The following is a 64,793-nucleotide window of genomic DNA, read 5'->3' as shown; positions in this document are numbered from 1 at the left end:
GGAGGAAAGGTAAAAAAAAAGAAAACAATGCAAACTCCGGGGCAATAAAGAGAAGGGAAGGTAATGGCAGGCAGGGAGGGGTGCAGTCCGCAGACCTGTTATTTCCTGTCCAGGAATATGCTGCGTCGAGATAACAGCTGGACACTTTTTACCAGCAGCGCTCCGTTTATTTTCCCTCCACACCGTTGTATTGGAGACCGGCCACAAAACTCCTTTTATGTCTCTGGCGGCTGATAAGGGCTCTGATTCCGAGAATACAGACCAGCCCACGCACACATACATGCAGACATACGCTTGCCAATTCCCACACAAGCACCAAACTGCACTCAGTCACCCAAAGCTACATCAGATTAGCTTCCGTGAGCACTGAAACTGGAGGTGAACATTATGCAATAAAGGACATGAAATGAAAAAAAAAAAAAAAAAAAAAAAACGGAGGAAATACCTGAGGAAATAAGTAGAGGCGTTTAAAGAGAGGACCCAACTTCCCCTCGCGTATCAGTAGAGTATTTCTGACTCTGACTCTGATCTTTGTCATTCACCTGAATCTTACCTGCCACTTTTACCTGTGCAGCAATCACCTGTGCTATACTGCCCCCTTCTGCTTGAAATCTGAGAAATTGATAAGTGGGAAGAGCTCTGCGTCATTTTAACTAAAAATTAAAAATAGATTAAACCTGCATGATTGCACACATGGAGCATGCTTTATTTCGTTTCGGAGTGGGTCCAGTCATAGGCTGCAGATCTGCCGAAGGTTAGAGTAAGTGCAGCCATTGTGTCGCCCAGCTGCATGAGTTTGCATGTAATCTGACACCCTTATGTAATACCCACTTGGAGGATTTTTGCATTGGAGGACTGTGGACGCAGGGATGTTAAGTCTAACTAGACTGGATGTTTTGAACTATGAGCAACATTTCCTATTTATGAGGAAGCTAGAGGTTTATTCTGCTTCATTCTGGACAGTGAGTCAACTGGTATGTCCTGTTCCCATGGAGATTGGCGTGGGCTACCCACACCCGTCGTTTCAGGGGAGACTGGTGCAGGCATCCATGACTAAGTAGTTCTATCCATTCATTCACACAGCTGCTCTAACTCAAGGGCTCGCTCCTTCTAACCTTTGTTACAGTAAACCGTCAGTCAACAGTGCTGGGGGAGCGAGTGTGTAATGTTGTGACTGCAGAGTGCCGACCAAGCAAATACACGTCCGTCATATGACTGACATCATTTCTTGAAACTGGCTTTCAGTTTGTTCATTATCGAACGGCTGGCTGATAGACTTGCTCACATGCAAACTATGTGAATGTATGAGGCTCATTTGAATAAAATATCATTTGAGAAGCACTTTACCTTTACATGATGTGCAGGTTCAAGCACAAAACACACACACACATCTTGACAATATTGCACCATGGAATTTCGCATTAAAGCCTGAGAAAGATATTTAGGTTTCACATAGCAATTTAAAAGTGTTTTATAGTCACGGTTCAGTTCACACCATGGTTTGGACAACACATTTTGCTATAGCAGGAAAAAAAAGCAACAAAAAAACCCAAATGCATAAGGCTAGGTTTCTTTTTTTTTTCTTTTTCTTTTTTTTTAATTTTGAACAGTTACAGTTTCTTTCACCGAGTCTCACTACTAAATTGTCCCAGTTTTCCACTACTCACGCCGGCAATTTGAACCGAACATGCACATATTGTATACCAAAAATATTCTTAATCTAAAGGTGCGGGAATCAAAGCAATCTGACCCCTACTTCTACCCTGACGTCATGTTAAGCACAAATTTTGCAAGCAGGTCCTTACAGAAACACCTTGCTCTACAAACACTTCATGGATGACTTTGTGCCCACATTTTTAAACAAACACTGAATCTCATGATGCCAGGGTCAAAACAGCTGCAAAAATAGCAGGCAGAAAATGTGTCAGTCAGCCGTTTAGCTGGCAGGTATCTGACGATCAATACATATATTTTGTTTTATTGTATTATATATTTTATTACACCAATGCAATCCTTGTGTTTTGTGTTTACTAGTGTTATTATACAGTTTTCAACAATATTTTGGGAGAAAAACAACTATTTTTTGTCTGCTGAGGTGCTGTCCATAATGTTGAAAGGTATGTTCGGTAGGTGAGCTAAATGCTGAAATAATTGTTCCCCATCCTGATGAAAACGGTCACCCTACATTACCCCACCTCCCCCCGACTATATGAGCATAAGTTTAGAAGCCCTCGCTTGCTTGGACCCTGTGCTTTGAGGAGGCCATTGAATCAATGATCAGGAATTCCCCAGCTCCACTGGTGAACTCCATGAGAAATCTTGTCTTACTTCCTTCGGCGTTCCCCTGACAGTATTGTGTTACTGGACAGAGGGCTGTCCTTGTGCAGTTTGTTCTTATCAACCCTCTTGTTATGTTTATGTACAAACAGCACATTCCTGTGGGGGAGCCAGGCCTGCAGAACAGGATCCCGATCCAACTTTAGGCCTGCAAGGTCAGGAGCAGATGAAGGGAGAAAAAGGGAGAGAAAGGGAGTTACGGAAGGAAAAAAAAAAAAGGAGCAGAAGAATCTTGCCAGAATAGGATTAGAAATCACATAGCACAGCTGAGAGGGAGGAGGGGAGGGAGGTAAGCTTTAGATAATCACAACTGAGAGGTTCAAAAGAGAAAAGAGGAGATACATGAAGGAAAAGGGGCAGATTGCTGGGAAGGAGATGGAACTGAAGCGAAGAAAGTAGATTGAGCCCTGGAGGGATCAGAGGCCTAGAGATGACAGAAGAGAGGCAGGGAGGGAGGGGAAACAGCCAGAGATAGGCCAAACAGTGATCCACACATGAAGAAAACAGAGAGACTCAAGTACGAGGGAAGTGAGGCAGTTGAGGGAGGGGAAGGAAAGGAGGGAGGCTTGTGTCTGGCAACTTCTGCATTCCTCCACTGAATCTCTGGTCAGTGGCTGCCACTCCCAGGTCAAAGGTCAAGGGAGAAGACAGATTGACGTAGACGCCACACCCTCAAATAAAACACCCTGTCAGGACGAGATACTCACACATGCACCCAGCTAGATGCACCCACACAAGCACAAGAGGCGAGCATGTGCGCGTATTCATGACGACACACAGTCATGCACTCCTGCTTGCACACTCGCACACACTCACGTATACATATGCATGGAGATACAGTTTGACCGGTAGTTCACAAAACAAGGGGAATTTGAGCATTGAGATTCTAGACCGGCCTACAAGTTAATATCACATTCATCAACAGGAACGCTGCATTTTCATATCCAGACCAGTAATGGCTTGTGAGTGGGCCCTTACAGGAATACGTCAAGCATTACCAGCACAGACACAGAGCTGCCGACCACAAAACCCAACAATGAACGAGATGTGTTTCCAGGCCTCAGTCTCAGTGTCCCGGCTGTGTTATTAGAAGTTCTCCAGTGATTACGTGTCAATCTGGATTTCCTTTAGCCGGTAATTTTACCCACAAAAACAGTCAAAGTCAACGTAACAACCTATTTTCTAATTTTACTCTCATACTGGCTGGACTTCTTCTTGTAGAACAGAAACAGAACTAGTCAGCCTCAGATTCATCTGCCTGCTAACAAAATTATTTTCCCATTAAAGAAAACAATTATCCCCAAATAAAAAAATTAAAAAAAAAAAATCAACAAAATAACACTGCATAACTTTCCACGTTCATTTCTGCCATGTTTGCCAGAGGTTAGCTTGAAGGGACGGGCAGACTGATACTGTGGAATCGATATCTCGATACTCACAAGTTACTCATTTGGCATTGATTCCTTTAAAATAATATTGATAATAGACACACACAGACAGAATCATGGAGAGAATGGAGACGAGAAAACGCAGCGTGGTGTGGTGCTACTTTTTACCCACTAATAAAAACACATCAAGTGCACAATTTGTGATAGAATAGCGCCACACAGCAGTAACACCAGTAATCTTTTTAACCATTTAAAATCACACCCCAACAGTTTCAAGGGAGCTGAACAAAAGCAGGAAGAGGCTGCCACCTCCACGTCTCCTGCAGTGCCCTCTGTCTGACAAGAGACTTTGCAGTAGGCGCTTTTATTACTTTATTTATTTACTTTTCATTCATTTTTTCATTCATTCATTGCACATCCATTAATGTGCATGATAAAAACCTGCCTCACTGCAACATATGGTGACTGTTTTGCTGACAGACAGACAGACCGACAGACAGACAGACAGAGAGACAGAGAGACATGGCAAAAACATAGCCTTCACCACTTCACAAAACTCTTTAGGAAAGTGCAAATATACACATTTTATGCTTCTGGTATTTAAATTTAATTCATATTTATGTTATAGTTAGTAATTTATTTTTTATCATATTTTTATATTTGTGTGTCTTATTGGCACAGTGTTTTATTATTATTATTATTATTATTATTATTATTATTATTATTATTATTATTTTATTTTATTATTTTTTTTAATTAATGGCCAGTATGTGCCATGTGATTTTCCTTTATGTGCAATCATCTTTTTTCCCTAAAAATGAGATACCCATTTTAGCAGAATTGGTATCGGTAAAATTTTAACAAAAAGTATTGGTATTGTATCAAATTTAAAAAGTCTGGTATTGTCCATCCCTACTAGCTCATCCATGCCTTATTAAAAAGTGGAAATCATCATTCCTGCACAAATTATAAAGCAATAACTTCCATATAAAATTACCTCTTTAATACAGAAGATGGTGCTTTGTATGTTATTATGAATCGCACTGCAACAATCATTACGGTGGTTGTGGGGGCTAACAAGGCTCAAAACTGTGACAAATGACAAAAACAAAACTGTAAAAGTGGATGAAAGCTCTCCTCTGATAAATATATATATAACTCACTGACTTGGGCCACCATGTTTTTATGGCACACTGAAAATACCCAGCACCAGTTTCTCCAAACGGAAAGTGTTATCAGTGTATGCAGGATGGCTGAGGCCTCTAGGAGGTTCAGTGAACTCCTCCCAATCTGCACTCATGACTCTGAAACATGTACATGACATGTGGGAGTAGCTGGATAAGGATGGAGCGTCACACCAATGAGAGAAAACAATGAAGGATGCGTTGGATGTTTTCATATGAAATATCAAGAATCCATTAATGCAACTGAATTTTATTCGTTAATTAATCGTTCCAAAGCTCCTGTGTGCCAACAGCCCTCAAGAGACTGTCCATCAAGGGAGGACTCTTGAACTCTAAAGGTCAGTGTCTGGCCCACTGGCTGACTTCACAAGATGCCGACATGTGGCTGCCAGACTGAGAAATTCCCCCCGAAGCAAACCTGCACCAGAGATCAGCACCGCTGCTGTTGCTGCATTGTGCAGTGGGATTTGCAAATTGTCTGTAAAGGCAAGATTGCAGCTTTACTCTGATTTTCATACTCATATGCTGCTCCTAGTGAACATATGCGACATTTATCATCTCTCCTCACTCAATTCCCTCCCTCGCTTGCTTTCTTTCTCTCTGCTGCATGTGTGTACGTGTGTTTTCCCGCATATGCTCATGCTTCTGAGAGTCTTTACACAAGCAAAAGCAAGGGGCATAGCTGTAGCGAATCAGAGGGTGCCATTTTTCCCGCCACTGGGAATTAATCAAAACCATACGCTGCCACAGTGGCAAAGTAATGACGGGGGGAAAAAAAGCATGGAAAAAAAGCAAAGAAAGCAGTGGTGAAGTGGAAAGAAGTGGAAGATGTGGAAAGCGGTAGGAAGATGTAATTATTTCCATAAGTCTGTGTCGAGGAGGAGGGGGAGGGGACAGAGAGGGGTTTTCTTTGTATGGGGATATGTTTAAGGGGGTTGCAGAGGAGGAGGGGATATACAATAGAGGGTTGGGTTGGTATGGGGATACCCTCTTTAGAGGGATTTCCCAGAAACGGCCTCCTTCTCTGCACGTTCCATTTACTGTGCAATCTGGTCGCCGGCTGCTGGTCAGTCGGGACGTAATTACATGGGAGGTATGAGTCACTCTGCACCTGAAATAGACACAGAGTTTGTAAAATGAGTTAACAGATGGGACAGATATAGCCACATGCCTTGAGAACCAATGGAAAGCAGGGAACTAGGGGAATACCGGTCAATGCCGTTGAATTTCTGTCTGTGACATGACTGCAGTTACTCAAAGCACATGATAGGCTATAATAATCCTATCCATGAATGAGCCATTTTGTTGGATTCTACTAGTTTCTGTGGTAAAATAAGTGCCCATTGGTCAGTAGCCAGCAATAATTTGAGATAGTTGCTGCCGCTTGTTACAGGGCCATACCAGTGATTCTGAATTTTTGGCACATTACTAATGATTTATCCATATTTTACAGGCAACAAACTGTTTTGTAAATCATGCAGAGGTTTCAATAGTCATCAAAACACAACAGTGCTGCTGCTTTTTGGAAAACTTATGTGGACAACTTTATTAGAGCAACTGGTGTGTACTGGTGTGAGGAAAGTTTGAGTTTCTGAAAGTTCATTTTCATGTCGTAGTGGAATGAATGGAAACCAGTGGCTGGATACGACTGCATGCTTTGGGAAAAGATCAGCAGATGCTAAACATGCAAAATCACTGCTGTGGTCCTTTAATCCTGAACATTTCAATTCAGTTTGAGCAGCTCTTTTTATTATGCGTAGGATGACAACAGTCTCCCCAGGATGAATGAAGCACAAGGCATGGACTGACATCAAAAGCTTATGGTGTGACCAGGACGACTTTGTCCCATTTCACCACTCAAACACGTCTCAATCAATGGCCGATTCTTCTCCGAGTTGAACTCAGCCAGTTTTGGCATTCTTTAGAACTAGACTCACCCCCTTCTTTTCATTCTTTTTATCCTTGACCGAGACTCAGAGTACTTTTTTCACACTGTGCCTTGTCCACTCAAATGAACCCATTGTGTCTGAAATCTCCAACCCAGCAGCTCATGCACAGAGGGAACCAGGGCCGCTCTGAAAATTGGACTCCGGCTACTGCAGTGTGTTCTTGCATGCTCTTGTGAAATGTAGTGTGTTGACTCGACGGGGCATTGCCAAGAAGCGGCTACGCGGGCCCATCCTGGGAGCCCAGCGGGATCGTAAAATAACAGGCCGAGCGGAACGCTCTCCCAAAATGAACGCTGAAAATGTTATTTCTCGTCGTCATGGGAACCGAAGGGCCTATTTTGGAACTTTCCTCCCATCGCTGCGCTCTGCGTCAGAGAGCGGGAGCTTAGGCGCAATTATCAAGCGGGAATGTGGGTGGCGATGGGGAAGAGGAGGAGACGCAGGGACCAGGAATGTCTGAGTGTGTGAATGACAGAAGAGTGAGAGGGAGTGAGAAAGAAAGAAAGAGGGACTTTATAAGATAATGACAAGAGTGACATACCAGAGGGAATTATAGAGAACATGTATTTGCCATTTTAGTGTGGGTGCATGATTGTCTGCATGTGTGGGAAAGAGGGAATCTGCTGGAGTACATGGATGCACACAATTGCATGTACTGTATCTCAGTGTGGAGGCTTGCTATCAGCCTCCACACTGAGATACAGTACGTGCAATTGAGCCTCCATGAGCCTATATGAGTTACAATTCTGTAGAATTTGTCATTCCTTTCCCTGCGGTCTGCTATGCATCAAATCCTAGCCCAGCCCTGACTTGTAATAACTCCCATCCATGGCCCTGAAAGACCTCGCCCCCTCCCTGAGTGCTCATCTAATGCTCATCTATACTAAACTCACCCAGAGGTGGCACACCCAAATCCCAGCCGATCACCTTATAGAGTTCAGTAACACTCTCATCCAAGCAAAACACATTCCACCATGCTGTTGCCATTAAGAACTCTTCTTCCTTTGTTCCTCTGCTGCTAATTAATCTTTGACCCCATGGCCAGTGCGCTACATTTCGCACAGCCCTGGTTCTAATTCATATCCTCTCCATCCATTCACCTCTCCTGTCACTTCACTCAATATCTACTCAAAGCTCTCGGCCTGTAACTCCCAGCATCCTCTGTCTGAAACTCATTTAACTTTTTGAAAAACACCTCACCCCCACATCTCCCCACCTACTGTTAACCCTGCAGATTTTAACCTGCAATTTTCTGTTTAATTTCTCACATTTCTTACATCAAATGTTGATAAGTCTTCATCATTACTGCACTGCAAATGACATGGAATGCACCTTAATCTTAATTTCTACCTCATTTCCTTGTCTTTATTTTTCTTTTAAGACATTTTCTTGTATTTCTTTTTAAATTTAAAAAAAATATTTCATCCCATTTTATCAGTGTACTTTTTGCTCCTATATCTGACATTTGTAAAGATACGGAGATTTGATTTTGTTCTATATAATTAGTAAAACTGTGTAGGAATAGAATCCATTCTATACTGTGGACCCTATAAGGGAACTGTAGGCACAGAGGGTGGTTGTGTTCTGTGTTACAGTCCATACAGCCACAGATGGTTGTTTCTGTACTTAATATGATCAGATTTACAGAGACCGTTGTTGTTGAGCTTTACTGTCTTTTTCTCCGAGTTTGTTTCATTGTACTGCACCTTACATTACATTTGACAGAGTGAAATGTGCTGTATAAATAAACTTTGGTTTGGTTTGGTCTGGTTTGGTTTGGTTAACCAACCCCTGTTTATTACATAACTCTTAAATGAGACCATTGTAATCCAGCTAACGCCTCCCTGCATCCACAGAGTGTGCTGTGAATCCAAGTAGGATTTTTTTTTTTTATTGATATATATCTATATATCTATCTATATCCAAATCTATATCTATATATGTAGATATCGATATATAAACCTTTTTTTTTACATTAATGTGAAAACAACATCTCTCAGTTGTTATTATTTTCTGTCTGCCCTTTTTTTATTTAATAAACTTTCAGAGTCACTTTGTCCTTGTTAATTCTCTATTGTGAACTTCTGTATTGTCGCTTCATCATCTGCTCCATCACTCCTCCCTTTAGAGCACATACCCCACTTTACTAACCTCGTTCCTCCTAAGCCAGTGACTTCTGACCTCATCTTTCATCTGCGCACCTTTAAAACTCTCTTTCCACACCTCCTCTCTAATAAAGGTTTAGCCTGACAACACCCCAGTTCAACCTGTAGCACCCATCTGCTGATGTGGGGAGCAGCTAGCTGCTGTGTCAGCCTAACAAATCGGGTTCTCTATCCCTCTACCTTGGATGTAGTGCGGTGCAAACACACCCAATTTGAGATGGCCTATATGCTTAACTTTTTATTTGAACCTGAATGACATGAACTCATGTTAAACATTAATCTGAGTCGTATCACACTTATGTGTTCTCATGTGGGAACCATATTTAATAAAATATAGCTGTTTACAGAGTGATGATCACTGATGAGTTCATAGTTCAGTCACTGTTCTAATCTCTAAAGTTCACAAACCTCTCCTCATGTCTAGCTTCCTGTCTATCATCTCCACCCGAAACATCACCACCTCACCACCACACCAGACCCGCCTTAATCTCCGCTGCACCCCTCGAGACTCGATTTAAATCTGCCTTCCTGGAATCAAGGAGCAGTCAGTCATTTAATCATGAGCACAATCAGCACACAATGACAACACACAGGGAGGAAAAAAAACCATCTGACAATTTGTCATCTGCACACATAAATGCAAACACCGGGTGCATATACGCCCACTTCCCGATATGAAATTGTGTGAGGCCAGATGATTGATGAGGCGATGTCTGATGTGGGGCGATACACCTGACAGGAATGTTCCACACACCTGTAAATTGTCTGCACAACCGTGTCTCCATCTGTGCGGCTCCAGTGAATCAGTGCAGTCCACACTCACACAGTGTGTCACTGCCTGCTGCCTGGCATCCAGAGTGAGGCGTTTGGTCAGAGGCGTCAGATGCGTACAAGGCAGCCAGCTGATATGACGACAGTCTGTGAGACTGCGAGGGAAGGCCCTTGTATGTGTGGGAGTTTTGATGGAGGGTCCACAGATAATCATCTATGGTGGTTTGTTCTCGCACTGAATGAGGTGTTGACTGGACAACACCCAAGGGCTCGGTCATAATCTGACCCGAGGTCAAATGGAGCACCCCGTGGCAGGCCTCTAAATACAAGTTCTCAGTGGTTGGTCTCTGGTTCTGTCTGGCTGTTCTGATTTAGAGCTGTCCGTGGGTGTTTTCTGACCCCGTAGGTCAGAACTGAGTGAGAATGAGTCTGTCTCAAACAAGAACTCTATAGTCTCATTTAATAGCCCAGGCCAGCCCAGTTGCTGGTAGCTCATTTTTATTCCCGAATGAAAGGCCTCCAGCTGATAATAAGAAGCCCGCAGGTCAAAATTCAACTGGGCTGCAACTGATGTTCCATCATAGGACAGCGAATAACCTCAGTGTTGGCAGTGCAACTCAAACATTACAAAACACACACAACCCTTACGGCCAAACAGCGCACTGTCCAAACAGAGAAATGACCGCATTCCAGGTTGCTTTCACTCTCAGGTCCTGAATGCCATATAAAGGCATGTTCAGCCCCTGATACCCGCCCACACTCCCTGCAAAGGAGAAAGTCTAACCTGGCAGCACCTTTACTGTAACACAGAACAGGCGTGACTCATCTTGTCAGTGTCAGAGACAAGCAATCCGTTCTGGTTGGTGGCACGCTATCACACAAGGCTGATAACGACTGACTCGGCAGAGTAAACAGAGCTTACCTTCCACGCCACTCCCACGCCAAACGCTGTGGACCATCAACAGAGGCTGGGATTATGAAATGTTTCCCACAAAAGCAGAAAATTTTAATTGTTCATATGGGTCCTGGTTTATATCCCACCTGGTGTATGAACACACATAAAAATATGAAAACTTCAGAAACTGTTAACCTCTTAATTAGCCAGTAGGGCCCACAAGTGATTAACAACTGTTTTTTTTTTGTTTGTTTGTTTTTTTTTTCTCATTTCGCTCTGCCAGAGAAAATCACTCATTTCATGTTGATACAGAATCAAACACAACTGCAAACCTGTCTTCTTTCCAGAGATTCAGAATTTAACATACGTGTAGGGGAACGTTAGCCTGACAGATTCTTTTGTTGCCATTTTCACATTTAACACATTTCTTTTAGAGTTGTTCCTGTCCAGTTTTGTACACCAAGGAAAGACAATTTTGGCTTGTATTCATTCAAACTAACATTAAAGCATTGTGGTTGTTCGTTAATGTCAGCCACCTGCAGAAATGCCAACGGTTAACTTATCACTTATGGTGCTGAAACAGACGATAAGTTTTTGTTCAGCATGACCAACAGCCTGCCTGGCAGTCCCAGGTTCACCAGGCGCATGCCCCCAGACACACCTGGCAGAGATTTCTACTGAATGCACTCTTTTAGCCCTCCTATTATGTTTGGGGTCAATTTGACCCCAGACAATGTTTAACGTCTCTAAATAAATGATTAACATCATTTTTTTTTTTTTTTTTGCTTCATATTTAATGAGTGTTCCTAATGTAATGCGCACTACTGGGTAAAGATAAAATTGACATGATGATATGTTTTCAATGTCCTGTACACACTTTGTAATGCATTGGTTATAAATAACAAAAATCTGTACTTAGAAATAATATGAAGCCATTAAAACACCAAAAATTAAAATTTCTTTCCAATTTTAGATCAATCAGTGAGATTTTATGGTGATTTGCATATTTTTCCATTGTCGCATAATAGGAATAATGGATGTATAAGTGGGGGTGGGAGGGAGTTATGTTTTATTCAAAGGGCTATTTAGATAATCAACAAAGAAACATAAAGTACTTGACACATAAACTTTAATAACAATTTTAGTTATAATAATTTCGTGGAAGTTTAAACTACAGGGGTCAAATTGAACACAAACATAAAAGATGTTCAAAAATGTCAACATAACAGGAGGGTTAATTAATGTCATTTATGGAAGCAAAAGCAGCAAACAGGCTCCTCCAGCTGGAATGGGAAATGTTGATGGTGGATGATGATTTATCAGGATGATGAGAGGGTCAAAGTGATTGAGGTGCTCATGAGGCAGCTGCTTGTCGAGGCTTGTGACAAAACAATGAATCATTTATTTCATTTGTACCGCAACACAGGGCGTTTGAAGTTTTGGGAAATTCAAAAAAGAGAGAAAGGAGTTGAAACAGCCTCCAGCTAATGGCAAGTTTCTTTTGTGTACCATTGTGTCACAGGGATTCATATGTTTTAAATGTCAGAAGTCAAAAAGTCAGTAACAGGGAAATATTACCCAACATGCAAAATATTTTCACTTGAAAGATAAACCTCATTTTGAACTTGAGTGGCTGCATGAAGCCGTGACCATTTGGCAGATGTTAGCTGGTGAATGAACATCAAAGATAAACAGATCCCTATCTCAAATCTGAGCTGGCTTACCTTTAAGGTTAATCGAGTCATGTCTAGTAATATTCAAACCAAGATAAAATACCTAGTTAACTGGGATGATTTGGAAATTATAGTCTGGGTTTCATTGCTTAAAGTTCTGTCACTGTTATTGAAATGAAAGGTCTTTGGCGTGAACAAATGGGATGCCATTGGTTTGTGTGGGAAAAATGGAGTGAGTCTCAATGAGTCTAAAATCTGTCCTTATCTGCTTGCTTTACTGTAAACCTCACGCCCCTATCCCTCTGCACCTCCATCTACTTTTTCTCTGCCAGGCGTGGCACCCATCAGGACTAGACAAGAAACGACTGTCTGCCCCCACCCCCACAGCCAGGTGGGGGAGCAACACAAACATCAGTTAAGTATGAAAATGATCCTGCTGGCAGTGACAGTGCCAGGTGGTGGCTGGAATTTGGGGGGGGGGGGACCGCACATTGAATACTGGCCACGCCAATAAGCACGTCACTGATTGTGAAACCGCTCCTGCACTGTCACAGCACCACTCCCAGACGCTTCAGCTGCACGCACATTGCATTGTAGTTGTGCCCATTCCCCTCCTGTTCCTCCCTGTGCAGCCTCACAGAGTCTTATGGCGCGCAGTAAACTCTTTGATGGAGAAAAAAGGCCACAGTTGAAAATCATATAAATGCAGCTAAGTTCATAAAGTCAGAAAGAGGAGTGTCTGGTGTATTTTAGTGTGCTGTGAAACACTGAGTTCATTAGCCGACATTTCATAGGCTGTGGTTGTGCACTGTGCGGGCAGTTTAAATACCTGAAATGCATCATTGTAGACAAGGTTTGACAAATTACAAATGTCATGAATTGTGTTATACCAGTTAAAAAGTGTAGTCATTTTAACTGTGTCAGAAATTCTTTTACCTACTGAGGGTAACTGAAGGTAAAAAATAAATAAAATAAAATACTTACAGCCCATTATGATTCCTAATGGTGCACTTGTAAGTTTGGCACCTGAGTGAGTGAATAAAAGGGATAGTGGCCTGGAATAATGACTATTTGGCACCCCCGGCTCCACCACTGCCTGCTGGGGTGGGGTGGGCCTGGTCTTTGCTTGGGAAAAACGTCAGCTCACTCACTTCTGGTAATGGTTTCAGGTATGACTAATGTCTGTTCTTCAGAAAAAACATGTCTCTCTCTCTCTCTCTATCTGTCTCAATCTATGTCTATGGAATTGCGTGTCTATCTATCTGTCTATCTCAAGAGACAAAAAAAAGCATTTACTTCCCCTATGAGGAGAACATTTGTAAACCAAACATCAATTACATGTGCAGATATATACAATGTTGAATGTTGATATTCATGTGACAAACACACAATTGTTTTCAGTTTTCCTCAAATCATTTAAATTTTACTCTGAGCCATTTTTATTGCAAAGCTTCACAGGAATCCCTTTTGCTTGCTCACAAACAGTTGGATAGGTGCGCACATTGTTTTTGTTTCATCAGGGGCTCTTTCATACTTTAATATCCTGCTCTATGCTCCTTCCTGAAAAATAAACAAAAACGTCCAACAAGGATGAGACTGAACATGACTCCAGACAATGGCAAAACTGTTACGACAGCTATTTTGAAGAGTTAACTGTAATTGCCTACGGGGCGGGAACACAAATTAAGACTACACAAACACCACTAAATTTTTATCGCTTTGTGATTTACAATAGGTGTCTGTGTAGGTAGAGCTTGAGTCATATGAGCCTTAAAAATACAGCAGAGACAGATAGCTGTGAGAAAAGATGCACATTCTCACACACAAATGCACCGTCCAGTTTCTGTTTCTTTCACCTGAGAGCAGCATCAACTTACCAACAAGAGAAAGAATGAAAGAGAAAATGGAAATACTACAAAGAAAAGAAAAGAAAAGAAAACAAAAGGAAGGAGAGGGAGTTCTCCCTTGTTGGAAACTAATAACCAGTGGCTTTAGAAGTAATGCGTGGGGAATGTTCCTGTGTTAAAAAACTGCAGGGGAGCTTCTTGAATATGTTTACTAGATTAGAGCAGCCTTTGTTCCGACATTTCTACTAAGGAGACAGGGTAATTGTTCTTTTGTTTGACCAGTCTGGGAGCCATATCCTCTAATGGGAGGGGGTCAATCCGACATACGTCCGGGCTACTATGATACATGGCATACATAACAGCTGGCCCTGACACACACCTCTGAAAATCAAATATTATTTCAAGTACTATTTTTGAACAAGGTGATGAAGGTGAAGTGCTCCCACATGTGCTCGACATGAGACAATTTAAAACCATTTTAAGACTGCAGATGCTTTGTCCATTCTGAACCTGGAATTTCACACAGAAGCACATAAGTGTTGGCGTTAGGAACTTGGTGTTAGGCACTGACTCATCACCTCAACAGTGGACCAGCGCTTCACTTTGTCACAAGTAGAACATATCGAGTTGCAGAGCTGTGGCTTTGGTGATGCAACAGGTACAATATGTTCAAACCTGAAACATCTAGTCATGTTAGAATGCTTGCCTCTGAAGGTGTGTCTTTCCAGACGCCCACCAACAGTGATGAAAGATGATGGCGAAATCATCTGAGAAATAATTTTGACAGATCCAAAGCCATTTCTCAATACAACATTCCAAAGGTGATTTTTGTACCAAACAGTTAATTGTTCTCAGGGTGAGGAGCATGAGGCCATTCCTTATGCATTTCAACCATTCTAACGTGGGTGGCACATTGAGAAAGATTTCCTGACTTTAGAAATTGTCAGTGCAAATTCATACCTGACCCAACAGCAAGAAGAGCATTTTTCCTAATGTAATGGCATTATAAGCATTGAATCTCAGCAAATGTGTGAATTGTTTGGATTGGTTTTATGTCCTTTATTGAGATTGTTGAATACCTTTTTGATTTAATACAAATACTGAAAAAGTGGAGGTCACAATACAGATTGTTACCCAAGATACACATCTTTAAAAAGGTTCTATCATTATAGTGAATGAAAATGAGACTCCAGTGAGTCTCAAATTCAGAATTTGCCAACTCAGAAAGAGGAAAAGGACAAAGGCATGCTGTGAGCAGTCCTGTGGCTGAGGCCTGTGGAAAAGAAGGAGGTGACTCAGGGTGAGGGGGAGTGGTCTGGGGCGGGCCTGAGGGCCCACTGGGTTTATATATTTGTAACGGCTTCCCCTCTCCTCCTGCCTTGTGTCTGTGAGCTCCCATTTCTGCCTGCCTGGCCTGTGCCTCTCTGTCTGTCTCACGTCCTCTCCTGAGTCTCACACTCTGTGGCGACAATGAGTTTCCAAAAAACCACAACTACATACTCCATGCGCTCCTCTGCTGGGAGCAGAGCTCCTTCTATGTCCATGGTCCGGGCCTCTGCAGCCCCAGTCTACAGGGCTGCCAGCATCCATGGTGGCGCCGGTGGACACGGGTCCCGCATCTCCTCCTCTGGAATCCGCGGGGGAGGCTTCTCCAGCAACATCCAGGTGAGTGGCAGCGGGGAGACCACCAACATCATGGGCAATGAGAAGTTTGCCATGCAGAACTTGAACGACCGCCTGGCCAACTACCTGGAGACGGTGAGGAACCTGGAGCAGGCCAACCACAAGCTGGAGCTTAAGATCAAGGAGGCCCTGGAGAAGAGCGGACCTGACTTCAGAGACTACAGCAAGTACCAGGCGATCCTGGACGACCTGAGGAGGAAGGTGAGAGGAGGGGGAAGAAAGAGGGAGGGGGAGAATGCGCACTGGTTGATTTGTTAGGTGTTGGGAGGGGAGGGTGGGGGGGTGGTGTGGATGGGTGAGTTGATGGATGAAACCCAGGGCGAGGGGTCAAGGAAGGCCAAACAATGTCCATAGATGATTCAGAAATGAGAGACAATGCATCTGGCAGGAATTGTATGAATTGTATTGTTTACTGCAAATGTTGTGTAGATTTCACTATTCACAAGATTTGCTCAGAGAACAGAGAGCTGCATAGTAAAAGAGAGAGGGACAGACAGAGGGAACACCTTAAGCCAGGTGCTCTGTGTGGCTCTAGATTCCTAATAGTTGGGGGGCGAGGTGTGGGGTTCAAGCTCAGTCCTCACTGGTCCCCCTCCCTGCTACTACTGTGTAGGCAGGGGGCCAAGGACCGGAGCAAAACTACTATGGAAAAGGAATGTTAGGGCTTTCCCAGTCAGACAGACAGGAGAAACAAACGGAAGGATTTCATAAGGGCCCTTAGAGACGGACAGAGGTCAAGTTGTAACACCATATGTTATGTGTTGGTTAATTAAATACCAAGCGTCGATTATTCAGTGTGACACAGTGGTTGTGTTTGTCGTATACCAGGATGGAACACACTGTGAAGATGTTTGTGTATATAACATACAAAAACCAGTAAGGTAAGAAGAAAAGAAAGAGTGAAACCTGACACGGCACAATTTCGTGGTTTCAAATGACAGAACCAAAAGGAACTCAAGCACACATTTTGGCTTTTGGTTTATTTGTCTCTTTTTTGTCATACTTCCTATGACACTTGAAAAGGTCACAACCTTTAGTAAACCATGATGTAATAAGCTTTAAGAGTTGATAAGGTAAGTATCAAAGCTGAGACCTGCAATGTAGTTCTCAATGAACTTTCAAGGTGGAGCTTGTTAGTGTTGCCTAATTTAAAAATGACATTTACATAATATGCTCCATTCAAATAATTCAAGCGCAGTTGATAAATGCAAGAAGATTTCATACTGGAGAGCGAGTGGGGGCATAATGCAACCTGACTAATTTGTCAATCATTCATTCAAGATTTTGCCCAAGCTGAATGTCGGAAAAGAAAATACTGCACTGAGAGAGAACTGCATTGTGTGCCCTCCACACAGCTTGGTTTAAAATGACATTCTCTTATTGGGAAAAATAAATCAACTGTGGTTTCCAAATGGAACATTCCAGTCACAGCATTTTGGTTTGGGTCTAGCAGGAGAGACTCCTAAATGTGAATTATTATATGTCTGCCATGGCAGATTTACTTTGGACGGGCAGTGTTACCATATGTCTCTCTGTGGGGGTGTATTCATACAAGAGAATGTCTCTCTCAAATCTTTTCCTTGAGGGAGTGAAAGATAGAGGCATCAAGGTCAGAAAACATTCCCTTGAAAATATTATTAAAAAAATAGTATAAAAGGAAGGAGAGGGAACCCTTTTTAGAATTACATAAGAATAAAAATGGAGCTTGTCTTTGTTTATTCTACAAATAGCCGTTGGCCTCGACTACAACAGCCAAGGGTCATAACAGCTTTATTTTTCTTTTGGTGTGACACAAAACTGATGTGCACTGGCTAAAAGAGTGCCCTCCAGCTCAGCTCCCCTCTGAGAAAACACAGAGTCTCATGCCAGCAACAACAGGAAGCCCAACCCAGCAAAGCAAGCTCGCTCATCTATGCTTGCAAACACACACACACACAAATACACAGGCACAGACACACACCGCCGCAACCATCACCACCCAACTCCAACTCATGCAAATCACCTGCTTCCATCTTCCTGACAGGAAAGATCCTGTTCCCTAGCAGCCAGTGGACAGTTGCTGCCTGGCAGTTAATGATTGGCTGACGGACTTTGCCACCTGTAAGCCTCTCATGAGTCCCATCAGCTCCATCCAAGCCCTTATCTACTGTACTGTTGCGGCTGAGCAAATACTGGCTCCATCTGGCTTTGAAAACCTGCCCTGGCACAGTCTTCATTTACATATACATAATATATACAATGGCGCTTTTGCTTAATACAAATATTGACTTAGTAGGTTTATCTCATTGTAATATACACCCATTACATGGGTATATATTACAAATGTTCAAAACTTTATTTTATAAAGTTTTGAACATTTAAATCGCATCTTTATTTGAGTAAAAACAAAAGTGGTTTCCAAATTCTGCCTTATTTCAAGTTAAATTCGCCATTTGTTTCAAGGCAATTCTTGGAACAGGTGAAATTGCATGAGCAACATAATATATCAGCTCCCTCCACTAACACCAATACTTGATGAAATCACTTAAAATGTTAAAATTAAGATGGATTTTTTTTTTTTTTTATTGTTATATATCAAATGATAGTGTAGAAACTACCTTGAGGTGGTATTAATTAATGAAACAGTCAAATTAAAAATTCCCCAAGGAAGCCCTTGTAGACAAAAAAAATTGCTATGATTTTCTTAGCCAGCAACAGTCAAAACAAATGTTCCACATTTGTTTATTTGCCTGAATGGGAAGGAACTGAAGACTAAACATGACAGAATCCAAGTTGTGGATATTGACTCTAAATGTTCTCTGGTTTTGTCACCCTTTTGTGTGTTTGTGTAAATACTGTATCTGTGTTTGGCACTGATTGTCTACATTGTCTCAATCTAAATATTCCCCATTGTGGTCTAATTGTCTTCTAGGTGTTTGATGCTACCGTTGACAACGCCCGTCTGGTGCTGAACATCGACAATGCCCGCCTTGCAGCCGATGACTTCAGAGTAAAGTAAGAACATCCCACTCTATTACTGAGACTGGTAAAGTCAAGCCAGACAGCTGCTGGAACACCCTGTTTTATGGATGAATAGTTGTAGAATGAATATCATGCAATGGGAATCATTTGTGTGGTGAGCATGAATCATCACATCCTATAGAGGTGTTGCAGTTGCCTCATAAATCACCTCAGCTATTGTTGCCCAACAACTGAGGGCCTCTAATATGGTTGCTAGAGGGTGTGTTACATCTCCTGAAACCCAATCCCAATCCCTGCATAATATAGTGGTATTCAACATAGCAAACCCCTGAATTAAATTTAATTAAATTGAAGAATAAAAAAAACAACAACATAGAAATCACTGAGAATGTGAGTAGCTGTACCGTGATCCTGATGGCTCTGCTGCACGCTGTGTGTAGGTATGAGTCTGAGCTGTCCATCCGCCAGTCTGTGGAGGCTGACATTGTTGGCCTGAGGAAGGTCATCGATGACACCAACATGGGCCGTATGAACCTGGAGAGCGAGATCGAAGCTCTGAAGGAGGAGCTCATCCACCTGAAGAAGAACCACGACAACGTGAGTGTGACCTAGAAACACATTTCAACATAAACACTTTCACAGATAATTAACAATTTGCTTAATTCCACTGTAGACATAGAAGTCACACATTAGCCAAAGCTTATTTAGGCAGGTGGCTGCGTCGGTGTTAGCTTTGAGTGTTTTTCTAAACCTACACTAATGCATCTGTTCAAACACTCACACCTTCAGGCTGAAGACCTGAGAAAATATTTGATTGCTGATTTAGTTCAATCATCCCCCGGGCACAAAGTGTTTGCTCTCGAGTGTATAACTCCACAACTGCAGCTGAACTGACCCGGCAAGCTGCAAGGCATTATGCAAGACTTTTGCGTCAGTGGGAACAGGGAGGTTTTGTAGTAAATGTGAAATATGTGCGTTCTGCGGCAAGCCTCATCATAAATGCTCTCTCCACATTTGGCAACAGAGAGACACCACAGCATTCTAATTACTATGATCCAAATACATAAGCCAACACCCAGCCTTACCTGACCATAGCATGAGATTATGGTCGGAAGCGGCCTGGAGTCGGAGCTGGGTCACAGCACAATTAAAGGAATTCCTAAGCGTTAGGACCCACAAGATTTTGGGAATGTCCAAATTGCCTCAAATGATTATTGGTTTACTTCACATGGACAATATTCCATATTCACTTTTATTGTAAGTGTATGCAACAAAGGCACCACCTATGGGAAAAGATTTTTTTTCTCCCTAGTCTCTTGTGACAATGCATCTATCCATGCTCTTTCTTTAGGAGGTGATGGAGCTTCGTAACCAGATCGCCCAGTCAGGCGTCCAGGTGGACGTTGATGCTCCTAAAGGACAGGACCTGTCTCAGATCATGGCAGAGATGAGGGCCAAGTATGAGAAGATGGCACAGAAGAACCAGGAGGAGCTCAAAGCATGGCATGAATCACAGGTAAATGTTCAGGATGATCTAGAAAAGACGTTCTTGAGCACATTCACCATCTTTAATCCTTTATTTTTGACATTCCCCATTTTAATCAACATGTGCAATCTCAACTTTCAGATAACAGAAGTACAGACTCAGGTCACCCAGAACACAGAGGCCCTGAAGGGTGCCCAGACAGAGGTCAATGACCTGCGCAGACAGCTGCAGACCTTGGAGATTGAACTGGAGTCACAGAAGAGCCTGGTGAGAACCGCTCAGCTAGCACACACTTCATTTACCTCAATTCAGGCTTATCTTTGCTCACTGCAAGGCTTTACTCAGCACTCTCACTTCAACACGCTCTCATTTAGTTTGTTGACATAGCCTTCACACTCAGGTGACCTGTTGCTATGGTGCTTGCATAAGCGAGAATGGTTTGTTGTAGCTGTTAACCCATTCCTTGCTATCCAATGTGTTCCTCCTTCTTTCCCTCCTTCTCTCTTTTGTGTCCTTTCTGTCTTTCTAAACCTCCAACAGAAAGCGTCTCTGGAGGGCACATTGAGGGACACAGAGCTGCGTTATAACATGGAGATCGAGTCTCTCAACGGCATCATCCTTGGTCTGGAGGCAGAGCTCACACAGCTGCGCAATAATATCCAGCAGCAGACACAGGAATACGAGGTCCTGCTCAACATGAAGATGAAGCTGGAGGCTGAAATCGCAACATACAGGCGGCTGCTGGACGGTGGAGACTTCAAGTGAGTGTGGATTACTGCTTGCATGATCATGACAGGAAACAGAAATCTGAAATCTGTCAACAGAAGCTACCTGTCAAGTAATTTGCTTTCGATTCTTGGTTCCCTTCAGGCTCCAGGACGCTTTGGAGGACCAGAAAACAGTGAAGACCAAAGTGATGACCGTCACACAGACCCTGGTGGACGGCAAGGTGGTTTCCTCAAGCACAGAGACCAAGAACCTCTGAAGACCTGGACATCAGCCGAAAGTCAGCGTCTCTCCATCACAACACTAACTACCACTGGCTAAAATCCATCTTGATCAAAACTTGTTTCAATTGGTTCTTCTCTCTTCATCTTGCAACACTAACCTTAAAAATAAAAGCTGTTACTGCCGTTGGTTGTAACCACTTCCTGGTTATACAGCACTAACACTCAATTGGCTGATACAAACTGGATTAGAGGAAAACTAATTCATCTTTTATTTATTTCATCATCATTGTCTTTTTCTTATGTGTTTGTGTGTTGACCTTATCCGTTAAGGAGTACGTTTACAAATGGTCAGAATTGGACAACTTTGAGCTTTTTTTTTTTTTAACCAAAATAATAGATGATGTTTGACGTTTCAAGCTAACAAAAGAGTCAAAATTAAACTGCTAGTTTTGTAGCGTGTAATTATTTTTTATATTTCATCAACTTTGGTTTTCTTTCGATCCAGTTAAATCTGCCCTGTTGTGCTGTAATGTTCAGACTCTTCAATAAAGTCTATTCCAAAAAAAATGTCCTGGGTGTGGTCATAGCTTTTTGTTTGTGAAAGAAAATCTGTTATATTGTGATTTATGAGGTTGTATTATTTCAACCAGGTCTGAAATATTCAAATCAATCAGAGGGGTGGTGAGGGGTGGCACATGTGGTGGCACTGAGAGGAAATGGAAGATAAAGGAATTTCAGTCTCCATGAAAGTGTGTCATCAAATTTGTGTCACGGATATTAGTCACGGATATAACCATCCATAGTAGATCCCATCAGAGCCACTGGTAAAAAAATTAATGATCATAAGTCTTAACCAATTAATTAATGAATAGTATTTGCATCAGTTCATACATGAAAAAGTTCAACATCATGCTGCCCTTATTGGAGTTTGCCCAAACTGTCTGTCATTGGCTGTTGCCAAAACTATGAACAAATAAGGATTCAGGCCTGTGTCTTGATTATACCTCAAAGTTCATAGTTATAAATGTAAAACATAAACCATGAACCATGAAGTGTGAATGATTAAGCTTCCCTTGGTGTCACTGTTATGGATACTAGATACGTCTTACGTACTACACACTATCAATCTGATAAAATTCCTTTTTCGCCTTTGACTGGTGATACCATGGATTTGAAGTGGGTGTGGGGGAGCAGAGTCTACCCAACAAGGTTAAAGGTAAAAAACCTGTGCTGATAGGATGGGAGTGGCAGGAAGGAATACAGCCTTTTCAGAGTGGTACTTAAGACACCTTGAGTTCGTTTGGCCCTTCACTCGCAGGTAGGACGTGCTGCTTCGCCCTCTCGTTGATCACCACACTTCCTAAGAATGGAGCCCTTGGTAAAACGCAATAGCGCCCAACTTTTGGGCCCGTTCGACCGTTCCACTGCAGTATATGCTTATGGTTTGGACAAGCCTGTGCAAAGGAACTATGCTTACAGTGTCAGCGGAGGAGCAGGGGGCTATGGCACCAAGATCTCCACCGCTTCCTATGGCTCACGGGTCGGCAGCGGCTTCGGTGGTGGATTCGACTACCAGTCTTCAGGGTCCAGTTCTGGGTCTTTCACCATCGGGAATGAGAAGGCAACCATGCAGCACCTGAACGACCGCCTGGCCAACTACCTGGAGATGGTGAAGAACATGGAGAAGGCCAACACCAAGCTGGAGATCAAGATCAGAGAGGCCATCGAGAAGAGGGGCCCCTCTGAGGAGAGGGACTACAGCAAGTACAATGCCATCATCATGGATCTGAGGGCCAAAGTGAGTGCTCATCCAAGTGAACAGCAACAGGCAGAATATTGATAAAGTGAATTAGTTACTCAAACAAAATGATTTTTCAGTTTATGACATAATGGCCCAAAACGTTTTGTAAATATAGTACCTGGTGATGTAGCTGTGACTAATGCATTAAAATGAGTCTGTGTTTTGGTATTTTTTCAAAGAGACATTTATTGATGCACTTTTTTATATTGACAAAGATCCTAATAACCATGAAAATTACCATGCAAATTTAATATAACTTATGCATTACCAGCAGGTTTACATCAGCATATTCTGTACTGCTGTACAGGCAAAAGTAACTGTATTCTAGACGGATGAATTTTAAGTCCTGTAAAACCATAATCTTAACACTTCAAACAGTTCATGCAATCCTCCCACCCACTGATTTCACAACATTTATTACCTCTCCTCTAAATCATATCTTTATCTCCATGACATACAGCGTTTTGTCCAAAGATAATGATGCTGCTTGACATTTACAGCATGTTATCACAGGGTGTTTTTGAACCCCACCATTCATAAAACTGAGCATTTTAACATCATAAAATGCATCCAGTCAATTTCACACACTGATGAGCAAAAAGTGCAAAACCTATTTTTCTTTTCCTTCAGATACTGGACATGATCAAGGGTAATGCACAGCTTGCAATCGCAGTTGACAACGCGCGCCTCGCCTCAGATGACTTCAAGCTCAAGTGAGTGTTTGTCTTTGTATATAAAATGAAACAGCTTCAGCTTCCTACTGAATGTCTATATTTCATAACCAAGCTCCATTAATGATGAACTGATGAACTCCATTAATGATGAACTGGAGTATTTTCATTGGTCAAACATGCAGGAAAGGCCTAAACCTAAATGTGAAAGTAAACCAACCAGTTTAAGTTAACCAGTTTAGTTTTCTCTATCTTTGAATAGGATGGAGTATGAGATGTCTATGCGTCAGGCAGTGGAGGCTGATGTGGCGAGGCTGAGGAAGCTTCTGGATGACACCAATGTAATTCGTCTGCATCTGGAGGGGGACATTGAGTCTCTGAAAGAAGAGCTGATCAACCTGAGGAAGAACCATAAGGAGGTGAGGAAGTGTTACTATGGATGCCACTGGAGTTAAGGGGCAAGGTACATCCAAAAGGACAATGAATGGTCATAAAATCCATTGGCCTGTTGCCCATTTGTTGCCCATAAACCCTCACATAACCATAACCATAACCATAACCATGTAGGTGTATCCAACTATCTTTATCAACCCAACCTTTCTCATCTGGCCAGAACTCTGGTGGGATTCCTAATAACATGGTGAGGAAGACCTGTCAGAGATTATTAATACGAAACAATCTCAACAGAATTTGGCTTAATTCAACAAGGAATTGGTAACACTTTACAATAAGAGTACAACAATTAATGTTGGTTAATGCCGTAATAAACATGAAGTAACAGGTAATGAACATTAAGTAACAGTTAACTAACCAGTATTAATTAAGGTATTAATTTATATGTTATTTAAGGGTTATTGTAGATATTATTAACATTAATAAATGCCATAATAATCATTAACTAACAGTTAATTAACCATTACAGCATTAACTAACGTTAACTAACGTTAATTGTTGTACTCTTATTGTAAAGTGTTAACAAGGAATCTAAAAAAAGCCCTTTCCCGTTTATATATGAGAAAGATTTCTGAGGAAATCCTTCACCAAGATTGTTCTGTAATCGCTGGCACAGCAACTTCAAGGTTCTTTGTGAGGAAGAAGGCTACTTTAGAGAAGGGTCACTATTTGTGACCCTGAACTCGGAAAACTAAATTAGGGCTTTGTTTAAACAATGAGCAGAGAGTAGATCTGAAAACTGAGCAATTTCTCTGAGCCCTAACCTTTTTGCACAGGATAACCTGAGCTAACCGACTTCAGGAAATCACTCTCTGACTATTTCCCGTTCAACAGGACATGGCTGAGCTGCGTGCCCAGATCAGCCAGGTGGGAGTCCATGTGGATGTTGATGCGCCTAAAGGACAGGATTTGGCCAGGATTATGGAGGAGATGAGGGACAAGTATGAGAAGATAGCCCGGAAAAACCAGGAGGAGCTCAAATTATGGCATGATTCTCAGGTACAGGGGATATAACTCATCCATTAATCGAAGTTCAGCACATGGCATTGCATAGTTTGGGTTAATTACTTATATGCATTCTTTTTACTCAGATCACAGAGGTGCAGGTCCAAGTGACTGAGAGCACAGCAGCTCTGAAGGAGGCCACAACTGTGCTGAGTGAGACCAGGAGGAGACATCAGGCGCTGGAAATTGAACTGCAGTCCCAGCTGAGTCTGGTAAGAGCTTCCTTCTTTAGTTTTCATGTTTTAACATATTTATGCTTCATTGAAGCAATGCAATCACCCTGACTTTTTTAGAAACAACTTAAGGGAAATTTTAAGGGGATAACTCTAGGTTATGGAATGATATTTTGTACATCGTCCTGCTTTACACACAGTTACACTGGGAGCTGCTACAACGCCAATCTTCATCCAGTCTTCTCTTGGCCACAGAGCATGTAATTAATTGTTGGCAGGCTTGTAACCCTCTCATTCCTTGACTGTATCCCTCTGTCCAACACTCAATCCTTTCTCCTCCACCTCGCAACAGAAAGGGTCCCTGGAAGCCACCCTCCGTGACATTGAGTTGCGTTACAACATGGAGATGGAGAGGTACAATGAGATCATCCTGAGGCTGCAGGGTGAGCTGACTCAGATCCGCACCGAAATCCAGCAGCACACACATGAGTACGAGCTGCTGCTCAACCTCAAGATGAAGCTGGAGGCCGAGATCGCTGAGTACAGGAGGCTGCTGGACGGAGGAGGAGACTTCAGGTGAGCAGACAGAGGAAGCAGAAAGCATGAAGATGAGTGTTACATGAGGCATTTTGAAAAACAGTTAAAACGGCTGCCAATACCTATGATGAAAGCATGCATATATATTTAAATGACCAACGTTAAAGCTTTGTTCAGCTCAAGGAAACTCATTGAATTCACAAATTAAATTCAAATTAGATCCATGCAAACATGAAGTCACATGGATATGTAAAGTAAAAGATGCACATCCTTTTCAGCACAATAATCCCAACCTTTACCACCACAATAAATCCAACTGGCCACTTCAATTAAGTTAAAACTAAAGACAGACTCAAAATACAAGTAAGACAATCACATTTCTTCTCACGTGAGGCTAAGATTAGAGATAGGAAGAATATTTCACTGTGGAATTAAATGTTGTTTTCTTCCATCTTTCTTTGTTCCAGACTTGAGGATGCAGTTGACTCAAAGAAGACGGTTCAGACAAAAGTGGTGACGGTCACTCAGACGCTGGTGGATGGCAAAGTGGTGTCAGAGAGCAAGGATGTTAAAGCCAGTGAAAAACAAGTTAATGCTTGAGCAATTGAAAAAAATAAATTACAAAGAGAGAGACCCTTGTAACAAAACATTAAACAGAAAAAGTGAAAGATTATGCTCGTGAATATTCTCCACTCCTTTCCTGAGAAAACAGACATCTGTTGTTGACTCACATTTCCAGATGATGTACTATTAGTTGTTGTGTTTTTTTACATTCCTGTCATGAGCCAATGCAGCCGACAGTGGCAGAATTTCTAAACAAAATCACTGAAATAGTCTTAGAAAGCAGTTTATCATTATTACACAAGTTCAACTTGCAGTGCAGATCCATATGTGAAGCAGCTGGTCTGTCACACACACACACACACACACACACACACACTGATGCCTGGCCCTCTGGCCCTCTGCCATGCACCATCCTCCCACATACCCCTAGGGTCAAGGTTCAAGGTTCAATTTATTTCATCCATAAAACATGGAAATTGCAGAGTTTACACTCCCATCATTACAGGCCTCTCTGGTGTGCGTCCAGAAGGAAATTTTGTTTCTCCTTCAGCTTCTAAGGAATCCACATTCTGACCTGCAGTTCCTCAGCTTCGCCCCCTTACTTTCCAAAAGGCCCCTATTCCCATGCTATTTCCAAACATGTCCCGTCTCTCTGCTCTGGGTTTGTTTTCATTCACATCAGTCAGTCTGATTCCTGTTGTTTGATGCAGAGTGACCTCTCCTTATCTTGGGTGACTCACTGCATAACTTTGTGTTAATGTTAATGTGATCATATTGATGAAAGGACAGAGCGAGGCAGTTTGCTAATTGGCTGGAAAATACCAAGACACAGATGGCAAGGACTATCTGTACTCAGCTTTCATAAATCCATGCATTCATTACAAGGGCACTCTTTATGAAATATAGCATTGCAAAATTCAAAAGGCAGCACCATGAATCATTTTTGCCCGGTTTTTGCCAGACTGCAATCAAAAATGGTTGCCCCACCGCAGCTGCCAACCAGCAAAGGTTGCCTAGTTCTTGCCAGTTTCCAGCACCCTGTGTCCATGCCCTGCAGCTGCTATTGTGTAAAATGTGTGTGACAGTGTATCTGGCGTGGGCGGCTCCGCATCCCACTGTCAGTATCTGATAGTCTGGTCATAAAGCTGTCTTTCCCCTTGACGCTCGTAGCTGCTGTTCCAGGCTCTGCCATCTCCAGCAGCCAGGCGCCTCTAATCAGAGAGCTGAAAACAGCCAGGCAAACAAACCAGGGAGAGAGGGCATTCCAGAGGATAGATAGATAGATAGATAGATAGATAGATAGATAGATAGATAGATAGATAGATAGATAGATAGATAGATAGATAGATAGACAGACAGACAGACAGATAGATACATACATACATACATACATACATAAATACATACATACAGTACATAGACACATAATTAAGGTGGGTGAAACCAAACAGAAGGGAGGGATAGAATAAAACAAGGAGAGATGCAGCGTGCCAGCAGCAGATCTCCCCTCTGCATGCCTGCCATTCCTCAGTAGCCAGGCCCCACTGAGAGCTGCTTGAACAATACCTTCCTCTCTGCATGGAGAGAAGAGGCCCTCAAAGGATCCACGGTGCTTAGTCATGCTCCTCACAGAACTGGCTCAAAAGGATGAAGTGGAGAGAAAAAAAAAAGTTTGAACGCCCTAATTTTTAACTCTAAAACTGTGGGTTTACGAGTAGGTAATAGTTAATTGTAATAAATAAAAAGTTGTATTTTTTAGCCAAAAGTTCCAGTAACTGAGCTTTGCCTCTTTAAGGCATTGTAGGTCTCTAATGAAATATCCCTACACTGTCAGAATCAGGGGTGCAGAAGGAGTCCATTTCTGTCCCTCAAGGCACAATCTACACAAATGTACCTGAATAGGACTAATTATTGGACCTCAAGGTAATATGTGAACCTTTTTTCCACACCAAAAAAAGTAGATATATGTTGCCCAAGTGATAAAAGTGAAATGTATGTACCATTTCCTCAATATATTAAGGTACAATATCAGGAGATGATGTTTGTTAGGCGAAATACAATAAATTAATGAATAAATTAATGAATGAATGCATAAAGAAATACCTAAATAAATAAATAAGATAAAATATTAATTTAGGTCTTGAAATAAAATATGTTGTGTAGATATGTCAATATGAAAAATAGGTAATACAATTCTCCAGTCAATCTAGCGGTTGTAGTATAGGAACATAACTGCTCTCAATATGGCACAAACTACAAAGGGACAAAAAAGTACCCAATGTCAAGGGTACAAATGTTGCACCTTAGATGATATTGCCCCAGTGACAAGCTGTTGTACCCCTAAAGGTTCAATTATGTGGTTTATTTTCAGAGAGTGCACAATTTGCCCCTACTAATAAAAAAAAAAAAAGCCTATAAAACCTATAAAAGGTTCCAATATTCAGGCCATGTGACATGAAAGCACCAATCAGCTCAGTAACATGTGTTGACATTCAACTTGACTTGCATCACATCCAAAACCCCATGTGATAGTTGGACGGTACAATGGCTAACTAGTGTATTGTTTTATTTCGCTCAATATGTGAAAAGTAAAAACTGAGACAAGGCAGGGGATGAGCAGTCAGCACAGGTGAGACAAGGAAACCCCACAGGAATGACATGAAAGTCTCTCCCAAAGAAAAAAAAAACAATGTCCCTGTATCAAATTAATCTCATTCACTGATTTAAAAGGACTGTAATCTTATAATCCACAAGGGTGGTGACATGTGATTCTCACTGTGCTGTCCATGTGTGTGTCGTAATGTGTCTGGCTTCCACTCCGAGTGACTGCAGCCAACTCATAGAAAAATGTCGCAATCACACAAAAATGGGAATAAGAAACATTTTATATCATAAAAAAAAAATAATGTTCCAGTTCCAGTATCAGCCATTGCAATGGTGTTGCATCAGCCAGTGTTTAATGAAGTGCCTCTCGATTCATATGATCTCACTTCCTATGTGTGTTTGGTTTAACAGAAGGGGCCTCTAAGAGGTTATCAGCACAAGCACAAGTGCAAGACAAACTTCTTCCGACGAAAATTAGGAATCCATTCAGAAATTTCTCTAAATTGTTCAGGAGTTATTCATACTAGGTCAGAGGCCTGAAGTGTAACAATGACTCTATCATCTGTCTTTCTTCCTTTTTTCTTCCAAAAAACCCTTCTCTCTCTCTCTTTGTCCCACACGTACACACAAACACTCCCTACATCCTCTTTCCCCTCTACCACACACATCTGTTGGGTGTGTCGGGTGTGAGTCGCTTAGTCATCCGATGCTCCAAATTCACTGGGCCCCCTCCCAGTGGGAGAAAGGAGAGGCAGGGTGTGTGTGTGTGTGTTTTTTGTGGCGTGGAGAGGTGCAAGGGCGAGGAGAATGAGGGAATGTGAGGAGGGAAAGACAGAGGAGTGGACTAAATTCTCAGAGGAGGAAAAAGAGCAAATATAAGAAATGCATAGGAAAAAGGAAGGATGGGGAAATGGGTTACTTGCACAGCAGCTGGCAAAGTTTCCATGTAAAATTGCATATCACAATGTGTGGCTGCAGCAGAGGAGATCAGCCCTTTTTTGTAGCCAAGACTCTCTACATTCATTTAATTGTGTCAGGCATGCTCACCTCTCCACCAGAAGTGACAAACCAAATTCCAAACTGTGAGTAAGTTGGACTCATCGAGGTTACATGCTATGTCTCTTGTTTCCAGGGGTTTCAAACTTTTCCATCTTCTGAGCCCCCTAATTGACTCCTATTAAGCTGTGGACGCCCCACTTGAAGTACTTTTGCCCTCAGGACCCTGATTTGAAAAGATTTTAGGTTGTGTTCATTATGAAATTGTTCACATTTGCATATCATGTTATAATAATCACTCATACATAATTTCGTGTCATTGCAAATCCTGGTGAATTAACCTTTAACACCTGAGCAAATTTACCTGATTTCTTTCAAAAATCAGGGGAAAAGTGTGATTAGAAATTAGAAAAATACAATATGAATTACAAATTATAAATAAATTATATGTAAATAAATAAACAAACAAACAAAAAAACAAACAAATAAATAAATAAATAACATAGGAAAACATTAATTTAAAAATACTAAATATTTCCAGAAAATCAGATCAGCATCAGTGATGCTGGATCAATGTTAACTTCACTAATATAATAAAATAATATGATTATTGTCAGATTTCCTATGTATAAATAATACTATAATGGTAATGTAATAAAATAATATAATTATTGTGTTGTGGCTGCATTAGGATGCCTTTCACAAGCATTTAAATTAATGTGAGATTAAACTATTCCTTGTTTCGCTGAGGACCCCCTGGAAGATCCTTAAGGACTCCACTTTGAAAGCCCCTGGTGAAAAGCATCACAGGCCAGTCGGGTTGGTGAAAATAAGCGTGCAGTTTACTGACATCACCTTGTAGGATTTCTCGCTACTGAAAATCAAATTTTTCAATTACCTCTGGTTTCCATCTGGAGCCGCCAATGTGCAAACTTGGCAGGAGTGTGAAGGCAGAAAGAGGAGGAGAGGTGAGAGAAAAGAGAGGGTGACATTAAGAATGGGTGAAATAAAGAAAGTGAAAGAGAGAGATATAACGAGAGACAAAACATGAGGGATGAGAAGGAGGCAGGGGGAAATTAAGTAAGATCAGAACTGGGCACCGGGCCACCGTCCAGCCATGGTTCTCTCTCCTGATTTTCATTTTCCATTCCTGTTGCGTGGGCACAGAGCTGGAAATCCAAGGCTGAGCTCCTGCTCTGAGGAGCTGACTTGGCTGAACCTGACATGTGTGAGTCACTCGTCTGGTCTCCATGGAAACTCCAACCACTCGGAGACCAGAGAGTCAGAAGCCATACACCCAAAAGACTGAGATGATTACCCCTTACGCTCTGCTAAAAATACGGAGCAGCTCTCTGGTGTGCATGAGCCGAACCTGACATTACTTGCAGCAAGAGTATCATGTTCAAAAGTTAAGTTCAGCGAGTTCCATGAATCCAACTTTAACTGCTTTAGAGCACAGGATAAAGATCATGCAAATTTTTCACCAAACAGCAGGGCAGCAGATTTTTCTCATTTTCTTTCAGACAAAGGATCTTTTATTCATTCACTTCCACTTGAAACTCATTATCCAAAACAGCTCCAGTAACCTTGACGCTCTTCAAATGAGTAACTAACTCAAATTCCAGCACAGAGGATAAATGATTAAAACTCTAACTGGCACAATGTTGCCTTGTTCCAAGGTAAATTTGGGAAGGTTTGGAGATATGGAACTAAATTCACTTCTATTCAAGTGTCATGCACAGCAAGGCCAAGCCCACATGGCTATGCAACACACATCCACACACTGCAGGTATGATACATAGAGGGTTTAAAGATAGCATGTACCAGATAGAATTCCCCGTCCTGAAACACAATAGAAGCCTCACTCTTATAATCTGCGAGGTCATTTTGTCATCAGGAAATAAAAAAGAAGGAAATAAAGACAGATTACAGCAAATGAGAAAATAGCCCAATCCAAAAACATTGAACTAGATATCCTGTGGCCTTGTGGCTCAGTCGGTTAAGGCAGAGCCACATTTCGTTTTCACTCTGCAGGCTGCTGGTTGGTTAGGAAGGCCTGAGGATCTCAGGCTGCACGCTAGCTCAAGAGGGCTGCAGCGTGGCTGGTAGCCAGACCTAACTGAACCTTGAAGAACGAGTTCAATCTTAAAAAATCTACACGAAATCTAACCAATGATTTGTTTGGCACCAGCAGCTACAGTCTGAACAAGCTGGAGACATGAAAGGACATTTAACTTTGAGGAAAAAGACTTAAACAGCCATCCGAATGAGATTACATTAACTCACGGATGACCTCTTTAGAAAACAAACAGCTCAGTTTTTGTTCAGCAGGATGCAGGATTGCACTGTCCTTTCTGTATTCTTTTCTTAAGCCTCAGAAAGTGTCAAAAGTATCAAAAATCACTTCTCTCTTTCTGGCTGCTGGCTTTCTGCTGTGGGATGAGGCTAAGAATAGACCTTTTGGAGATGTGAGGATCAAATAAGACGATTCTGGAGATTTTTATATTGATTACCTTCTCTCAGGTACTGCATATACTGTATTTCAGACCATGTCCCTGGGACTCGAAAAAATCAAGCATGTTTGATTTTCTCTTAAAGGAATACTTCAGCGTTTTAGACAAAATACTCCTTTTCCAACTTACCCAGACTGAGACAAGATGTTCAACACCATTTTCACCTCCGTTCGTCCACTGGTTCGGTTCCTACGGGTAGCACTGCATGTTATTTAGCATAAAGACTTGAAGTCTTCATGCTTTAGTCTAGCTTTGTCAAAGTCAAAAAATAAATCTTACAGCACTAAAGATATGCATTTCAAATACACGATACACAGTGTAAATAACACAGCTTTAGAGTTGCTGTAAGGCTTATTTTTTGATTTTGACAGAGCTAGGCTAATGACTCCCATAGACTTCAAGTCTTTATGCTAAGCTAACATGAAATGCTACCCATAGGAACCAAACCACTGGGCATCAGGGAAACTGGTATTGAATATTTTGTCTCAGTCTGGGTAAGTTGGAAAAAGGCTGTTTTGCCCAAAACGTTGGAATCCTAGTGAGTCCTGTGCAACTGTGCAAGCGAAAGCAAAGACTGTAAATCCAATGTTGTAATATGTCTCTGGCTTCACTCAGTAAATAAAGGACTCTATAAACTTTCAGTTCATGAAAGAAAAAAATGAAAACCTCCACAAAGTGAGGTTTTTTTCTCCATGATGGCCATGACATTCTGTACAAGGACTTTTCCGTTTTTCTTTATTAGCTCTCATTATTTAAGGCCTGATAATCCACTCAGCACAGGATGCTGTTTGAGAGGCAGTGCTAATTATACAGACCATGCAGGGGAAATCTTTTGACGAGAGGAATTCCAACACAGGAAGGGTGAGCCCACAGGTTGGAATGGCCCTCAATCACAACAGCATGCCCAGGAAGGGGAAAAAAACACGCACACACGCACACACACGCATACCTGCAGAGTTCATTTCACTGCCCTTTGCTCAGACACAAAAGGCCCATGCAACATAATCTTGACAAAGCTTGGTTCCTGTTTGTCCGTGTGGAACATGAAGCAGAGTAAATGAGGCAGAGAGTGAGAATGACGTGGGACTCTGGGAAGCAGGCTCGAAGTTAATGGTAAAACCCATTTATAAGGGGGGGTTTAACAGAGGAATTTTACAGACCAGTGTCACTGAAATTTGTTGGGACTCAGGATGAGTCATGGCTCTGTATGTCACATAACAACAATACGCCACTGTTTTTGTTTATTTACATCAGTCTGGCTCCCAGGGTGAGACTGCGTTCTTCTAATTTCTCTGCAAGACTTTGCACGCTTGTTTAATAAATCTGCTGCTGTCTGTCAAAAATAAGTCCGTTCTCATGTGAGCACGCTAAGCCGTCACTGGTATGATATAGAATAGCGCGCAAATTATGGGGTTTTGGTTTGCTGTTGGTGGTGAAGAGAGATTAGAAAGTGGGTTTGGCCACCGTGTCCCACCCTGAAAAAATAAGAGTGGCTCCTGCTGTTTTTTGTTCCTTGTGAAAGGAGCTTTCTCTTTAGGACACTGTGAAAAATCTTCTGTAAGCGTCCTTTTCAATGGAGACGCATTTAAGATATTTGCTCTGGACTTTTTATTTGACTATATGTTCTTTAAGAAGACGGGCGCTATAGGGCGCTCGCCCATCATCAGTGTTTACCAGACATGTTTTGGGTGTGTACTGAGAGAATCCACTCAGACACTGTGAGGAAAAGAGCGTCAATTCATCTTACTGGCTGGTAGTTGCGCAATTGTGGTTCAAAGGTCAGGTCATTCAGAGATCCTGTTACAGTGTGTTTACTCTGTTGCCATGGCACCATGCACAGGAAGAAACTGACAAGGGGTATGGTAAACATGTGATAAATAATGACTATTGGGATTGTTTTGTGATGAGAGAAATCATATGCCTGAGTGATGCTTTTTGAATTGTGCAAGAGTTGCTTACTCCTTATTCTGACCTGATGATGTGTTTTACATGCTGTTGTTTATTGAGAAATGTCACAAAAACCAATCCATCATCGCTGTTTATTTGTCCAGATCTGACTGTTAGTTCCTGACAAATTCTGATTACTAATATGTTTGCTTGTTTTTTTCTTTAGCTGTTTTTACACTAATCTCTTGTTCATTAACTATAGGTTTTTCAGACTGTCACGTTAAGTGCTCGGCATGATGTTTTAACTTTTATAAACCTCCAGTGCAAATTCCGTTTAATAATTGTATTGCATTGTGTGATAATGTAATGGAACATATTGTGTATCATATTGTTTCATACTGAGTAATATTGCATCATATTCTTTCATATCACATTATATTGTGTTGTACTGTGTAGTATTGTATCGTGTCATGTTGTATTGCATTGAGTGGTATCGCACTGTATTGTATTGTGTCCTGTCATGTTGTATAGTATCGTATCATATTGTATCATGTTGTGTCGTATTGTGTTGTGTTGTATTTTGCCATATTGTGGCGTGTCGTCTCATATTATGTGATAATTTATCATATCACACCACATCTTATCGTATTATGTCATATTGCTTTGTACTATATTACATCATATAATATTGTATTGTAATGCAATACAAACATTTGTGTGAACTGAACTGAACTGTGTGTGGGTGTGTGAGAGCCCTAATGCCTGTAGGTGTCTATGTTTATATCCAATTATACACGTCGGTCCATCTACAGTATTAACAGAGGTAAGCCGGTGTCAGTCATCACACCAACACCTCTCAACCCTCCCAAAGCGCAGGGTGTGGCAACACTGTCACAGTCCCCTGCACACCAGTCATGCAGAACAGATGCTTAACTCCTGAAGTAAAGGGGACATACACACACTGAAGGATTTCTGCTCTGTAACGACCGCTACCAATAATTAAAGTTTCTATCCCTCACAAATTCTAAGATATAGATTAAAATCTCACCAAAGTACAACGTGGTGGTGTATTTCAGATCGGTGGAATTTCTCCTGGATTACCTAGGTGTGATTAAATCTTACTAAAATCTTATGGTGCACGTCCACCCTCACCCGCATTCTCTAACACATCCTCTCCGGGGGGGAACTCCTGTTCCATAGGGAGCTGCTTTTACCAGTGACTAAGAGACAGGAAGCACCATAGTCCAGTCTTTCCTTCTACAAGGGCTACACAGATTGTGCTGAGGGTTTTCAATAAGTGCTACAAAGCAGCACGCTGTGCTGCATTTGTTTTCTGGCAGTAATTAACATAGGCAAAGATGCTCTAAAAACAAATGCCAGAAACCCTGACAGCTATTTTCCACAGGCAAATATTAGCACTCCCCCTTGTGTCTGTCAAGCTCCAGAAACCCCCAGTAGTGTGGTCCTATCTATTTCACTGTGTTTGCTCATTATTACATGTTATACAAGACAAAAGAAAACAAATGAAATTCTTAAAGTGTCCTGCCCCTGGGAAAAAATTCAACGTCTTTATAAATCTTAATCTAGTCATTTGGAGCTGAACTATTTCCTTGATCAGAATCTCCAAAACAGCCACTCTCAGGACAGCCAGTGCGTGCCAATGAATATTGCCAGTCGTAGGTCAAGCAGCAGTAATGCAGCTTACTGCTGAGTCTACAGTGTTCTTCCCAGCAGCTGGCTTATTTGGCCTCCCATTCCTCTGATATGACCAAAAAAGGCCTTTCTCTGCTCGCTGCTACTGGGAATCAAGCCTCTATCTCTCACCCACACGGGTTGGGACTGTTGCAAAATGCTGCTGAAGGTCAACACAGAAGCCTTGTAAAGAGTTATGACAAATGAGGGAGGTTCGTGCCTGTGTGCATGGGATCCAGCGACCTTTGAAAGTAGGTGAAAATGATGAGCGGTCATGTAATTATTAACAGTTCCACCTGATACAGTGCCGGGATGTGAGAAAAGAACTGTAAAAATGAATCTATTTATCTGTTCTGGCAAACATCTGCGGCCTTGATGTGGCAGCTAGACATTGCAGTAACAGGCCCCAGGTTGGCCAAGGTAACGTCCAACATCAGGCGCCGGTCTCCCCCCTGATCAGTATCTCGTCTTAATCATGCTGTATAAACAACCAGTCGATCTGGTGACGAACAACATCAAAAGAAAGCAAAAGAGAGAGGTCGGATGATAGGAGACAGTTTGTACAAAGCAGGTTGAAGAGCATCAGCTTCGAAACGTTCCTCTTGGTTCAGATGACTAGTTCTTACATAAACAGGCTCGCGCATGTTCTGATCTTTTCGTCTCGTGGTCTTTGACGAAGGGCCAAGTGTGCGGGTCTGAGTGGGACACGGAGAGAGTTCAGGCTATGTAAGGGAGACTCCCAGAGTGATCTCATTTGAGAAGCATGTGGGTTTGAGAACCTTCTAAGTTGACCCCTAAAGCTTTCTGGTTTGACTTCACCTAATCTGGTTTGTCTCTGCGGAGCTCGCTCACCTCATTCCTCGTGCATACCCACAGTTCCTCATCGTCCCCCCGTTGTAAATTAGACCTTCCTTATAAGAGCGAGGAGAAGAGGCGTTCCTGCTATGACAGCATGCGAAAGGAATAACATCTCATCTGGTTCGCTGTTGACCCAAAACATGACCCTTCTGCTGACATGACGACACTGACACTTCAGCATCCCGGTTCAATGCACACAGACAAAGTCCCTGACCCATTTCAGCCTTTTCAACCTGGCTGTCATTGCATTTTACCCTTAAAAGACCACAGCAGTGTTTTGTTTTTTTTTTAATGTTTGGCCTGTGCACTACAATTTACCCACATTTTACACTGTAACACATCATTTTGCAAATCATGTGGGGGTACTAAAGATTTCACAATATATAATAAATATCAATTGATTTTTAAATGTGAATATTTGGTTGAAACATTTTACAATGTTTGGCTTCTGTGGCCAACAAAGTCAGCAACATTCATAAACCATGGAAATGATAATTGGTTGTGTGAAAGGAAAGTTTCCCTGGGGACTACTTTCCACACAGAGGCCTGCTGCTGCTTTTAGGAAAACTAATGTGATCAACTTTATTATGGTGATTGAATACTGCTGTGAGGAAAGTTTGAAGTCTCTGAAAGTTCATTTTCATATCACAGTGGGGTGAATGGGAACCAATGGCTGGATAAAAGGGAAAAGATTAAGTGAAATGTGAAGTATGTGTGTTTTGTAGATATTACACTAAACATGCAAAATCACTGCTGTGATCCTTTAATAAAATAATAATAATAAAAAAAAAAAAAAACTGAGGAAAAAAATGCTGTGTCTTCAGCTGCATATTTATGTCTGACAACTGACTAGTTGAGGTCTTGTTGACTAGTTGACTTGTATTTTGCAGAGTGTAAGATCATTTATCTAACCTGTATGACTTCCAAAAAGATATATCAACATAACCACAAGACATAGCCAAGTGTGCGCTGACAAGGCCTCTCTTTTGCAAAGATGAAAAACACAGTCAGAGATTTTATTCATCTGAATTACAGCATAGGATTCTCTTAAAAATATTTCACTCAAACCAACTACTCCTAACTGGAAACCACTGAAATCCCTGAACTGGTAAAAACAGCTTTGTCTAATCTCATGAACTGTGGAGACAAATGGATGTTTGTCTAAACCTAAGCTGTGCACAATCTCAGGTGACCTCATCCTGTCTCAATCCACTTAATCTCAGAGTAATCTGGAGACTGAGAACAGGATTATGCTGGAAAATAGTGATAAGGTGATCTCTATCTTCTGTCTGCAGGCATAACAGCAGAGAGCCAAAGCTGCGGTATGTAAACCAAATGAGGGATGCAGCGAGCAAAGGCAGATGGATCTCACTGTCTCGTGGCGAGATGAAGAATTTGTGAATGTTATATATCACCTGAAAGAAGGCACACAGGTTTTCGAGATTGTCTGAAATCATACCTATGGAATTTTAAAGAAACAACGCATTACTTTGAAATTTAATGAAATAATAATCATAATATTTAGGGAGTGTTTCCAGAAAGATGATGTCAGTTGAAGTACAACAAAACCTCACCCCAATTAAAATAATTACCCCACCAGGATGCCATGATCCCATGATCCCCTTAACCGAGAGTTCACATCGTCTCTGTGTGGCCCCAGGTGACGTAATCATAATCCACGAATTTGGCAACTGCCTCATCTCCTATAAAGGTGTGTTGCATGAGAGGCCCTAAAATTACCACTTTGAAGTAAAACCCCGCGGATAAGAGTGAGAATGTTTTGTCTGGTTTATGATTCCGTCATGGAGTTTTCCTAGGCTTGTCAGGAACGACCGGCATTAGACTTAAATTGAGGATAAATAAATGCAAGGCTATAAATAGGGTGTCAGATTCTTCCTCTCTCTCGGATTCTTGTCTTTTCTCACTACTCAGGCAGAGAACGACATTTCCGTGAGGCAGACCTCTGGAAAATCTCATGAGGCCTGTTTGCTTGCCAAGCGCCATGAAAAAAAAAAAACGCAGAGAAACTGGTGGGGAGTGAAAGATAGACAAGAGAAAAAAAGGGGGGGAAGCAAGGGTAAGAGTTTGAGAGAGTTCAGATAAGGCAGGATGCAATTCTGCAAGTTGTTAATTATGATGATTTACTGCCATGGTAAGTCTTTCCCTTGAGTTGTTTCAGATGGAGTGGAATGACAAGTAATCAGGCCCTATCTCTGCAGGGAGCCGTGCCAAAGCTACAGTCAGCATTATGGTGGATGCTATGGGAGACACAGTAAACAACAACAACAATAAATCATATTTGCGTATTTACCTGGCTGTTGTATGAGACCACATGGTGGTGAAACATCCTCATTAGTTGTTCTGTGCTGCCCTAGCTTGCTAATCCACAAAAATGAATTAGTGTGGCAAAACAGCTCCCGAAATGACAATTATAAAATGTATAAAAACACAATCAAAGCCAATTATGCCAATATAAAGAATAACAAGTCCCGGTACCCTTTTTTTTTCATGTCTTTAAAACTATTTGTGAGAATATTATTAGTTTGTTTTTTCTTGGTGCAAGGATAATATGCTGAAGTTACTTGCAGATGCTACCTGCCGGATCTACTTTCCAATTCAAATAGGAAATTAACAAAAGAAGAGACATTTAATTTCCTCAAAAATGGATACCGGGACTTGTTGTTTTTTTTATATAATACTATAATGTTGGTTTGATTTATATGTGCCAGAAGTGTTATTTTTGGAGCTGTTTTGCTATAGCAGTGAATGGAGAGACAGAGATACTGTATTGTGGATTATCAGCCCCATGGAGCACAGAGCAGCTAATGAGGAGATTTCACCCCCATGTGGACTTACATATCCCACCACTTTGCCAAAGTTCAGTTTTGCTTTAAACCTTTTGCCAGTGATCCTATCAGGACTTGCATTAACTCACTTTCATGCATTTTAATAGGCTGACTTTTCATCACTGCCAGACTGCTTAGGGCCTCTTTATCTGTCATTCTTACATGGTGATAACTCATCGTGGGTTTGTTTGCCATTTCAGTGTGAGAGGACAGAGTTTCGCTTAATCACGCTCTGTGTCTGCTTGTCTTATGTAATGCTGACAGGACTACCTTTTGTGGGGATTCACATGGTGATGCTACTGCAAATAATCCTGTCTGTAAAGAATGGCGTTCAGCTGCAGGTATGACCTCACTGAGCACACATGCGTTTTAAACAACACAATGATGCATCTGCGCACCCCTGTTTTTGAGATTTTGCCAAGTTACTGCTCCTTCAAAGTAAGTAGTTACTTTACTCTTTATTAAAAGTAACTTTTTAGAGTAGTTTTAAATTGCCAGTCAGTCTGAAATTAGATTATGTGCGTGGAATCCATGTATTCTTAGAAAACGCACAAAACTCTCATAGCTTACAAAGTGCAAGTTGCCGCATGGAACCCATTTCCGGTTCCAGCAGGCATCAGGCACAACAACAACACAGCAGCAGCATGGCCGACACTGACACAACATTTCCAGCTAACATCTTCTTCCATTTTGCGGGCTGTCAGTAGCTAAACCAACAAGTCAGCAGGCCACCAAGTCAGTGCCAATGTGTCATGTAGCCATGCCACACCAGCTTTTCTTCTTGACTTCACAGATTTAAATATAAAGGTAAGGACAGAAATGTTTCCAAAAGTAGCGAATGATTTGTTTCTAAATTCATCGAACTAACACATTAATCATTGCTGCAAAAAAGTAAATTGATTAGTGTTACTCATTACTTTGCAACTTGGTACACACACACACACACACACACACACACACACATAAGGGCACTTACATGCATGCACGTGTGCAAATTCTGCAATCAGTCCATGAAGTTTTCTCAGCTGATAACAAGCATGGCATTAACAGCCTTGCAGGGATGAGATTAATTGTGTTTATTTCAGCTTGACTCCTCTAAATCAAATGACACAATGATCAAGCTGTGTGCTTCCGAAACTCAAACAGCACTTCATTCAATAAAACTTTGGGGACAAAATTCTGGTCGATTCATTTGTCCTGCATGTAAAATGCTACGGACAATGCGCTTCTTTCACGCCGGCGCTGCCCAGAGGGAGGTGGTGTGGTCTGGTGAGTCTGAAAGCCCTTCATTTCACACTGAGCCAGGAGCCTTTCTGAAGCTCTCCACGATGAGGAATCTAATAACTGATTCTGCCAGCAACCGCACAGCCAGTCCGACTCAAATCGAGCCATGTTTTGCCCCACAGGCAGATAATTGCGCTGGCATCTGCTGCCAGCACTAGATGTGTTGCCTGGCGAGGCCTTCAGTGCACTCCAATCGTTCTGGCTGTTACAGAGCAATTACTGACTTCGAGTTTGTAAATGTAAAAATTTATGGTAGTAAATACCTCAACAAAAGAATAACAGACGTACCTTCTCTGAATAGACTGTTCTGTAATCATATTTTAACATCTGCACTGCTGCCAATGTAGAATTACACAAGCAGGCTGTGCTAGCAGAGATTTGAAAGTCTGTTTATAGTGTCATATCAGCAGATGTCGAAATTAGATTTTCATAACGTTTATTGGAAGCAGAAGATGGAGTTCTCCCATTTTCTTTTTCTTTCTTTTTCTTTTTCTTTTTCTTTTTCTTTGTCATGCACACACTTCACAGTATCATGTGCAGCCTCTGAATTAAAACAGAAACTGAATTAAAACTGAATTAAAAAAAAAAAAAAAAAAAAAAACAACAACAACATAGCAGTCATGTTTTTAAATTTGCACAAGGGAAGCATGAACATATCATTCCCATCTCAGGTTGGTTACCTGTTTGTTTTTTCAGAGTCAGATTCAAGGTTCAGTTGTTATCCTTTTTATCCTCGCACGACCCCGTCAGCAGCCAGCCAAGGCCTCTCTGGCAGTTCCCGATGCTTTTACTTTTCCTTTGGAACAGCAAACTGGCCTCCTTCAAATAAATTCTTAAAACTCACTTATTTTTGACCCAATTCCTGGCTTTTATGTTCTTTTTTGTTTCATGTTCTTTTTCTGTTTTTACTTTGGTCTGCCTCTTGTTCCATTTATCTTTGCAGTTGTGATTACAGATCACTTTAATATATCAAAAAAAGAAAACAAAAATACAGTATTTTCACATTTGATTAGTGTGTTTGAGAAACTTATGGATTTTTTTCCCATTGAAATAGGGATGAAATTGAATCTATAGGAGAAGAGACAGATGTTTTTTTTCTTTTTTTCTTTCTTTCTTTTTTTTTTTTCTGTTATTGTTGTTTTGAGAATTACTGCTGGTATCCATGCAAGAAAAGTTTGAGATTGGACCAGAAAAAACAATTGCATTTATTTAGTTAGTTAGTCAGTTAAGTATTTATTTATTTTATGTTTTGTTTTTTGTTTTTTTTTTTTTAATTTTAGGGTTATAAGAAGCACTCAACATAGAGCTACAGAGTGAGTGATCAAATTATTGCAATAATATAAGAAAATCCTTTTTTTTTTAGTTTTAAGGTTATTTTCTATTACTGCTGATATTGTTGTGATAGTGATGATGATGATGATGATGATGATTACTGCTACTATTAATAGTAGTATACATGTTTAGAGTACCTAGATTAAAATGCACTGACAGGAGCTGAAAATGTGGAAAGACAGCTCCTGCTCCATAAAAGACCATCATCACCTTGACATTTACACAACCCTTAAATGTCCTCAGTATTTTATTACTGTTTTGTGGGCATTACCATTGGCTCAGGCACATTGTTGGTCATTGTGCAGGTGTTATATGTGAATGTAAACACAAGACAAGGTGTGGATTTGCACTCAGTGGGCCTGTTATAAACCGAACCATGAGCTGCAGCTGAAAGATGTCAGGGAGGAAGTCCTCTGGCAGGTGGCGACTGAGGCTTTTCACCTCCAGAACGCGGCAGCTCTGTAATTGGATCATCTTCTGCAAGGCCGGTTTGCTCTAGAAAACAGCTTGGCCTCGACAAGATTTCTAGAATCTTAATATATCACATCAGGCTGCTGCCTGATTTTATAAATGAAAAACAGAAGATCGCTGGGGAGCAAATGACAAAGTCAGAACCAGTTTGGGAAATTTTCCACAGAAGAAGCACACACACACACACACACACACACACATACACACACACACACACACACACACACACACTCTATTCATACACAATAATTTATGTGTATGCCATCTTCTCTCCAAGAACAGGCTCCATGTGTCTCGGGTTGGACAGCCTAGCAGCAGATGAGAGATAACCACAGAAGACGGAGCATCTCTGTAATCAATTATCCACTTTAGACAGATATAAACACTGCACCACACACGGCTGCCCAGCTATGGATGTGTATGTAAGCCTCCGCATGGGCTGTGGCTTTCACTTACACATGGACCCAGTATGTACACATATAGATATGTACAAAGAAGAAAAAAAACACAGTGTTCAGACAGCATTTTGCCAATTATCTTAAGTGCCTCCCTTCTTTTTGATGTGACAGAAAAAGAGCCAGCGTTTGGTTTTAACTTCTTAATGACGGCTGTGCAAGCGAAATCATCATTTCGACATGAGAGGCTCTAAACATGGCAACAAACACACACGCATATATGGCCCAAAGACAGTCATGGAAGCGGGACCAGACCAAATGTTTAGAGAGCAGTCGAGCCGAACGGAGCCGTCTGGTACAAATCACACTGAAACACACTCTCGGCTGAAACATATGTATTAGGAATTAAACACCCCCATCCTCTTGTCTGTGAGTGTCAGAGCTCTCTCTCTCTCTTTCACACACACACACATACGCACATACACAGAGTGAAAAATCCAAGAATAAAAAGCATATTTCCTGTCTGGCACCAGCTAGGAAGTCTTACAAAGTCTGTGGTCTGATTGTGCTTTGCCATGGCAACGGCCAGAAACGAATGGGAACTACTGTACTGTACATGTGACTGTCCTGATTTGAGTCGGGCAAATGATGTATTTCCATGGCAGTGACAACGGCAACCTTATCCGGCAGCTGTCAAGTTTGCTTCCCGTTTTTCATTTTGGCCCCTGATGAAAGAAAAGCTCCACACTGTTTGCTTCTGCCAGACAGAAAATTCAATGCGAGGCTACCGGCCATGATAAAACTCCATATCAACACTAAACAATATGCCACGTCAAGCAAAAATGCCCGGGTGTTAAATGTGTGGAAGCCCTATCAAACTGACATTTTATTGCACAGTCTACAGCAGTGAAAGTCCAGTGGCTACCGCTGGAATGTGAGGGGGAGTTCCTGTTGTCAAAACAATGATTGAACTGTTTGGGAGTTACTAAGAGTTTTGGTTGCGGTGACCGGCAGGGAAAATCTGTTAAGAAGTGAAAGACTCTTCTGCTGCTATTTTATTCACCCTCTTGGCCTCCTCCTCCACATTTACTCTTAATGACACACAGACACACACATTTTTTGAGTTTTGGCACATACACACACACACCTTACCATTCAAAAGGACTCAGAAAAACAGAAGCGAGGTGGTTGCTGCGGAGACGCCGGTTAAAGTTTGGGCAAAACAGGCACAATGAAAGAGGAAGCAAAGAGAAGCCAGTCACTTGGATGTGGGTGATGATGGCACGTGTCATAACTGTGTGATGAGATGCTATTCATACACTTGTATGGTCAAAACACACTCAGAGGGAACAGAACCAGTGACAGGAAATTAAATTCAGCTGATAACCCTGTGACATGACGGCCAGGCACAGATTATGTGTGGAAATCAAAAGCAGCATTACTGCAATCACTGATATGGTAAATCCACTAAAACGTTTGTACATTTGATGATTTTAACATAATTTGTGTTTCTTTATTCACTGAGTGTCCGTCAGTGTGTTTGGCGTCCATGACGATGAAAGACTGAGGAGATTAAGACGCAGGACACGAATCATGGGTCTGGATGGAGCAGCATTCCTGTGGCTGAACAGTGACGCAGCCTCCAAAACCTGGAGTGTGTGGGACTCGTGTGAGACATTTTCCAAGCACAAGGCTGTGCAAAAGTGCTGGAGTTATAGTGACAGCACTAAATTTTAGTCCAGACACAATAGAAAACACAGAACATTACCTGCATCATAAAAGTTAGCCTATTAAATTTTGATCCCCCCCCCCCCCCCCCCCCCTCCCCCCCACAGTTATATTGAGTGAAATATTCAAACCAAAGATGCAGTTTTATATTTTATTTAAAAAAAATAATATCTCAAAGTCTTGTGCATCATTTTACACACATTTAGCAAGACATGTTTGGTATCTTTGGAAACTTCGGGATCTCCACTAGAGTTTAGAATAAAGGTCTTGTGGGTTTGAACAAAGCTCAGCTGCACAGGAATGACAAACGCTGGAGTTGGAGAAGTTGTCCAGTGCCGCTGATTTATTTTCAACGGTTCGCACTGGCCTCCCAGTGACATTACAGTGGAAAATGTTCAATTACATAAGGTGCTCTGGAGCATCTCCACAAGAACCAGGCTTTGTGCGTTTGCTGGTTCGTGTGCAATGCTTTTTGCCATGCAGAGTGCTTAGGGGAATTATGGTATGAGTGGTTCAGGTAGCACAGAGCCTCAGTGTGCGTCCGTGCACCAGGCAGTACAGCAGAACCGTGGAGAACATCACGATGCTGCGTGATACATTTACAACACCGTAAGACACACAACAGGCTAACAGGAAGCAAGTGCATTCATGTCATTGGGGCTATCAAGATGATCATGTTTTATTTTAATTAGCACAAGCATGCACCTCCCACTTTTACACACCCTGAATAGAGAATAAAACACCATAGTGGGGTAATCCTGCATGAGCCTATGGTCTTTGGGGAAAAAACATAACAAGGAACAAGGAAAATTCTGCAACTTCAGGTTTCTCACTTATAAAACCCTCTCCAAATCAAACATTTATGGCTGTGTCAGTGAAGCTTGTTTAGAGTGGACATTGACATAGATGCAACTTTTCTACACTCGCTTTATGATATTAATGGTCAAGGCACAGCTGAGGTCTGCAGCACGCCCAGTCCAGTGGCATTAGGGTGTACACATCTCCTCTCTGTTTACACAGACATGTGGCCCCATTAGACAATGACCTCCCATGTGCACTGATGCAATTTGCAGCTGGGTGTGATGCTGTCAGCTTCACGATCCTCATCCTCACATCTGAGGCCATGGCTGTCACCAAGAAGACTGTTGTTCTTGGGTCATTGTTGCTTCCTATTGTTTTTAAATATATTGACTGGCCTGTCCCATCCAAGTGAGGGGCAAGCAGCTGCCCCAGCTAGAGGGAGATTGATTTGATGAGGCTTTGCTGCCACCTCCTGGTGTGAGGAAGACACAACAATTCTGAATTACTGGGAGAAAATGATGTCCTTAAAGAGTAACAGAACACCATGCCCAAATTTCTGTTTCTAAAGGTGAAACGTAGCGTACCTGGCCTTTGGTGGCAGGTGATGTCAACACCTTTTGTACTCTATGGGCGGTGACATGATTAGGCTTACAGTTCACCATTTGATCCTCCTCTTATTTTGAAGTACCAGTTTAAAACAAGTAGTGATGGAAACAGATCAACAAATGTAACTGTGATATTACAGGCCACTAGTTATTTTATTGTTGAAATAGGATATAGTTCATAATTTAAAAACGCCAGTCATAATATGAGAAGTGATACTTCAAGTAAAGGCTTACAGTATCACAATTGTAGGAGAACACAGACACAGAAGCTCTCTCAGGTTTTATTTTGTTTTTATTTACAAAATAATGTGAACAAAATTGGAAAAAAAAAAAATCAGCTGTAAAATGCTTCAGGTTCTAGTACATTTATTGATTCTACAAAATGACATCCACACAGCAGCATGTGGTCATCATTAGTTTGTGTTTAGAGTCCAGTGAATACAAGTGTGCTCAAGCAGGATGAGATCAGTGCGTCTTGTCCTCAGTGTCCTGTGTGCTGCTGCCGTCTGTGTGTGAACACACACTCTGCTGTGTTTTCTCCTCCTGGATCCTCTTGATAGGCAGCTCTCTCTCAGCCTCCTCAGCACACGAAGCTTCTGCAGCCTGGATGTGCAGCGTCCCGTCTGCAGCCAGGTAGCAGCTGACGCCTTCAGGATTCACCCGTCGGGGCAGATCAAACTCCCGCCTGAACTGGTGGAGTGTGTAAGAGCAGGAGCCTTTCCCGTCCTCCTGCTTCCTCTCTGACTTCCCGCTGACTGTCAGCCTCCTGCCCAGCTGCTGGACACACAGCTCCTCTGGGGAAAAGCCTTCAGTGTCCAGGCTCAGGACAAAGGGCCCTGCCTGCTCCTCCGGCCGGACGGCCACAGAGGCGGGGACGGGCTGCGTCTCCTGTAGGATCTTGTGTTGAACTTTGTCCTCCAGCTCCTGTGTGTTTGTGCGCAGCAGATGTCGCTGGTAGAGCAGAGGCTGCACCTCTGGCCACAGACTGAGCACAGGCCAGTGGAGGTGCATGAAGGGGCTGAGGGAAGCCTGCAGTCCATGTGAGCACAGCATCTTCAGTGTGTCTTCAGTGTGGAGTCTCTTGTCCCAGTGTGTATTGTGTTGCTTTCTGCCTCAGCAGTGGGACAGTCCCAGCTTTTCTATCCTCTCTGGAGGAGCTCTGGTGTTTTCAGGAACTTTCCTGTCACTTCCACAGATCTCCACTGGGTGGAACTGTTACCCCAGGCTGCTGACATCACTGCACTAAAGGAGCAGTCCTGAGTTTTCAGGAACTTTCCAGTCTGTGCCTCATCTCTCCACTAGGTGGAGCTGTTACCCAGAGCTGCTGACGTCACCACACTAAAGGAACAGTCCTGAGTTTTCAGGAACTTTCCTTTGACTCAGTTTAATTCCAAATGTGGTATTTCTGTTTCAACTTCCTTCGGTCTGCCACGTATTGAAATGCTTGTATATTTTCAAACACATAATAGACTTTGACCTTTTGAGAATTAAAAGGTTATTTCACTTTTTTATTCTGATCCAAACAGAGAAGCAGGAACTGATTACTTCCAAGCATACATACAATCTACAGAGAAACAATTCAGTTCCCAAGCTGTTTTATTGCAACATGTAGTAGTCTTTTTTCTGAACTTTTTTTTTCATCTTTTACTTTTAATACAATGATATAAAATAACATCATTGTGGGCAACTAATAGACAAAAGGAGCTCACTGTTATGAATGCTACCTAGGTTATGAAATGAGATGATACACATGCCTTTCCACAACATAAAAGGTGAGTACAAAACTAAAGAGATTCCATTATACTGATACCAATAATACAGAGCAAAAATGTAAAGTTAAAAAAAAAAAAAACACAAAAAAAGAAAATTACCATTACTGTGATATCTAAGAAAACCTATAACAAAACAAAAACTAAACAATACAATACATTAATATCTTTCACATACCAGCCTATATGTTATTTACTGAACCCCAGACCAAGACAAGTTACAAAATGTAAAAGACTAATTAAAGGCATTTCAGTGCATTTCATTAAAATACTGCCCACCCACTAGGAACCCTTAATTTAACATCTCATAATACTGATTGGACCCTGAAAAAAATAGTTTTTGGGCATGGCTTAAGAAATTTTGAACTTAAAATGCTATAAAATGCAGCTGAAAGGTTCCACTGGTGTCTTTTTGATGGACCCCTTATTCCTGCACCAGCAAGCCAAGAGTTATTCACTCCTCCTTGGTTTTATCTTAATTTAATAGTTTTTATGTTATTATTCCTAACTCAGTCTCTGAGACAGAAGGGGTGGAGACACATTGACTGACAGGACAATATCAAACAGCATCGGAAGGATGGGTGATACTCAGGTACACAAGCTAAAGTCATTATGATGGGATCCTTCTCTTTATCTGGAGTATAGGATGAGCCTAGATGAAAAAGTCATTATTAGAGGCTAAGATTAGCCCTCGTGGACCCTTGCATAGTCCACCAGGGGTAACACCTGCAGTTTTTGCATAGACCCCCCCAGCAGTTTTGGCAGTGGTGTCATCATTGGCAGTCCTCAAGGCAGGACATCTCAGCTCTCCTGGCAAAGAGCATCATCGGGGCGAATTACAAGCTAGGGTCTGTAGCTGCCGTCCTCTCATCCCAAAGTAGGATGGAAACCTCAGGACGAGTCACATCACAGTGGACTGAACTGATATTGCAGACCCCTGAGGTTCAAGATGCTGACTATCCTGATGGTGAGACATTGTGTCAACAAGAGCAATTGGTTTGTGACCATCCATCAACAAGATCCCTGTTTACAGTTCCCCTGACTGAGAGGAGCATTGACAGTTCTGATTAGGTTTGACATCAGGGGAAGAACCTTTGAGTTTTGTGTTCTCACTTTCATGATTTCCCCACCTCCTTGCACCGGATGAACAGATATAGAACTGGCACTCATGGTTATTGGGGGGTATTTATACTAAATCATCCTTTTGACTGGCCAGTTTGTGCCAGGATGGTGGAACGTTGCCATGAGCAGATGTCATTAGTTTTGGAGCACATTCATCATCTTGGTTTGTGGCTGAAGATAAAAGTGTCATTTGGAGCTCACCCAGGCAACCCAGTTCCCAGGCTCCAAAGCCTGGCACCAGACAAGCTGCCTCTCTGGCCTTCTGCTGGAGAAGCAGGTCAAGTGGAGGCAGTGTCCTCACCACCTAGGTCTGACTGTAGCTTCGGTGCAGGTGCTTCTGCTGGTGCTCTTGCATATGCACCCGGTGCAGAGATGCCCTCTGAGATTTATCTTTGAACTAACCAAGTTTTCCTTACAGACTGCAAGGAAAGCATAACTTCAGTCAAATGGTTCCACCCTGATACAACAGCCTAAGCTGACCAGCAAAGAGCTTTTCTGTGAACTTGCAATTTTACAAAGTATGGCTATCCTTGTCTGAACTGTCTCAAACAAGAAAATGATCCAGTTGGCAACACCAGTCTGCACTCTCACACAATCATATAGTTAAATTATGGCTCAGCTTAAAACTCCACATGCCAAAAGCCAATTTCCATAATGCCTAGGCCTTCTCGACTTAATAAAAAGTACTTAATACTATCTACATGAACAAGACAAGCAATGGAGGTAATTTCTCTGTATATTCTTTTATTTATTAATTATGCTATCATTACAACTCAGCTTTCAGGACAAAACATATTGGCACTTTTATTTGACAAAGTAATTATACATCCCTCTTAAACTATTTAGATACACGTCTTTTGCCCTTTGTCCACAGTAAAAAAAAGAAAAAGAAAAAGAAAAAAAAAGAGACCTTTCTGTAACAAATCAAATTCAGAAAAAGAAGATAATGCCTTCATTTGGTACGTAACTAGTCTCTAAATGGTACATGCACAGACCTTTACATGAGCGGTCTCTGCAAAACTGGCCTGTAAACACTACTGGTAAACTTCTGTAGAAATGTTAGTGTTTTTCAGTATTTCCTTTCATGATTGTTACACATACCAAGTTATTTACAACTTATGTTCAGTAAGAAAAGAGAAGCAACTATGAAGAGAACAGTGAAGCTAAGGTGTGGATACATGTCTTCAAATAATGGGTGAGATGTACTTGAATTAGTGCAGGCATTTTAGTGTGCGTAATCATTAAATTTCATCCTTAAATCAAAGAGGAATGTATAGCAATAAACACATCCCACAATAATGTGCTTTAGTACCAGAAGAGTTACATTAATATTTAGAGATAAACACAGTGCAGGACACATATATCATAGTAAATACATACTAAATCACGCATGGAATAGAATGGATTATTATCATCCTATATTATCAACAATCACCAAAATCAATTGACCAAATTTTCTCATAAAATTTGTCATTAAAGTGATTAAATTATAGAGAGCCCATTCAATGTTGTAATCGTAAATGTGATGCTGGAATTTCAAATAACACAAAACCTAATGACGACCTAAAATTGACATAAAATGTTAAAGATTAGATCAGTCTTTCCTTGTCATTAAGTGCACTCCCTTATGAAATTAATGAACTGTGCAAATGACAGTATAAGAGATCATATTGGTAGATGGTTGATTTTTGTGGATATTCATCATTTTTGATTAGATGAATGTAAGAGAGCCAGTTCTGGTAATAAGACATTTCATAAAGCAACAGATACATTATTATAAAACATACTTAATGCATTTTAGAGTTGACAGTGAAAATTCAGAATAAACACATAATGAAAATAGCATCAATTGAGGTAATTTTTTTTAGACTCGTATTAATTGATTACAGCTGATTGACATATTTGAGGCACATCTTGGATGTCATGTCTGCACAGTTTAACTTGATTGTCGTATTATTTGCTTTTTAAATAGTGTGTGATCTTGCTCATTCATGTCAGTTTGAGGGAAGTGAATGGCCATGAGCTGAGACAGCATCCAGTGTAGTGAATCACCACTAAATTAATAGCAGGAACTTTGTACAACTCTAAAATTTTTAAGTATTATAGTAAAGACTGATATTGTCTCTAAAAGCTGCTGATGAAAGTGAACACATTACACTAATTTGTCTTGTGCAATCTGCTCTATTCAGCTAATGGTTAGGAGATTTCAGAGAGAGTAATGGTGAGATGTTCATGTCCGCTCGAGCTTTTCCTTCTCTTGCCTCTCACTCACTTGGTAAACAAAACTGGGCCAGATGCAGTCAATATACAAACTAATTTCTTCTTCTTTTTGTTCATATCCACAATTTGTTCTTATTTTCTTAGTACAAACTGATTTCTGTGATTCACTAATGTTTTTTAATTTTGATTTTCGAGCGGTCAACAGTTGAACTATAATGCTTTTACCAGATGCATTACATGAATATCAATATATAATCACATATAGATTATTTTATGTTTTATGTTTTATTACAAGGATTACATTATTCAAATAAGAATATCTGCATGCACATAATTGAATGTTCATTGAAATTACAGCAAAAAGTCTATAGTTTATGATAGGTATTATAAATGAATACATAAATTAATTTTATATAAATAAATTAATTTCACACTGTTTATATGAGTGTCGGTGTCTAGGTTTTAGAAACTGTCCTGTCCGGCAGTTGTCACCATGGAAACATCATCTTCGGTGACTGTACATTCCTCTGCTGAGACGAGTTTCACTGCATCACAGGATTTTTTGTTGTTGTTGTTGTTGTTTTGGCTTTTTGATGATCTTGTCACACTGATAGGTTTCCTGACACTCTGGAAAATCACTTTTGTTTTGGGTAAGTTCATTCAACAGAATTTCAGTTCAGTTCAGACTTGACTTTACTTGCAGGAAGTCTCAGCACAAATCGCACAATCACACTCAACTCTGATTTCAGTGGCTGAGGCTTTTTTTCCTCCTACAGCCTTATTTTGTGGCATCGCAAATTCTTGGGTATCTGAGTATTTTGCATATGGCACAACAGCTGCCCTTGTATAGTGTTTATGGAGTTGCTACCTTATGCTAAAAAAAAAAAAAAAAAGCTCAGACACAGACCTCCATTTTACGAACAGGTGGGAGTCATCCTTCAGCACATCTGTTTAAGAACAGACTGGATGGTTACGAACATTTGGTGCATCAGCAGTTGAGTTATCTTATATTTTCTCCTGGCAGGAAATTTAAGAGAATATTGCTGCATCTGACCCATTATGAGATGTAATTTTTACAAGCATGATACTTTGAAATGGGATGAAACTCAGCCCATAGGAACCAAAAGTCATGGCATGTACCTATTTTTACACTCTGTGAAACAGATTTAAATCTGTGTGTGCGTATGAAAGAGCTACAGCCTCTAACACTCTTTTTTTCCTGGGCTGTTTTGCTTGTGGTCTAAAAGTGCAGCACCATGTCCCTGCAAGCAGGCTTGGGTAGCTCGGGCATTTGGAGCCTGAGCCTGGTCGAAAAGGTCATTATGAAGACCTAAGAGGTCAAAACTGTGCGTTTTTTTTTTTCTTCACATATGAGCCAGCTATGTTTGAATAAAGGTTTCTTACACATTTAAATATTCCTGTGCGATGCCTGAAGTTCATTGCCTTCCTTGTTGATGATCTCAACCTGCATCTTTTTCCTTGACTTTGATATATTAAAAAAAATCTTCAAGCACACCACTATCTGTTCTCATGGGTTTGGGTAGCTTACTCTAAAAATATACTTATTACAATGTTAGTTACCTCGTCAAAATGTTAAGTAGCTGCAGTAGCATAATTCAATTCATTCATATCTTCTTGCTATTTTCATTTCATATATGAGATGTGACGACATTTCAAACACCAAAAGATCTTGGTATTCTGTTCTAAAAGCTTAGATATCATTATATCAATTGGCTCCTCTCTGACAGAAGGCTCAGCCACATCTATTGATGAATTCACAAATGAAAAGAAGCTTAAAATAGTCATGGTCATAATCCTGACTAAACCTGTGGCTTTGCAGGTTTGAGTTAAAGAGCTGTGCTGTGGTAACAAGATGGACTAAATTTTAAGCTTGCTTCAAAGAACAGACAATCCTGGGCTCAGGTCAAAGTGTCATCAAACTAATCCAACTAACTTAGTTATCCACATACGAGGAACGGGGCCCTAGACGAGAAAAGGAACTTAGTTTAGTTTGCACAGCGTCTCTCAAGCAGCTCCTGTTGTGCTTGAAGTCAGACAGCTAGACTAGACTGTTTAGTTTATGCTCATCTTTAAAGGATTCCCAGTGTATTCCTCTGTTTTGTTTTTTTTTTTACAAGCAGCCACCGGTAGTCGTGATAAATTATGTTTCTTGGTAACATAACAGAATACATTTACTTGAATAGAAAACACAACATTACTACCCAATCCTGCTTGTGAGCACAGATGCATTACTGTAGACAGGTGTGTGTGCACATGTGTGACTCTTAAAGCGGAGGGTCAGCCCCCCCGAGGGTGTTTAGCTCCTCAGGGGCGGAGTACTTCTCAGAGGACTGGCCGGCCGACTGGCGGAAGCCTGCTGCAATCTCATCGAAGGTGCGGCCCTTGGTCTCTGGCACCTTGAAGTAGGTGAAGGCGAAGAAGCCCAGCAGCAGGACAGTGAATATGATGAAGACATAGGGGCCACACAGTTTCTATAGGGAAGATCACAGGACAATCACAGTTTGCAGTGTAGTAGTAGACCATTCTGCAGTACAGAGATAGGTGGCTTGATATAGATTTGACTACTGATATGACTTTAAAGTGTTGTTTTCAAGGAACTCCGTTTGCAGAGCGCTGAATGAAAGTAAATGCAGCCAAGCCGGTGATGATAAAATGAGACTTAACGCTAAACGTCCTTACCTCGACATACTGGAAGCCCATGCCCACCATGAAGTTAGCAGACCAATTACAGAAGCCAGCAACAGCGATGGCTGCCGGCCGGGGCCCCTGGCTGAAGAGTTCGGCCACTATGAACCACGGGATGGGGCCGGGGCCGATTTCAAAGAAGGCCACAAAACAGAAGATGGCTATGATACTGACATAGGACATCCATTTGACCTGGTCCTGAGGAAGGAAGCACAGCAGGGAGGCTTTCAGTCACTTTTTTTTCTACCTTCTACTAACATTGTAAAACTATTCTTAATCCTTTAAACTGTGTGCTTTACTTATTTTTTGAAATATTTGTATTGTTTTATTTATTTCTGTGCTTTCATAATAAATTGCCCCTTCATAGTTGAAAATATCTATATAAGTTTTAATTCAAAACTATAAAGAAAATTTAAACTTACTAATAATGCCAGGGCGATGGTCATGAGCACTGCTGATCCAGCCATTCCTAGTAAACCGATGAGGTGGAGCGATCTCCTGCCTGCGCGCTCCACCACAAACAACTGGACAGAAGAGAGAGAAACGGCATGTTCAACTAGTTACATGGGTCAAAAGCACTTTGGTCAAACCCATGTAATCGGTGACTTACAGAGACCACAGTGAAGGCAGTGTTGACCACTCCTGCCCCGATGGTGGCATACACAGGCTGAGCCACTCCTGCTCGCTCAAAGATCCCAGTGGAGTAGTAGAAGACCTGCAGCCAATCACAGATGAGACCTCAGGTTTGCTGGAGGTGATGTGCATGTGTGTGGGTGCAGACATGTTCATGTGTTTAGATGTTTATGCATGTTTATATGAGCTGGATAACAATTAGCAACTGCAAATAATTCCTAACCTTTTTATAAAATTTATTGAGCGTTCCAAAACAAAAACGTGCCAGGTCAGTTTGGTACTGAAGTGGGATGTAAATGACTCACAGCGTTGATTCCAGACAGCTGCTGCGAGAGCTGCAGCATGATGGCGATGAAGATGGGCTGGCGGTAGACGGGGGAGCGGAACAGCTCGAGGATGGTCACCGTCTTCTCCCTCATCATCTGCTGGCTCTCCTCCTTCATCTCCTGAAGGTCTGCACTCACATCCTCTGTGCCCCGCAGCTTTGTTAAGACTACGAGAGCAACAACCATGGACAAAATGGTGACAACGCAGTTTGAATTGTTTACCTGGTTATTTCAGTTTGGTCAGGAACTCATGAAAGCGCAACATAACAGCCAGTGTGGCTAACTGTAGAAAGCTCATTTCAGCCCATCTCTTGCAGGTGCAAAAAAAAAAAAAAAATGTAATGTATATTTATATAACAAAAGAGGTGGCCAATTGAGATGTGGCAATTAAGTGATGACTTCTGACTACACCTTAAACCATTAAACCTCAAGCCACTAATCTTTAATTTGCAGTTGCATGATCTCTCAGTCAGCCTTACATGTGCTGGAGACTGAAAAAGCATCTCATTAGAGGAAATGATGTCACATCAAGATCATTTAAATGGTTTTCCAAAAGCTACATGTACACGACTAAGTTGTTACACAATGTCCTGTCCGTTATTTTTTGCTTTCAAATGCCAATTACTGTATTATTTCTTCTTTAAAAATATATATAGCTATGTGTATACTATATATTTTAGCATACTTGAATGTATTTGCAATACAGGGAGAGAACATGGTTGCTTTGCATGACCAAAAGAGATTTTGTGAAAAACACAATAAAACTTAACACATGATTAAAATGCTCATTTGATTTTCTCACTTCTTAGTGTTGTACAATAGATTGATCACAGAATAATAACCATAAAATTTAAAACAAAAACACAATTGTTCTCATTCGGTTACCCACAGACGACAGCATTTTTGGAACAGGAGTTAGCATTTGATTATTGTTCATGTATCTCACCGCTCTGGGCTTTGTTCTCCTCGTTGCAGGTGATGAGGAGGTACCGGGGGCTCTCAGGGCAGAAGGGCAGCAGGACACACTGCAGCACAGCTGGGATGGCAGTGAAACCCAGCAGGAGAGGCCACAGGGAGGCATTTCCCATGATGGACTCAATCCCAAAAATCTGCACCAAAGACAAATAAACTACATTCACATACACTAACGCAGTCCATACAGAGGACACAGGACGCACATTTGTTTCACATGGAACTGGAAGACAGTAGCACTAACGCCACCAGACACAGTGAAGCAGAAACTTTGCCACAATGATATCATGTGAGCTTACCTGTGCCACGAGAATGCCAATCACAACGCCGAGCTGATGTAAAGTGCCTAAAGCTCCACGGAGAGAGGTGGGGGAGATCTCCCCGACATACATGGGCACAAAGCCTGTGGAGAGGCCGGAGTACAGGCCCACTATGAAACGCCCAATGATGAGCGTCTCCCAGGACGCAGCTAGCTTGGAGAGGCCCATGAACGCAGCAGCAACAAAGGCTAGCACATTGGCCATGAGCATGGAGTTCCTCCTTTAAAAAACACAGCATTCATTGCACATTTTTAGCACCAATCCATTTGCCGTTTCCATGAGAAAAAGGCAGGGTGAATAATGTTGTTGGCCAAAGGGGCGTCCTACCTGCCGAAGCGGTTGACAAAGAGGCCGACAGAGAAGGAGCCCAGCATGCCTCCCACAGAGAAGATGGCCACGGAGATGGACCACAGGGTGGTTAGCGAGTTCTGAGGGATGGACTCTGAATACCTGTTGGTCCACGTCTCATTGTAGAAGCCCTCAATGATCTGAGGCACAAAACAACACAACACAGAGACTTGCTGTGAGTCACAATCAAAAATGACAGATCGCATTAAACCAGTTTATAACTATGACGACGTCCAACTTTGGCCATTACAGTCTTGAGACTATTTGCAATTCTTTACATCTGACTCTTGCATCAGCATTGTTCAATAAAGACATGTACTGGGATATAGTGTATACTATGTACATGAATACATGGTGAAATGGTTAAAAATGCTTGCATGACTTGAAACATGACATTGAACATTTTAAGCATATAGGTGCAAATGTATATGCACTGATATCTGTGTCATTGACCTTACACTTACAACATGTTCTGGCCAGAGGTGCTGAGATTATGCAAATGATAGGGCAAAAGACAGCTGACAAGACTTCTTGATAATAACAGTGGTGCAATAATCATTTCAGATTCTAGCCTCCTCTTAATGGGTGGGTGAGGGCCCACATGAAGTTTGTTCGCAACATCATCTCAGTCAACGCAGCTCTTTTATCTGTACTAGCGACCAGACGTCAACAACCTCTACTTTTACTGTCCTAAAAAGTAAAGAGGTGTAGCAAGCACGGGTGTAAAATCAAACCAAACTGTGAAACAACAAACACAATCCACCCTACAAAGATCTCACCAGTGATGGTCAGACCCCCAGGGTGACAGAGTTTCCTGACTGTGAGTATTTTCAACTGGGAGATGAAGATGAAGTATGTTGTATGTCAAAAGTGAATTTATCCTATTAAGCAGCACATAGTGTTTCTGTTTATTCACTGTGGGTGGTGTAAGGTCAAGGGAACGAGGCACTGCATGAGGCTTCATTCATGTCTAAAAGAAACTGCCCTTCAAACCAGCCTGAGCCTTTCATTTGTAGTGATGAATTTTTGGCGATGAATGTAACATTGAAGTTCCATGCTGATTGCGTCTCCTTGAAAGCTGTCAGTAGCTCGGTGTATGATTTAAAATGCACACTTCTTTTCCTCATGCATGAAAGCTTCACCACATGAACTACATCAGACACCGTAGCTTGACTTTTTGTTTCCTGAGTTGAACTGCCGAACCCACCAGTGCCGTAAATAAAGTGTGTGTAAGAACGTCACTGAGCATTAGCTGCTTAATCCTATAAACTTGACAATGAGCTTGTACTCCACTGGAAAGCCAATTACAAACATATGACTGAAGCTGAAGGCACAACAACCAGGGGGGCTGGGGTTCTGTGGGCAGGATTTTTAAGTGACGCTATTTCAGAATAAGAAACAGAGGCTTTAAGCACCATATTTTAGAGCAGTACCGAGTAGCACAGACCAGTGGCTTTTTGGTGTATTCATATAATAAGACATTGATTTATACCTGGGATGCAAGTGAACGCATTTAACGGCTGGTAGCATAAAACCAGCAGGGCTTTGTGTTGGCATTTGCACTATAGCTTTACTGTGTTTGCTGATCCCTGCACAGGCTGAGATGCGCACACACACACACACACACACACACACACACACACACACACACACGCACAAATACACACTTAGAGCTAGTCTGTACCAAGAGTTTGTAGTTTGTAGCTTGTGTCGGTGGCACACAATGATAATAAATACAGATATGAGGCAGACAAAAACAATCACTGTATTGTATTATATATTTTCTATGGAGCCCCCTTGGATACATAAAAGGGTATTCTAATAACCTGTGCACTTAGTAACTAAAGGGAATTTTGAAGGCACAATTTAAATATTTTGATGGCACAAATTATTAATTTGTGGGTACAAATTACTTAACTGTGCATTTCCTCCCATAGTCCACACACTCATGGACCATTTGGATTTATGTGATCTTGGACTGAAATACAAGGATATACTGCAGGTTGTGGCTTTGAAACACAACATTAGGCTATACTGTCTTGTGTGCGTATTTTGCGTGCGTATTTTGCTGAAAAACAAACTGCAATAACTTTGATGACATAGTAGACTCTAAAATTTGGAAATGTTTATCTGCAGAATGAATAGCTAGAGCAGCTCTGAATGTGCGTTTCTTTTCATGCCGAATGTACGTGACATAACATGGTGGGCGAGGCAGGTAAAGCGACATACTCACACTCTGAGGAGCGTTGATGACACCGGTGTTGTAGCCAAACTGTAGCGAGCCAATCACAGCCGTGCCAACAGCCATCACCAGCGGGAGGGTCAACTAAAAATATAAATAAAAGTCTGCAGTTAAAAATAATGGTCAAACACAAACAACAGTTTCTATCCATATCTTTACTTATTATTACATAGCGTACAACATTTCTTTTTCCTTCTTTTACAAATTAAGCGGGAAATACAGGGTGACCCAAAAAAACGTGAATCTTTGAGTGCATATTGGCAGACATGAGCAAGTGGCAGCACAATTTTTAAAAAATGAATATTCCATCATTGTTTCTTAAATGGCATGTTTTAAGGTTTCAATTACTATGAATAAAATATTTTTCTTCCATCACTCTTGGTTTTATTGGATTGTTAAAAAGTTCCCGTTTTTTGTGTCACCCTGTATTTGTGGAAACTTTAGGATCACCAGTACAAATTACAATAATGTTTTGTGGGTTTGAACAAAGCTTGGCCTTTATTCTGTGCTCTGGAGCATCTCTAGGGGAACTTGACTCCTCTAGTGTGTGTTGGTTCTTTAGAAAACATCTTGGTGATTTTTAGGATGGTACTGGTCATGGATCCATTATATTGGGTTCATAATAAAACATGTATCAGAAGTCAAAACGCCAAAAAGTCCCATTTTACCCATTTTCACCCTGTCTTTGGAAACCTTGGGCCCTCTTAGAATTTAAACTGGGTTTGAACAAAGCTCTGCTGAGCAGCAATGATGACCCCGCTGACATGGCTGGCAGGGATGGAGAGGTTTTAAACCTGCAGGGGAAAATCCTCTGAGCTGTTGGTTGTCTTCCAAAGGAGCTGTGGTGCTCCCTTCTTAGGGAGCATCAGACTGCATGTGCAAACACATCAAATGGAAACACTCCAGTCTTAGGTCGAGAGATGGTTTTCTCGATCATTTATATCCAGCCAAATCCATTGCTCATTGTCACTGGTATTGTTTGTGGAGGTTCTCGGTCATCCAGGTCATGATAGAGCTGAATCGACGTCAACTGATGTGTTGACGTGTGTTTGCAGCTTCGTGCAGGATCAAGTCCGTCACTGCTGTTGTCCCGTCTTGTGATTTCTGTTGGATTTTGCTTTGGTTTTTCTCCATTTTTTGGTATTTGTTTTCTATGTCCCTTCTGTGGTCCTGTAGGCCAGAATTTGGTCTTCACCTGCACACCTGTCTCACGAGCCCTGCCCCTTGTTCACCTGTTCGTTAGCCCTGCCCCAGCCAATCAGCTCCCTGCCTTTTCCCCTGTCCACCCACCGGATTGGTTCAGTTTGTATTTCAGTTTAGATTTCAGTTGCCAGTTTGTTGTCATCTTTGATTTGTCTCCTGCTTGATAACCTGTGCACTTAGACTTCGAGACTCTATAGACTTTAAATCTCAGCATCAGACATTCAAAAAGTAAAATGCTATTAAAGTTAAGGAACACACATTTCAGGCTGAATCTTCATATAATGTCCCTGCATGGTAGGTGACATTCATTTCATTCGATCATAAGTTGACTTGTTTTGCTTAATTGCTACAAAACAAAATGTTGTTTTTACCCTAGTAAAGAAATATTCTAAAATATGTTATACCAAGTGCAACTCTAAATGCTTGTGATAAACACTTCTGCATACTGATTTGAAGTAAATTCATATTCAGGTTCATATTTTTCAACTTACAATGTAAGATGTCCCAATATGTATTTAATGAGCTTGATATGTGTAACCATGTAAGCAAAAAAAAAAAAGAGAGAATTATATAAAAAAAAAAAAAAAAATGTCTCCAGTGGCCTGATACAACACTGACATTATACAACTTTCTATGTCCCTGCAACCAAAATATTAACAATAAAAGTGCATGGTCACTAAACTGGCTGTTCTCAGAAAAGAGCTCTTCCCATAATGTGAGATTTTTCAAGTAAACCAATGGAATTCACAAATCTCTGGTTTAAAAAAACAAATAAAAAAAAAACAAAACTGTTTTCAGGGATGTTGGAGAGTAAGCTCACATCTTGAAGCTGAATCATTCAGAGTCTACATGCTGTGAAAGGTGAGTAAGTAATTTGAGCACAGGGCTATTTCATATAAAACTACTTGTGAAAATAAAGTTGGCCTTTTTTATACCATTGATCTCTGTCCTTATGATGACAACTGATGGGAAGTCGGTTTAAATTCCTTTTTATTTACTACAACATTGCTGCTTTAAATGGGTCAAGAGGTGGGATTTTTGAAGGGATTAAACATCATAGCAATCCCCCATGGTGCTAAACTGCCTCTTAGTCTGATTTGTAATTTTGTTCTCAGTAACAGTTTACATGCCCCAGCAGGTCACCTTAAAGGGATACCTTGAGTCCTTTGCCTTCTCTGTTGTTGACTTCTCTGTGGAATATTAAGAGGGAATTTTAAGAAAATCAAGTTTTGAAATTACATGTCGTCCTCCTCACCTCATAATGTGAGATGTGGTGGGGGAAAAAATTAAGTGAAGGTAAAAATATCAAGATATCCTTTTAAAAGAAAACAGTGAAGTCAGATTAGGACAATCATTTAAAGGGAGTTTCTGGTAAATTACTACTTCCTTCACTCAAGTGAAAGCAGAAAGATAAAATTGTAACCTTTTAATAACATTAGCGGTGTGCAGCTATAATAAGGTGACAGAGAGTGAGCTGTCTCATCTGCTGTTTTATGTTAAGTTCTCTGTCTCTATAGATTCAGATGAAGTGTGTCATAAGCTTTGCATACAAGATAATGTTTGTTTTACGTGGGCTGACTGCCGCAGAGAACACTGGAGCCTACTGGGACCCACATTAGGAAGCACATTAGGAAACACATTTCAGCTTGTCATCTGATACCCAATCCCCCACAGTTATTATGAAAATGATCCTGTCAAAGCTGTTGGCCAATCAGATGCGCAGAATGCATGTGCAGCGAATGTAAAGCAAATTGCAGCCTGATGAGCTAAACCGGTCAAAATGCCTAGCCAAAAATTCAAAAAGAAAAGTCAGGGCATGAATGAGAGGAGCTCTGGTTTTAAGGTAAAAGGAGGAATATTACTCAGTTGAATTTGAAAGACTTTTTTCTGTTCTGGAACAACTGACTTGAGCCTTTTCTGCTTTATAATCATATTGGGTACTGTATATGTATGCAAACAGAACATGGCCCAGATGGGTCTATAACACTGGATTCACAAATGGTTGTTAAAGGCTCCATCTGTGTCACTACAGGGCTAATGGCTTTGAGGCTGTTTGAAATGGCCCGTGTTAGAGCTAATAGTGGGTGGATGGTGGTGGTGGTGGTGGTGAGGGTGGATGAGGGGCCCAGTCTGGGTATTTTTGCCCATGACTCCTAATGGTTGGCAGTGGTGGAAAGACTACAACAAATTGTTACTCAAGTAGAAGTGCTGTTATTCTGCTGATATTTTACTTAAGCAGAAGTTCTGCTATTTAAAAAAAAAAAAAAAAAAAAAAAAAATACTGCAGTAAAGTATCTCATTTAAAGTGTATTGGGAGTAAAAGTGACTGAGTTCCTTTTTCAAAACAGTAACTGTGTCAGGTGTGATCTTTTCCATGCAGATAAAAAAGGAAGAGAGAACATGCTTGAAACTACATTCCTTTAAAGGTGCATTATGCAAAATTGCCATGGGTTTATCGAAGCGAGGACCCTGTAGACTCAACTGACACGTGAAACAAGCACATAATGATGATGGTTGAGTCTACATGGTTCTCATCGTCATGCCAACTCACTGATGTTATCCCCCCCACCCAAAAAAAAATATTCCAAATTGTCTGCCAGTTGAGTCTAAATGGTCCTTGCTTCCATCGATCATCTGCAGTTTTTCATTTTGCAGCTTTTACTGTGGAATTTGGAAATGACAAAAAGTAGAACCAGCAAAGTAAAAGCAGGTTCCTCTTCTCATCTTTGGTGACTGAGCTTTTATTGTGAAAGGTTACACAATCTGTCATTGATCATTTGTCCTCTGTAATGGATATTATTTAGAATGGAGTGAAGTACAATACTTAAGCAATAATGAACTAAAGTAAACTGAAGTAAAATTACTGACTTTAAAAAAATATTCAAAATAATATACGAACAGGAAAAAGCTTCTCAAGCACAGTAACATGAGTACATGTAATTAGTTACCTCCACCTCTGATGGCTGGCCTGGCACCACAGCACTTTGTCTCAGCTGCTGCCAGTGGGATTTGCATATTATAACCTCAAGCGTCCCATGCCACAGGTGTGTGATGTTGTAAAACTCGCTTTTCATTAATAACAGCGATTACACTAGAGTCTAGTGAAGCCTGATGACCTATTTATTTGGGGGGAAAGGTTATGTCAACAGTGTCTCAGAGTGTAAACCTGCTGTCCTCTGTCTCTCACGTGAGGATATCATGGAGATGTCATCAGACTACTACAGCCTCATTATCAGTCAGTAACAACACAGTGAAGCGCCAGCAAGTCTCAGAGAAGTTACCTTGTCCCGGGACTCCATCCTGGCTGCTGAGCTGTCTCAACTCCGCTTGAGGAAAAAAAAAAAACACAAGAATGGTCTCGTCAAATCCCGTCAAATAATTAATACTACTTTTTACATAGGCTTCCTGTTGATCTATGTTGTCATGGTCCGGTCCCGTCTCCAGCAGAACGCGCTCCCAGCCCGTCCCAGGCTCCATTCACTTGCTCCAATAAGCCGCTTAATGACGTGGAAGCGGAGTCGCCTCTCATTGGCTGCCGTGCCTCCAGCGAGAAATAACAAGCCCTGTGCTAATTGGCTGAGAGGGGAAGAGAAACATGTGCACAGCACACTTTGAAATATGATAACAGGTTAATATAACTGGATTATTATTATTGGATTAAACAGCATTATATGCGGATAATTAATTCTACAAACAAACAAACACACATGACATGCTTACATACATACATAAAATAATAATAATAAAATTCCATATCTGTACAACCAACAGGGATGTGAAGGGCAAAAAGTTCTCAATAAAATAGCAAAAAAATGTAGAGATGAAGAACCACGTCTCACGCAAAATGCACACTATTAATTGAAGCAAACTGACATAAATAACAATAAACATGTTGTCCCCTCCCAGTGACCCAAGTTGCTTCTGGGGCAAAAAGTTAAAAAAAAAAAAAAAAAAAAAAATCTTGTTTTGAGCTGACTTTGCAGCACTACCCTTTGGGCAAATCAGAATAACTGTGAACATGCTGGACCCCAGTGGTGGCATCAGGGTGGGATGCATCAGCTCAAAATCTGATTAGCTGTGTCTGATAGAGCATATGGCATGTGAGAAACAAACTGATCAGCTGAGTGGATGGAGACAACCACTGTCCTGCCAAATTTCATTCGTTCAATTTTGTATATTGTAAGTAACAACACATGCGTAGTTCAGGCTATTTGAATGGACAGGCTACAGTATCCTCAGCTAGCAAACGTAAACACAATGTGAAACAAGGTGGCTGCAGTGAGCATGTAGCTAATTAAAGCAGTAAACCAGGGGAGCCAGTGTGAGGTCACCTGGCATGGTGCCTGAGAGCGTAGCTGGTCTAAAATCACTGCAAAGCATTGCTTCTCTGCTTTAAACACTCTGTTTAATAATAAATAATGCAAAAT

The 64,793-nt window shown here is 41.3% G+C and overlaps 4 protein-coding genes across 4 annotated transcripts; 2 read left to right on the top strand and 2 right to left on the bottom strand.

Annotated features, from left to right (window-relative positions):
- Positions 1 to 15,574: 15,574 nt before the first annotated feature.
- krt18a.1 (keratin 18a, tandem duplicate 1) lies at positions 15,575 to 21,676 on the top strand. The gene is made up of 7 exons (XM_030055022.1): positions 15,575 to 16,093; positions 18,804 to 18,886; positions 19,294 to 19,450; positions 20,205 to 20,369; positions 20,481 to 20,606; positions 20,880 to 21,100; positions 21,210 to 21,676. Exons 1-7 carry the CDS (start codon positions 15,680 to 15,682, stop codon positions 21,322 to 21,324), a joined length of 1,281 nt encoding a protein of 426 aa, XP_029910882.1. The 5' UTR covers positions 15,575 to 15,679; the 3' UTR covers positions 21,325 to 21,676.
- Positions 21,677 to 22,655: 979 nt separating this feature from the next.
- Positions 22,656 to 26,529, top strand: LOC115361456 (keratin, type I cytoskeletal 18-like). The gene is made up of 7 exons (XM_030054824.1): positions 22,656 to 23,087; positions 23,721 to 23,803; positions 24,024 to 24,180; positions 25,049 to 25,213; positions 25,306 to 25,431; positions 25,745 to 25,968; positions 26,397 to 26,529. Exons 1-7 carry the CDS (start codon positions 22,656 to 22,658, stop codon positions 26,527 to 26,529), a joined length of 1,320 nt encoding a protein of 439 aa, XP_029910684.1.
- Positions 26,530 to 46,835: 20,306 nt separating this feature from the next.
- On the bottom strand, positions 46,836 to 47,583 carry LOC115361877 (heat shock protein 30-like). The gene has a single exon (XM_030055566.1). The coding sequence runs from the start codon at positions 47,556 to 47,558 to the stop codon at positions 46,971 to 46,973; it is 588 nt and encodes a 195-aa protein (XP_029911426.1). The 5' UTR covers positions 47,559 to 47,583; the 3' UTR covers positions 46,836 to 46,970.
- Positions 47,584 to 50,120: 2,537 nt separating this feature from the next.
- Positions 50,121 to 63,825, bottom strand: LOC115361876 (solute carrier family 2, facilitated glucose transporter member 1-like). Its single transcript, XM_030055565.1, has 10 exons — positions 63,648 to 63,825; positions 59,155 to 59,247; positions 56,901 to 57,061; positions 56,553 to 56,793; positions 56,228 to 56,390; positions 55,261 to 55,448; positions 54,933 to 55,037; positions 54,745 to 54,846; positions 54,317 to 54,520; positions 50,121 to 54,108 (listed from the first exon to the last, which is right to left on the bottom strand). Exons 1-10 carry the CDS (start codon positions 63,663 to 63,665, stop codon positions 53,902 to 53,904), a joined length of 1,482 nt encoding a protein of 493 aa, XP_029911425.1. The 5' UTR covers positions 63,666 to 63,825; the 3' UTR covers positions 50,121 to 53,901.
- Positions 63,826 to 64,793: the final 968 nt, after the last annotated feature.

Source organism: Myripristis murdjan, chromosome 7, assembly GCF_902150065.1.
Source record: "Myripristis murdjan chromosome 7, fMyrMur1.1, whole genome shotgun sequence".
Lineage (NCBI taxonomy): Eukaryota > Metazoa > Chordata > Actinopteri > Holocentriformes > Holocentridae > Myripristis > Myripristis murdjan.
This window is presented reverse-complemented; position numbering and strand designations above follow the sequence as displayed.

Bases quoted from the DNA above. Each gene is read 5' to 3' on its own strand.
- krt18a.1 (XM_030055022.1), top strand. From the start codon at position 15,680: ATGAGTTTCCAAAAAACCACAACTACATACTCCATGCGCTCCTCTGCT. The intron at 16,094-18,803 runs GTGAGAGGAGGG...ATTGTCTTCTAG, and splicing joins TGGACGACCTGAGGAGGAAG to GTGTTTGATGCTACCGTTGA. The intron at 18,887-19,293 runs GTAAGAACATCC...CGCTGTGTGTAG, and splicing joins GCCGATGACTTCAGAGTAAA to GTATGAGTCTGAGCTGTCCA.
- LOC115361456 (XM_030054824.1), top strand. From the start codon at position 22,656: ATGGAGCCCTTGGTAAAACGCAATAGCGCCCAACTTTTGGGCCCGTTC. The intron at 25,214-25,305 runs GTACAGGGGATA...CTTTTTACTCAG, and splicing joins AATTATGGCATGATTCTCAG to ATCACAGAGGTGCAGGTCCA. The intron at 25,969-26,396 runs GTGAGCAGACAG...TCTTTGTTCCAG, and splicing joins GACGGAGGAGGAGACTTCAG to ACTTGAGGATGCAGTTGACT.
- LOC115361877 (XM_030055566.1), bottom strand. From the start codon at position 47,558: ATGCTGTGCTCACATGGACTGCAGGCTTCCCTCAGCCCCTTCATGCAC.
- LOC115361876 (XM_030055565.1), bottom strand. The intron at 55,038-55,260 runs GTGAGTCATTTA...GATTGGCTGCAG, and splicing joins AGCTGTCTGGAATCAACGCT to GTCTTCTACTACTCCACTGG. The intron at 54,521-54,744 runs GTAAGTTTAAAT...TTCCTTCCTCAG, and splicing joins CCATCGCCCTGGCATTATTA to GACCAGGTCAAATGGATGTC.